The sequence below is a fragment of the Argiope bruennichi genome, chromosome 6 (genome assembly GCF_947563725.1).
Source record: "Argiope bruennichi chromosome 6, qqArgBrue1.1, whole genome shotgun sequence".
Classification (NCBI taxonomy): domain Eukaryota; kingdom Metazoa; phylum Arthropoda; class Arachnida; order Araneae; family Araneidae; genus Argiope; species Argiope bruennichi.
In genome coordinates, this window is record NC_079156.1 from 111,431,840 (window position 1) to 111,482,598 (window position 50,759).

The window sequence follows — 50,759 nt, forward strand, 5'->3', positions numbered from 1 at the left end:
AAATGTTATTTCAAATCGCAATAACATAAAAGCATTTATTTATTCAAATTTCGCATGAAAATATTTCTATTATTATCGACTGTTGGAGACGTTTTCTTTCAAATGAAAAATAATTATACAATAATAAAATAAATAAAAAATAATAAATAAATACATTTATATTTTCAATAAGTTATTTAATAAATGATAATTTTTAACAAATGACTTAAACAAATTCTTAATAAATAAATACATTTTAATAATAATAAAGAATTTATTTACATCAAAATCAATTTAAAATAAAAAATAAATATCAGATGAATTTCTGAAAGAGTGTAAAAGAAACGAGTAAAGTTTCAGAAAGAGAAAAAGAAACGAAACAGTTTGACGATTCCAAGTTTTGGCGGAAAAAAATAAAAAACAAAATCGCGTAATAGGAAATAAAAAAGATTGGCATTATTCGCCACAAATGCGCTTATTTGCCAAATCTTATAACCCCTATTATAGCTAATCCTGCAATTGGGATAGTTCTTGTTAGCGCCTATAGATGGCTGTAGACTACTGGCGCCGTCTACAGGCACTAATTGGAACCTAGCTTGATCCTCCAATACGTCCTCCGGTTAACTCTACCCAACAAACAATATTATCAGACAACTTCACTTCTTTTAATGTTATTTGTTGCCAGACCTAATACCTAATATTTTTCTTTATTTATATATCCTTTTAATGAGTTTTGAGAGCAATATGCAATTTAAAAAAAGCTAAATCTGTACATAGATATTAATTTCTATATCTTACAATTTATATCACATATTATGAGTCACAACGAGTAATTTTCATCTAAACTAACGAGGTCGGCTAAAGGTTAAGGAAGAGCCCTAATAAAGTTTCTATCTTTTGGCATCAATTAAATTTCCCATGAAAAAACCGGACAATTTGTAAATAAACAAATCGATATATTTTTATGTTATTTAACACAATAATGTTTTTTAAGCTAGCAAAGTGTTTCAGGTCAAAAACTTTGTTTTATACTTTTAATAAAGAATATTTACAGTTTTACCCTGGATCAAACTATGTATGTTCTTTAAAAATTTATTTTTTATTGAAATTTTTGTGCGACTGTAGATATTGTTTTTCTTTTGTTAGGAAATATATTTTTAAAGAATAATCCAGATTTTTTTTGTACCAAGCTTAGAAAACGTTGCTACTTTAAACTGTTGATAAACAGACTCGTTTCGCTATTATATTTTTATAGTTAATTATATAAAATTAAAGCGAGATAATTAGTAAATAAAGCAACTTATACGAATAAATTTATCCTTTAAGTTTATTATGTAAATATTGTTGTTATAAATCGTCCTTAATAGAAACACTTATAATGTTCAATAACTTCTGAATATTCACCACTATATAGTGAAACATATCAAAAATATAGTTTCAAATGCACCTCTTTGCATTATAAGATTCTAACAAAGAATACTTTAATAAATTTTATTAAATTTGTCAGTGAATATTTTGCTTAAGGATTTTCATCTTTTGCTGTAGTCCTAAGTAAAAAAAAAAAAAAAAAAAAAAACACTTACTAATATGACAATAAAACTGTATTAACATATATATATATTTGTAATATTTCTTAATGAAATCACTGTTGATAAAGGGAAAAATTCTTGAGTTTTAAATCACCAGTTTAAATTTTTATTTTCGCCTGGCAACAGATTTTATATGGAGGTTCTATTTTTATAGTACAATTATAATTAATATATTAGCTTTAAATTTCAAGATATAAATTCTGTTGCTTACCTTTTATCTATTGTTTCAGGAAGAAATGTGAAGAAAATGTACATTTATGTTATATTAAGTGTAAAAGAAAGGTCAGAGAATAATAATATATTGATTATGAAAAAAAAAATTAGTTTGATAAAATGTAATACTGATGGCATTTTTCTAGTTCAACATTATAAAAGAGATTAATAATAATCTGAAGTTATTTAAGATAGTCATAATAAAGAGAAAAAAACTGGAAGTAGATTTAATTTAACATCCCACAACTTGGCAAGAAAAAAAAAATTAATACTTATATTTAGCAATACTGACTTCATATTTGATTATTGCTAAGTAAAAATATATCATTATTAAAATAAATCTCATAATTATTTATTTATGCTAAAGAATGCAAATTTCTATTATTAATTTTTCCATTTCAGTACCTTTCACATGTTGCCAAATATACAGAAATTAAACATCCTTTGAAAAAAGGTAATCATACATTCAGATTCTTTCTTCTATTAATTTTATATGTGAGAATAAATTATAAAAATGCATAATTTCTTTTCTTCAGAATTATCTGGCATATATCCAATTGCTTATGAACCAAAAGAAGTGGAAAAAGGATGGTATGAATATTGGGAAAAAAATGGGTTGTTTTATGAAGGAGCAAGAAATGACCATGGGCCACATGTAAATCTTTTTATTTCTTGTATTACAGGATCATAAATTGTTACTCTGATAAACTATGGTGAATTATTTTTTAATATTGTTTCTATTAATTTTCTATAATTTAGAAATGCTTTTACACTTTAAAGAAAAATTTTTAAACTTTGTTTATATTTTAAAGAATTATTTTTCCTATCAAATTCTTTCATCTGAATGCTCTTAGATAGCATGTTATATCATTTTACTTCTTTTTTTAATTAGATGTTATGTTTAAATAATAGCAATCATTATATATTCTAAACTTATTTGGTCTTTTTAGAATTGCATCTTGATTTGAAAAATAGAAATATAAAATTTAGATGCATGCAATATAGATATTTCATTTCTTTTTTTTATGTCAAATTTTTTATTTTTTAGGATCAAAAACTTGAATTTTGTCTTGTTTTACCACCACCCAATGTGACAGGAAATTTACATATTGGTCACACTCTTACTGTGACTATTCAGGATTGTATTTCAAGATGGTAAATTACTACTTTTTAAAATTTTTTATTTCTATTTAACTTTAAATTCTTATTTTAATATTGAAATTGAAATAATATAGAGTGTTGAGTGACTATTTTTATTAAAAATTTTCTTACTTTTTCTACATTTTTCTTTCATAAATTTTATCATTTAATTTTTAATTTGGGAGAATTTTCTCATTTAATTTAAACCAGAAAAATGATATTACCTAAATTGTCTTCTATGTTGTACTTTTTTGTCTTTTGTTTATTGATTAGAAGAAGGAGCCTATAGTTTATGTATATGCGTCTCGATATATAAAATATATTTAATACTTCTTAATAATAGAAGAAATTTTTAACTAATATAAGTCATAGCAATTTCTACTTTCTTGTATACAAAAGAAGTAAAAGTACAGTAATTATCAAAAAGAGAAAGTGTGGTAATTGTTGAAAAAATCTGATTTTGATATTTTGACCGTCTTTGCATTTCAAACCTCCTTGAGTGCAAAAAAAACTTATTTTTGTTTTTATGTCTGCCCATGTATATATATGTTATTTATTTCACATGTTCATTTAAAGAGTAATTTTTACTTCTAAATTATTCTTTAGGGACATTTTCTTTTTATTTTAAATTAAATATTTAATGCTGATCAAAAATTAAAATAATGATTTAAGTAATATTTGCCATAAACAGTATTTTGCAATTACAAGTAATTGTACATTTTTCCATTAATTTTCTGTTAAATAATCTTTAGAGAATTTTATTTAAAAAATAGCTTTTGAACTTAAACTTTATGTAAATTATGAATATTTTATGCAAAATACCTAAAATTATTATTATATTTTTTTATTCAAGGCGAAGAATGAGAGGAGAGAAAGTTATTTGGATTCCAGGTTTTGATCATGGAGGTATTGCCACTCAAACCATAGTTGAAAAGAAATTATTAAAGGAAAAAAAGATAACAAAACAAGAGCTTGGAAGAGAAAAGTTTTTAAAGGAAATTAATGAATGGAAAACTTTGTAAGTTACATGAAATTTTATGTATTTATAATTAGTATCTAAGTTTTAAATATTTTATTTCTAATTATTTATTATTTCCAGTGATAGATTTTTATATACAGATTATCAGTACCCACACAGTGTTGCCCGTGGCATAACAACCAATATGAAAAATTAGCTTTAAACTTAAGTCTAGCCTCCACCCGATATGATATGGGCTTGTCACGCAACATCACACAAACATAAACATATATTTAGAAATCTTCAAAATAATTACAAATAAATTTTTGTATCACAAATTCAAAAATGTATAGACTGTTAAAAAGGTAAAAATATGATAAGGCATAATGAGTTTTTAATCGATGTTTAAAATCAGACATAAGCAAAAAAATGTATTGCATATGCATACCATACCTCTTGCAATTTGCATATGCTCAGTTTGAGGTTTTAGCTCATGCGCGGATAAGTACAAAGCACAGACTTTGCTATTTTACGCAAATTGTAATAGGAAAATAATTAAAATCGCAAATGTAAAACTCCTTTTTTTATTTTGATATTATTTTAATATACTAAAATCTTTCCCAATAAATGCCCTACAAAATGGTACAAATACAACCAATATCAGTTAAGTATTTCTTGAATATTTCTTTTTCAAACATACAGACGCTTTCAGGAGACTTCATTTTATACTATGTATAGATTTTTTTAAACAGAAATTATCATTCAAAATGATCACTTTTTCAAATAATTCATCATCAAACTTCTGACATTCAAATCCAGTTCTTCCTCATGTCACAGCTCTTTTCAAAGATTATTTCATTGTTCTTCTATGTCAGAAAATAAATCTTTTGCAATCTTGGCAATTTTCAATATTAACTCTCTGACATCACAAAAATACTGATTGGTTGTTGAAAGACTGGCATCCTCCCCTTCCAAATACATCTTAGCTGCAAGATATAATATTTATTTTTTGGGGTATAATGTTTTTATTAGAATGATATTTAATATCAAATATTCAAATTAAATTTTATTATGAAATTATTAAATCTATTATAATTTATAAAATGAATTAAAGGAAAACATTGAAACAAAAGACATTATTGAAACTGTGTATTTTAATGAATGTTATTTCAATTTTAATTCATATTATTTATTATAGTTTTAGTTATGTGAAAATCTTTTATGAAATCTTTTTTGAAGTTTTGTTTATCACAAAATGAAGATATATTTAAAGACGTGATGAAATGAATAAGAATAACGCATGCTAACTCTATTTTATACTAGTTGATATACCCAGCTTTGCCTAAGGTCAGCACTATTGAATGTGTACATTTTTAAATACACATAAAAAATTTTATTAAAATGAGGTTATAAAATTAAAAATTATTCAAATTAACTCAACAATGACCAAATCAGTGAAATAAGAGCAAATGATAAGAGATTATAATTAATATTTTAAATTAGTTAAAAATACTAAAAAAACATTTAAGAGGAAAAGCTATAGCTGCAAAAATCATCACATCTAATTTCGAGCATTAAGAAACTTTATAAAATTTAACATTCTAATTAGAATGTAACTAACACTAACTGTGCTGAAAGGTATAGTTAAACATGTTGTGCACATGCAAATAATTTTCAGTGCCATCAGAGGTTTTGCCTCATTAGCCTGCATAAATGAATCTGAAGCCTTTCTCCTTTGTGATAGGAAAAAAGTAGAAATACTCAAGGCAAAAGCATTAACGTGAAGTGGTAAAAAAAGTTACTTTTAATCAATAAAAAAAAAATTGGTCAATTATCATAAAACTTTCAAGGATACATTTGTTTGCCTTAGTGCATCAATATGCAAAATTTGAATAATCCAGTTTAATTTATCCAATTTTTTTAGTTTATAGAGGACCCACTCAAACAAAAATTGCCTTTATATATATATAAGAGAGATGTAAAAAAATTTCTGTGTATAAAAATGAAATTATCACAAACTCTTAGTTTAGATTTTGATTTAATTTCTTCTTATTTATTTTACACTAAACTTTTTCAAAAATATGTTCACTATTTCTCCCAGAATGGGAAATTTTTCGTAAGAATAAATATTTCATGAAATAAACCCAAAATTCTAATTTACTTCTTTATTGTTAACATTTTGCATCATGGTTAATATTCATATTTAATTATTTTTATGAAGATAAATGTTAGATTTCATAGTTCTTAATCAATACTTTATTTCTGAATTTTTTTATTTATATATTGTATATTTCAGTATGTTTTTACCTGCATTATTATTTATACAATTATACACTTTTCAATTTTCTTTTGAAATTGTATTTATATTAATATTTATGCATGCTTTTTATTTCACTCACATTGATTGACATTTAATGATTGTTTTAAAGTACTATTACACTCATATTTCTTGTAAAAATATAATAATTTTATTTCATGCCCATACTTTTGGGATGATGCTAGTAAATTTTGTGTATTGTTAGTTCGTATTCAATGGGAAATATAATTAAATGTTCTAATATGAATGGGATTCTAATCTTATCGCCTTTTTACCTAGTTAACTTGTCCAATATCTTTTATGTATCACCATTTTTTTTCTTCTTTTTTTTAGAACTCAAAAGAATATTGAAATGCAACTGAAATTGCTTGGGGCTTCATTAGATTTTCAAAAGTCATCATTCACATTAGATGCTGTGAGCTATTTATGCCTTTTTAAATTTACATTTTTGTAAATAAGTTACTATAAATTACTTAAGTACTTACTGCTGCATGTATAATGAAGAAATATTTTGTATTTTATTTTTCAGAATACTTCCAAAGCTGTTGCAAAAGTGTTCATAGATTTATTTGAAAATAACCTTATTTATCGCAAGGAGAAATTAGTTAATTGGTCTAGTCAAATTCGCTCTGTGATATCTGATATTGAAGTAAGTTTTATAAAATTTGTCTTATCTTTTGAATGTTTGTAATACTTAATAAATTTTATTTCGTATAAGTGGGGTAGAGTATTATCATATTTCTTTTTAATAAACATTTGTATGGTAGTTAACTAAAATACTTTATTATCGAAATTGTTTATTTGTGAACTCTAAAGTTTGAAAAATTTATTTGGAGCATATTAATAATTGAAAAAGTTTGAATTACAGATTTTGTTTATAAACAGATTTTAAAATTCAAAAATTAATAAAAATTTGAATATATATGTGTTTTTGAAGTTATTGTAATTTCAAATAAGTGTAAACTACATTAAAATTTTGCATATTAGTTCATCTACTTTTTGTAAAATTTTTGATAAGAGAAATAATTAGGATTGTAGTTTTAAAAAATTATAAAATGTTTATTTTATTTTAGTTAATTTTACTGTTAAAATGCTTCTTCATCAGATTTATATTACAAATAATGGGCAAAATAGATCAGCGTAAATTAAAATTTTATTTTATTTGGACCAAGATTTTGTAAGCAATAATTTGAACCACAAATAAATATTAAGTTTGCAAAATTTTTCACATACCCTTTTCACCAGAATGTTCAAACTTTATTATCTAAAATATTTAAGATAAGAGTGCTATATAAACTTTTGAGTTTTCTCACAATTGTACAATTTTTTTAATTAAAATTTTCTAAACATTTTAAATTTAATTTTCTTTAATTTATTAACTACAGCTTCATCTCTATATTTTATTTAGAATGTGGTTTTGTGTATAATGTTGTGATAGATATGGAATTGTTGGAGCAGATGTTTTTGTGTCGCAAAATGGTTATGAATGAAAAATAAGTTGTTATTTAGCAGTAGTTTATTGCATAAATGTGAGAAAATTTGCTGCTTTTCATAACCAATTTGCATGTTAAGGATATTGATTGTATCTTTTCTCAATTAAATATTCTTTGAGCATTCTTTTTAAACTAAAAAACTATTTTAACAAATAGTTTAATGAAGGAACAATTCTTGTTTTTTCTTTCATTTTTAAGTGATTTTTTTCTGTCATTTACATTTATTTAAAAAACGTTTCTTATGACTTTACTTTTTTTTTTTAAATGAAGGTAGACCATTTGGAGATACCACAAAAAAAGAAAGTTAGATTACCAGGTTTGAAAGATCCTGTTGAATTAGGATTAATGGATTATTTTTATTATCCTGTTGAGAATTCTGGTAAGTTTTTTTTTTTTTTTTAAATAAATGACACATAATATTTTTGATTAAAAAGAGTTTTAAAAAACTACAATAAACATAATAATAAAAATTCTTTTAGATTTATTATTTTATATATTTAATTTAAAAAAAAACAATTCATTTTATTTGAAAATAAATTTCTGATGTTTTTGGTCTTTCAATGTTTTTAAAATGTTCTATCATATTGCATTGTTTAAAATTACAACCAAATCTGTGATTAAATTTTTCAAAAAAGATGGTTTAAAAACAAAATTGAAATGCATATAATTTATATTATTTATTTTATTGATAGTAATATTTAATTAGTAAATGTTTAATCTTTTTCTCTTTCATTTTTTAAAAAATCAGTAAATATGCTCTTTTACAGATGAGAAAATTTTAATTGCTACAACAAGGTTGGAAACAATGTTAGGTGACTCTGCTGTTGCTGTGAATCCAACAGATACAAGATATACACATTTGGTTGGAAAATGTGTGAAACATCCTTACACCGGTGAAAGTTTGCCTATTATATTTGATGAAAATGTAAATAAAGACTTTGGAACAGGTAAAATTTACTTTTAAAATATGTCTTTTAACAAGACATGTTTAAATTACTTTACTGTAAAATTCTATTAAATTGATTTTGAAAATAATATCTTTCAAAAAATTGTTTTGTGAGTAAAAGAGAGGCAAAAGAAAGAAAAAAAATTATTTTTTTAAAAATTCATTTTTATGCCAGAATGCTAAGAAATGTTTTGGTTATATCAATATCTTGTGCATTTAATTGTATTCTTATAAAGGTGCTATGAAGGTCACTCCAGCTCACGATAGTAAGGATTATGAATTGGGAATCAAACATAATTTGAAAATATTTGATATATTAGCAGATGATGGAAGAATAGATATGGACATTGAAAATTTCCAGGTAGGTTTTGTTTGTTTTAAAACCATTATAAAATTTAAAATGTTCAGTTAAAATAAGACTTGTTAATTAAAAGATAATGCTTGTTGTTATTTTTTTTTTGGTTAAAATAAGTAATATATATTTTTAAAATTTTCTGTTACCTTAATTATAACTTAAGCTTATTAATCTTCTATTTTTATACTATTCAGAATAACCTTTATAATTATAAATGTAAATAAAGGAGATTCAAATTTGTAAGCAAAAACATCATACCATAATAATACTTTGGTATTTTGTAAGCTCAATTAATTTATTTTTATTTTATTTTTAAACTTTATTTTTAATAATACAGCAATGCTAATTTGCACACGAGGAAATGTATTTAATATTTGCACAAAATGATTCAATATAAATCCAGTAATAAAAAAAAGTAAAAAGTATTATTGTGAGAATATACTTAAAAATATTCTTAATTGATTATGAAAATGAGGGGAAAAATGGCATGAAAATAAGTCTAGTATCATTGAAAAGTTATTATTTTTATAAAAATTCAGAATGATGTAAAAATAATTTTTTTGCAATATTCTTTGAAGAAAAATATTGAAGTTGTGCCCATGCCAGTCAGAAGCTAGAGTGTTTCTGTCCTAGAATTTAAGATGATAGAAAAATAATTCTTAAAAGTATGAATGTATTGAATTTATCATACACACACAAATTAGTTTTAATTACCCTTGTTCTTAATTTTTTTTTCTGATCACTTGAATTCAGACTTTGCTTTAACTTATGTATGCTCTTATTTTCCCTTGCTGACTAATGCTCCAAATATGCTCCAAAAAACAAAATACCATATCAACAAACTTTCTTGTAAAACTATATAAATTCAAAATGATCCCTTTTCCTGCTTTCTTTCTTCCTGTTCAGAGTAAACCTAATACTTGGTCATTTTTTCTAACAAAATTTTTTCAAATGTATCTTAATAATTAAAATCTTTTCTTAATCTTGAAGAAAAAAAAGAATAAAGATGTGGGTTTCTCTAAACCATATTTGCTCTCCTTTTTGTTGAAAAGTATTTTATTTTTATATATTCTTCCTATTGTTAAACAGCTTGCATTTACAAGAAACTAAACCTGTTAATATGCCTTTGAAAATAAAAATACATTGTAATAAATGTAGTTCGAGTTCCAAAAACAGATGAGGATAGAAGAAATAAATGTAGCTTGCCTCAGTATTATAACTAAAAATAAGAATTTCAGTATAATAATTATTAAATTGAGAAATAATTATTAATTTTTGATTAATATAGTAGAAAATCTTTAACATGGCAAATAAATTTTTAATAGAAGTCATTCAAAAACCAGTTATGAATAGATTATGGATGAAATACTGAATTGCAACATTTGATTAGACATTTTATTCATTGCAGTATAATATGAAATGTATATAATACGCCTGATATTAGAATTTTTCAATCCCTTATTATGTCAAATTTTCATGTTTTCAATTTTTTAATGTGGAATAATGTTTGCTAGATATTTTTATAAAATTAGATTTGAAAATTGCTATAAAAATGGTAATTATTTGAAGTCTTACTCTGTATTTAGTATATATATATCATACAGAAATATAATCTCATGATATTAGTTAAAAAAAATCACATTTTCATTACTACAATAGTTTTAACATTCTAGTTATATTATGTGAACTATATTTTTTTAATGCATAATTATAGGGAAAGCATCGATTGGTTGTCAGAAGTTTGCTTAGAAAGAGTTTGTCAGATAAAGGATTGTACAAAGAAACTAAAAGTCATTCTATGACCATTCCTTTCTGCAGTAGAAGTGGGGATATTGTTGAACCTCGTCTTAAAGATCAGTGGTATCTTGATTGTACAGAGATGGGGCAAAAGGCTGTTGAGGTAGGTGAGGTGGTTGAAGTTAATATGTGGTACTACCTAATAAAAAATGAAATATGCTGATATAGACAGGTGATTCTTAAAATATGGGGCATAAATTTAAAAAAGAAAATAATAGAAGGGACAGAATAAGCTGACTTTGTAGTAATTAAAAACAGCATGATAATGCAGTGAAGGCTGCTAAAGAATCTGTTTTTGTATATTTGGGTGAGTTTAATTTCCTCTTAGCTTTGAATATATAATAATCAACATGATGCAAAATTACCAAAAAATGCTCACCAAGAATGTTTCTTTATTAAATGTCTGATATATAAATATTTAATAACCATACATTCTACTTCAATGGTAGAATTATCATATTTCTACAAATTTTCTTGCTCCATATATAAGACGCATTTTAGTGATCTCTTTATTACCCTTACAAAGTCTTGTTTTGACATACACATTTCCATTTAAAGTTTGTTTATTTCTATCTCTTTGGCCTGCCATTAAATTTCAACCAGATATTTTAGAATATACTGTATTTCTTTCATTTATTAGTAAGAATTTTCTTTAAAAATGTATTAAGAATTGGTATCATTTTTATATCTAAAATTAGTTTGCTTTATTTAAATGGTAAGTATGAGTATTTTTATTATCTTTTAAAATATAATGAAAAAAATATATTTATCCATGTAATGTGATATGAATAAATATATTTAATCAGTTTTCTTATGTATTTTAATTTATTAATGATTAAAATGTTATCCTTTTTATGATTAGTTTCTGAAAATTAACTGTGATGTACTTAAATATTAGTTATTTTATTTTGTAATTTCTTTCTCTCTTTCATTTCATGGTTTGATTTTCCCCCCTTATTATTCAAATAGGCTGTGAAGAGTAAAAACCTTCAATTTATTCCTGATCATCATGAGAAGGTTTGGTTTGAATGGTTCAAACATCTTAAGTAAGTTATTTCTTTATGCTTGAAAAAAATATTTATTATCTTTATTATTATTTTTTTAGATTAAACTTCAAAATCTCTGATTTTAATAGCTAACTTCTGAATTGAGAACATACTTTCAAATATATTTGAATTAAATTTTTAATTTATTTTGAATTTGAATCAGCTCAGTTTTATGGGGAAAAGATGTATATATAAAATAATTCTTTCCCTTTTAACATTTATCAGCAAAGAGGTTTAAAAGAAATATCTTAATTTAATCATTTTTATTTATTATTATTTGAAGGTACTGGACTTCTTTTTAAATAGGTTTTGAAAATATAACATTTGTCTGTGCATGAAGGATTCATATACATAGCTTAATATTAAATATAATTGTAGAATTTAAATTATAATGGCTCAGTAATTAATATATTTTAATCACATATCTCATTTTATAAAATAGCCATAGTTAATGCTCTACTGATTAAAATTATTTCCACTAATTATAATTTTTTAATTAGATGTGTTTCTTGCAGAGATTGGTGTATTTCAAGACAACTTTGGTGGGGCCATCAAATACCGGCTTATAGGATTCAACAAAGTTCTGATGAATTGGTCAGTATTTGTATAAATTACTGCTTAGAAAATTCTATTTTATTTTATTTTATGCAATAACTTTTATTTCTTTCTAACTGTGATTAATTGCTTCAATTTATGCATTCCTTAAAGTATTTATTTTATTTTTGTAGATATCAATAACTTTTGAAAATAATATTTGGAAGTTCATTTTATGCACCCTTAAAAAGCACAATCAATGCAACTCTCTAACTGTGCCTCTCTATCACTATAAAAGAAAATAGTCTTAACAATGTTAATATTTTACATGATTTCATTTTAGTATGTTGTACTGAGATATGTCTTATAAACTTGTTTGTAAATTGTTTAACAATTCATATTCATCGATAAAAGTATTATAAAATTACAAAAATCTGATTTTAATAAAATAGTATCAAATTTAAATCAAAATTTCCCAATATATATATATATATATATATTGAAAACATATGAGGGTTCTTATTTATAGCTTTTGAATATATTAAAAAAATTGAATATTTATTTGGATTTCTTTATCTAAATATCTTAAAATAGAAAGTTTTATTAATAACTGCTATTTTTGTGCTATGGGTTTATACAAGATCTTTCTTTTAAAAAACATGTCTAATTTATTTTTTCTATATGCATTCTAATACTGTGGAATTTTGCTAGTTGGAACGTTTTTAATTCAAATTTGTTGATAATTCAATTTTTTCTCCAGTTCTTTGAATTTTCTGATACTAAATTTTTAAAAAATGGTCTATAATTGAAAAAAAAAAAAAAAAAAAATTGGGTGAATTAGGATCAAAATAAAAATTACCTTAGAAAGGTTAATTTTTTTTTTTAATGCAACTTTTTAAATTACAGAAAAATGATTTGTGGATTGCAGCTACTTGTGAGAAGGAAGCTATAGAAAAGGCATCCAAAAAATACAACTTGGATCCTAAGTCTATAAAAGCTGTTCAAGGTAATTGATAATTGTGTATGTCCATTTCCAATTTTATTTTTTAAATAATATTTTTTATTTTTTTACCTGAAAAAAAAAACTGAAAGATTGTTAGAAATTATTGTTTTCAAAGCTATAAAAGGAACTTAATTAAGAATTTTGAATTTCTTATGAATATGAGTAAGTTCATTTCTGTATCATGCTCAAATGCATTCTTCACATACATACAAAATTTAAATTCAACTTAAAAGTTGAATAATTTACTATTACTTTTATTTAAATGTCATCTCAAAATAATATGTTGCACTTTCTCCTTGTTTTCCTCCCTTCTCGATGAAAGTTTCTGGTCAAAATTTCCTCCTACCTATTACGGATTATCAAATATTGTTATATCAATTATATATCTTTGTACTGTAAACAAAAATTGCAAAGTTTGGTCACAAAATGACTTAAAATTTTTCAAAAATTTATCAGATGTACTTGTTTTCCAGTTTTATGAATTGCCATGGTGTGTTATATAATGTTTACTGCATGATTAAAAGAGTATGATACTGCTTTTTATTGTTGTTATTAAGCTAAAAGTTATTTAGTAAATTTGTCTTCAGTTTGATTAATTTAATTTTATATCTTCAATCTGCTACTGTTGGAACATCATTTTAAATCTTCAAGATAACTTTATAAGACATTTTATATTTCTTGAATATTTATAGAACCTTATTAAATGCAATGATTCTTATTACTTTTATGATTTTCGCATATATTCTTTTTATCAACAGATATTTTCCCAATTTGAATCTTTAAAAATATTGTTCAAATATTTAAATACCTTTCTTAAATCAAATATATGTATGCAGTACTTTTTTATTGAATTTTTTTGCTAGCATTTTTTTATTGGTGCATTAATATTTTCAGATGTTGATGTCTTGGACACATGGTTTTCATCAGCTTTATATCCACTCACAGCCCTTGGTTGGCCATCCCAGGTATATACTTATGAACGCTTTTCTACAGCAAAGAATCAAATATTCATTCTATACCATTTTGAATTGTAGTTCTTGATATGCAGATTAAAAGGGCTGGGAAAGTTTTCTGGTGTACCAGTATGCTCGTTTGACTATTTCTAAATGATTCCGATGAAATGTAACCAATTTATTTAAAAAGAATTTAGCTTAAATACTAATAAAAAATATTCTGTATAATGGAATTCTATGAAACCTGTTGAATTATGCATGAATTAAAGTTAAACTTTTCATTTTGTATATTCTCCCACACCTACGGAAATTAGGTAAAAACTATGTAATTATGGATGAATGGTGAAAAATTATGGGAAACTTCAAAAAAAAGATACATACCTGAAACTACAAATGATGCTAAAATTTTGCTTACAGAATGCTGGCAGGGAAAGAATTTTTAACATGATAAATATAAAAATAGAATTTTGTTCCAGCATGAATACAAAAACAGTGGAGTTGCTCATCATTACAAAAATGCATCTGGAAGTTTATTGTATTATTAAACTGAACAATGATGACTTTAAAAAAAAAATCCAAAAGTCCTTGCTACTTAATGAAAAAAATTTTAAATGTCTAACAAGTAATTTGATTGATCAACAAAACTGTATTGTATGTTTTCTTTTAAAATATTTTACTATATATATATATATATTTAATAAATAATAAATCTCAGTTTAATAGTTTTGAATAATGTTTAAATAATTGCTTAAAATTCTTTAAAAAATATCCATTCTTGAATTATTTGTTGATATTATGTTAAATTTATCTGTAAGATGTGTTACTATTGATTGGGTAGCCAATGTTGGAGGGTATGATTATAATGTTTTCATAGTTTTAAGACATGCAGGAACATCTACTTCAGTTAGTTATTCAATCGGGGCCATGTTAAACTGATAATATTGTCTCATCTATTGGATTGGAAAGTATCAGTTCTGAAGACTGATCTCATCAAAGATACACTCTATATGAGTGTCTGATGTACATTAAATATGATATTTAGAATAACATCTTTCAACTGGTATGATATCGAAGTTTAGAATGGAAAGTGTTGTCTTGGAGGGTTTCCTTGTCATTTTATCATGATTCAAAATTTTGAGGTTTATACCTATCTTTTGAATTAAATAGGATGTTAAGAGAATTAAATGAGAATAATCCAGGTGTTTGATCATTTATAGCGCTCTTTGTATGTCAGGTCATCATTAATTTCTAAAAAGTCTAGAAATCATAAATTTTCTCAGGCTTTTTTTCCTTTTCTTTCATTTTGCGCTTATTCTATACTATAGTTTTATTGAAATTGTTAAGAATAAGTAATAAAAGGAAACTGATAACAAGCTATTTTTAAATATTTGTCTTGAAAGAATTAAAATTTTATTTTATAAAAACAAATCATATGAGTAATATATTAATTTCATTTCATTTATACATCTTTATTTACCAGAGCTCTTTTTTATATTCTAATATAGCTTAACTTCATTGACTAAAGCAGCTGTTAAAAACAATAGATAAAAATTATTTGTGATATTCTTTTTAATTGCTGTTTGCTTTAAAATGGAATATCTTTAAATGACATAATTTATTTATTGCTATGCTCTATCTCAATAAAATAAAATGAGAAGTTTGACCAATTATTTCAGTTGTTTTTATTTTATTTTTCTAGCTATTAGATTATTTTAAAATACTTTTTTTTTTGCAGGATGAATATTTTAAAAAATACTATCCTCTGAACTTGATGGAGACAGGTTTTGATATTTTATTCTTCTGGGTGGCTAGAATGGTAATGCTTGGAGAGCATATAACTGGAAAGCTGCCTTTTACAGAGGTAAGTTCTTTCTCCCATCAGATATAAATATCATAAGTTTAAATTGATAATGAAGTATATTTAATATTGTGGGCTATAATTTCTATGGTTATTATTTCCCCTTCAAAATGCTTGTCATGTTGATACATAATATTAATTTAAAACACTGAGTGCTCATAAAAAAACTGGATCTTGTTGTTAAAAAAATTTAAGAGATGTAAAAATCAAGGCTAAAACATCATGTTATAATGATGCTTTAGGCTTAATTTTTCTATATTTATTTTAATTTTAAAATTTGCTCTTAATTATATAGCAATAAAAATATGTATTTGTGATATAGTAATACAAAAAATGTATTTAATATGTGTATTAGTTGAAATCCAGTAATTAAAATTAAAAAGGATTGTTGTAAAATCTGCTTTAAAATATTATTATTATTATTTGAGAATAAAAGTTGTGTAAATATAAATTTGGTATAATTAAAAAACGGTTTTATTTTTTTTAAATTTTAAAGCAGAGTAAAAATGGTTTTGTGCATAATATGCACCAGGATTATCAAAGGAAGATATTAAAATTTTTAATGAAAGTTTAAAAACCTCTTTCTTTGTGAACATTTACTACTCAAGAGTCAGTTTCACGACTAAGGATACAAAGATTTGCTCTATAGATCTTTTTTGAAATAATTTTTTTTAATCATGTATGTGGCAATTTACGATTTATCGGCGAACACATGAGGAAATGTTAAAAGATTAATTGCATATTTTATAAATTTGTATATGGGAGATTTTTATTTTTCCTCTATGTTTATTTTTTCTTTATTTCTATTCTATATTATAATTACAGAAAGATTTATTTTAATATTTTAATGAAAATAGCATGAAACTGCACATACAGACAAAGAAGATGAGATTTTTTTTTATTAATGGTTACTCATAATCTTATTCATAATATAATTTATTAAATTTAATTCATAAATTTTTTTTATTCATCTTCATAATAAGATTCACAAATTTATTATTAATTTTGCTAGGTACTTCTTCATGGTATGGTTTGTGATTCACATGGTCGCAAAATGACAAAATCATTGGGAAATACTATTGATCCTTTAGATGTCATTAATGGAGTGTCCTTAGAGGTAAAAGCTTAATCAGTATAGAAATAATTGAATTTGAACTTACTTAAAAATGTATTTTTATACAATTCTTAACAGAGTGTGTAATTTATAAGGCATATGTAATCATTGTATTTATTTGCATATCTACTGATAAGATTTCTTTGATTCCTTTATGAGATTATTTGGGGATGAGTAACCCAAGCACTAAACAAACAACCAAGATTTAGGTATTCATTTAATTAATTTGAAAAAGCTTACTCCTGTTTGTGGTATTTGATTGTTAAAATAGGGAAAACAACACCTTGGAAAAAAGCAATAAAATTTTTTTAATTGGGTGATTTTTAATTATATTTGATTTGTAAAATTGTCATTTTAAAACTTGATAACTTGCTGGATTAACCTATGATATTTTATTTCTTTACAATAAAAAAATGCTATGTTCTTATATGATTAAATCTTAAGTACTCACAGTTGTATTTGAATGATTATAAAATTTGAATAAAATTCATTTAGATATCTACTACTAAAATTAAAGACTTTTAAGTTATAAAATATAAGTTATTAAAATTTACTTCTTACTTGGCTGTTATTAGATGCTAAAAATATTTTATATTAAAAATCTCCAAAGAAAATTCATTTTATAATTCTATAAAATCATTAGCAGAAATGAATTATTCTGTTAAGATGCATTGGAACAGATGTTGGTATTATTGATATGAAATTGAGAAAATGATATCATGATAAAATAGAATTAAAAAATTCAGGTTAAAAAGAAGATTATAATTTCAAAGATTAGAAAATAATTCAATTGTTCAAAGTCAAATGCTATGTATCTATATAAAGCAAAGCTTGTATTTCAGATACAAACTTACGATTTTTGTATCAACTTCATTGAAATTTGAGCATTTCAAAATAAGTGAAATTTTTTTAAATATAAATTTTGAGTTATTTAGATACTAAGCAATAATTTGATGCTAAGTTTTCATCAGTCATTTTTGAAAAATTTCTCATCTGAAAATAAATTTTATATAATTTTAAAATTCAAAAAATTATCATTTCAGTGATATAAGTTTAAATTCTGTGAATTATTTAGTCAATTAATTTTACAAATTTTTGAAACTATCGTGCATTACTTGCAGCAATTTAAAGTTATATTGTTTGTACTCTATGTTGGTCAAAAAAATTTCTCCATCCTCTCAGTACTGTGCTGAAGAGACGTTAATTCTCTCTTCTCTTTCTGCCCTACCATGTGCATGAAAATAGATTGTGGTCTCTATAAAGGGCAATAAACCATGTTCAACTGGAATTTACATTTCAGAAGAGAAAACAAGAAATATGTATTCATAGTTTCTGCAATAAATTTGCAGAAGCTATCATTTACATATTCCTGCCTAATGGTATGAATACCAATTTTTTGCATGTATATACTCAAAAGTTAATAAAAACAGAATAAAGTCAAGTATGCCCTCAAAGATTTAGTCACATAATATGGCTTCAAAGTTTTAACTGATTTACGTGTAACTGAAAATTTTGATCTTTCTTTTTTTATTTTTCCTTGATAGAATTTGGATTTTTATGTGTTTCATAATAAAAAAAATGTCGGACATTGTTTTTTAAGACTTATTGGTGCATTTGATATCATCTGAAGTTTTATTTGGTTTTCTTACTTTAACATTTTGCTTGATCTAATAGCAAAACTAAATATATATATATATATATATATATATATATATATATATATATATATATAAAATCTGAATTATGTATTGTGTCAATATGAAGTCTTTCTTCTTCTTTTCTTGAATATAGCAATTTATTAGGTTCGGTGATTTCAAAGTCATTTAATTAGATGACTGTAATTCAAATGACTAATGTCAGCTATAAACTTAACTATTTTAAACAATGTACAAAGTATTTAATTGAATAATAGAAGACTAAACCTATTGACTATCAAATGCATCTTGTTGGAAGTATTGTTAATATTTGATTATATACTTGAATACCTATATTATAATATTCATATTGTTACATTAAAATTATTTTGATAAAAAAAATTGATGAAAAGAAAAATTTTACTAAAGAACAGACAACAGTATTGCTTTATCAGATATCAAACAAATTCAATATTTGTTTTCAAAATTCATTACATTTATTTGTTAATTTAATTAAAGTAGAACATTTGTTGCTTCTTATTTGAGAAAAAAAAAAGTATTTTTACTCCTTTCATATTGTTTCAGGATCTTTTGCAGCGAGTTAAAGATTGTCAGGATTCATTGACTCCAGAAGAAGTGAAATTGTTGTTAAGTGCTAACAAGCAAAACTTTCCAAATGGCATTCCTGAATGTGGAACAGATGGCTTACGTTTTTCTCTCTTAACTCATGATATTCAAAGTAAGATTTTTTTTCTTCATAATTTGAATAAAATAAGACTGAAATGAAAGTGAAGATATTGTAGATGAGGAATATTTATCTATTTTCAGTTGTTGATGGCAATTGATTATAAATCATTATTGTAACTCATTAATACTAAGTATTCTTTTATTGGATGGTTACATTTAATTTTCATGGCCAAGCCAAATTTATTTCATTATTTTATTTCTTTTTTTGTTTAGCAACTTCTATGCATTCCCAATTTCCTCAACAATTTTCAAATGCTACGTACCATCCATTAACTAGAAGGTTTTTATTTTTAATCTTTCCTTTGTTTTATGAAAGAATTTGAAAATAAATCTTCATTGTTTATTATTTTGCATTATTTAAAAAATCATTTAATAGATATTGTTACAAATAATATTATTGCTTTCCTGTAATATTAATATCTCTAAAAAGAATGAGGTGCAGATATTTTTTATGGGTGTCAAGTCAATGTACTCTAACTTTGACAACAAATTTAGAAACAGTTCTCAAATTTGAGATTAAAATTAAGATTCTGGAGCATACAAGAATTATGGCAATATAGCATTTAGATGCCGGATCTGATGTTCTTCTAGAAAATTCCATATTCTATTGGGAAACTATAAAAAGCAAATTCCTCACACAAGAAGTATACTCCACTTCGAGAGACCCTATATTGCATTAAGAACTTTGTCAGTTGAACTATGTTCATTGAAGTTGACCATAGCAAAATACTGAAAGCTATGTCCTCCATCAACTTATTCATTTACCTGAGGTAAAATCCACTGACCTGGCCTATGTTCTCTGTGAACATCATCAAGGAACAAGAAGTATACCCAGTTTGGAATGTTATTGAATTGTGAAAATTGTACTGAACACTGTTGTGCTGTTGTTTAATTAGCTGCTTGTATGTGGGTTATTGATTTCTACAAGTGCTGCTTTTGTGTATGCATTTCATCTGTGTTTTCTATCTGTTTTTCATGTTTCCTCATAACATAAAGTGCTATCCATTATCACATTTTGGACTTAAGGTATCATCTCCATTCTCTAATAATATGTATAAAAGGCTTGTAATTTATGTAGAAAGTTTCTTTAATAACTCTTTACTAATTTTTTAATAATTTTTCTTGATTTTTTTTATAAACAGAATTAAATATTTTATTTTAGTTATCTTATTCTTCCTTAATGTTTTCAACAATTTAAAAGAAATTTCTGATAGCTATCCTTTAAATTAATCTGAGCATTAATGGATTAATTCATGTACCTGCTGTTCCCACAGCTGTTCATCACATTGCTGATAGATGAATAAAATAAAATACGGTTCTAAATAAATAATATATTTATGCTTTTCATGAAAACCTTTTCTCAATTTATATTTATTTGCAACAAAATAGAAAAGTTATTAATAGTAAATTTCAGTTTCACTAAAATTTAATGTTTCATTTTAAAAATTAGCTTTCAGCCTACAGAATTAGCTACAGCCTACAGTCAACATAATAATTATTCACATTTAATTAAAAAAAAACCATTAAAATACTCACATTTGAGATTCTTAAAAATGTATAATTAAACCCTTTATTTAAAATAAATTGCTATTGAGATCTCAAAAATGTTGAAATTTGAGAATGACATAAATATAAAATTTGACACACTACTCGCAACAATATTTGTGATTTTTTTATCAGTTTAAAAGGATTTGTTATATAAAAATTCATAAATATGTTTCACAATAACTAATTTTGTTATTTTTTAAAGATCAACGAATCAGTATTGATGTGAAATCCATTCGCATTTGTCGTCATTTTTGCAATAAAATATGGCAAGGTTTTAGATTATTTACCAAAGCTATCGAAAATTGCCCAAGAGAAAGTCTTACTACACTTTCAACAGAAGAAGTAAGTGGAATTTGTAATATGTTATTAATTTATTTATTTTAACTGTATTCTCTGTTTAATCTTTTTGTATTCATTTAGGTTTAGAATAGTTTATGAAACGCTGTTTTAATTTTAAAATTTTATTTATGTTTAGGAAATTGATTATTGATGTATAAAAATTAATGTTTAAATGTGAAATTCTTTTTAATAAAGTAGACACCAATTAATATGACTGTGACTATGTTATTATTTGTTTTATATTTCCAACATCCTTTAGTCTCGAACCATTGTGTTTAAATACACAGAAAAATATTCATTTAATGTAATCATTACATTATTTAGTGCTATCAGTGTTGAAGTAGATAATTTAAAAATCCTTCATTTTCAGCCAGGATTAAGAGTTAATGTTCTTGGAAGGAATATTCTTATGAGGGTATGTCAGGGAGTTACTTATCTCATGTGATAGGGTTCACATTCTTTTGTTTACATTAGAGTGGTCTAAATTCGTTTAAACGGACAGCTAAGCTGTTAGATGTGGCTTGAAATCTGTTAAAATCCACAAACAACTATCTCCTGCAAACAAATTGCAATAGCAAGGTGGATTTTTATTTTTAAAAAAATTGATTTTGTGTTTTAAGGCTATAATTGAGATTGTTGACATGAATAATAGCTTACTTGAAATTAGCCAACAACATGCTGAAAACGTCATTGAAAATTTTGCAGGCTTTTCTTCATAAAATTTTGGAAACATGCAAGATTTTAGTGAGGGAAATCAAATAATAAACGTTGATTATTTTGACAAATCTCATGGCATGACAATGATAATTTCTAATGTACTTGTCTAATTACTTAAGCACTTTATATTTTGAAGCCTTGTGTGCAGCATTGGCAATAATTTAAAAAAACAAATACAAACAATATAGAAGTGAATCCTTGAGAAATAGTAGTTGATAAGCAGCAATTATGGAAAATTTGTAATTGTTATTTTTTTAATTATAATTCAGAGGTATGTTTTTATTCTTTGTATGTAAATTATATCTACCAGGATGGAATAAATTGAATTTTACAATTTCTAAGGTTTCTTCTTCTCGGACACTTATCTGTTAAAGTTTGTTTACATATATATATATGATTCTGTTTGTATATATATTTTATTAATATATATTTAGGTACTGAATTTAAAGGAGAGTGATGTTGATCACTGGATACTGAGTCGCCTAGCTGGTCTTGTTGTTGTGAGCAACACACATTTCGAAACATATGAATTCCATTTGGTTGCTAACGCAATAAGACAATTTTGGGTGCAAAACTTCTGTGATGTGTACATTGTAAGTTTTTAATTTTTAGTGCTTTATAAAAGTTTATTTTTATACAATTATTATTTTTTATATTTTATTTTTCTTAAACATTTAAAATATTTGATAAGGTATTTTCACAAAATGCTTTATCAAATTTCCCTAAAATGTGCGCGTTAATATTTCAGAAATTTTATAAAATGTGTATATTTTTAATTTTTAATGTCAATGTAAAACTTTCGAGTAATATTTGATCCCATCTTGTAATAAAGAGTGAAATTCATGACTTCAAGCATGATTTGTTTCTATGAAGATTATATAAAGTGAATACTGTGAACATCAAAAAATTAAAAAAAATAAATATGGTCCCCCCCCCCAGGAAAAGCAACTAAAGTTATTTTACCTTGAAACAGTATGTCATTTATTAGTATATACTGAAGAAATTAAAAAAAACTATTACATTAGTGCTATATTGTTTATCACACATTTAATGTTAATATGATAAATTGATTTTAAGTAATTCTACTTTCAGGAATATGCAAAACCTGCTTTATTGGAAAATGAGGAGAGACGTTTGTTTATCTGTAGAGTTTTATTGACATGTATAGAGACATTTTTAAAGATTATTTCTCCCATGATGCCTTTTATTTCTGAAGAACTCTACCAAAGGTTACTTCTCTTAGCAAACATTGAATCCTGTCCAAGTGTTTCACTTGCTAAATATCCAACTCCAGACCAAGTAAGTTTATCTATTTTTTTCTTATCATTACATAATTACATGAAAGTTTCAATAATACTTAATTAGATTTATTGTAAGTGTTGCCACAGGATTCTAGTGCTGGCAAAATAAATTTGATTCAGCTTATATATAATAAGGAAATTATATATGAACAGAAAATTTGTAGTATTTGGGAGTTTTTTTCTGAAGTTAATCAGATATTTTTTGTCATATTATTTTAACCTATTGACCAGTGACTAATGAAATCTTTAAACTCCCAGAAAAGACAACCCTTGAATGTAAAAAGAATGATTTTCTTCATTCAAAATTCAGTGGAACAACTTCCTATGTTATGATTGGCTGAAACATTAAATACTTTATTAAATTAAATCTGTACTCCAGTGGTTTCTGAAAGTCATATTAAAAGCTGTATGTTCATTGTTCACAATGTATTATTATTAAATTAATGAAATAATTGTTATCCATGGGTTTGAATGTATTTTTTGTTTCGGAATAGAATGAGAAATAATTTTACAATTATCGAGTTCTTTTCCTGAATAACATATGAAGGAAATAAGTATTTAATGAGACCTTTTTGACAGGTTGCATCACTTGTGATGGACAGACATTCTATTTTCCAAAGGATGTATAATTCAATTGTACATTGCATAGAGTTAAATTTAATTAGCTTCATTCAAGCTTTAGAAAAATTACTTCTTTTGGGTCCATTCATCTTTCTTTACAGATCTCCTTTATAGGCAAATCTATCACCATAAATTGCTTAAAAGTTAAAATTTTAAGTAAATGTTGAGGTCAACCCCCCCCCCCCATGTCCTCAAAAAACATTCATGTCTTTATCGATTTGGACCAAATAGAAAATAATGTGTTCCAGACCTATGTTGTACATTAATTTTTAATTAAGGCTAAAAATCACAGCTGACCTTCAATGAAATCAATTCTCAAACTCAAGAATTTGCTTCCAGATTATTGCATTTCTTACAACACATGGAAGCTAGTAATTTGTATACCTTGAAAAATATCTATATCTTTCATTATTGCATTTATTCATGCATTCTTTGTCACTCAGTGCAATAAAAATACTAAATGCACTTATTTATGCATGTTTTTGAGGCTGTAATTAGAATTAAATTTTAAAAATGTCTGAGATCATAGAAAAAAAAATAACAATATCAGATTGGTATTTTTGGATCGATAATTTTTGGTTAATTTTTAATTTATGACTATTGGTAATAATTATGAGAAAACAGCAAACAACTCTATTATTTATTTATTTCATAAATTTTTGAAAATATTGCTCTTTTGTTTTAGTATTCAGGTTGGAGAAATACAATGTTAGAAGCTGATGTACATACTGTAACAGAATTAATTGGTGTTGCCCGGTCACTCAAATCAAAACATGGTGCTACTCAGATGCGACCTGCAGGTAATTCATTTGTATGATATATATAATTCTGTTGTATAATATATATACTTTAATTTCTGATGCCAGAATAAATTAAAAACTAATTTTGTTTAGATTAATAATTTGATTCAGTTTATTGTTGAAATCATTTGCCGGTAATGTTCACAATTTCATATATATTTTTCATAATATTTCTTTATTGTATAAAAAAAAAGGTCCTTTAACTTTTTCCAGTGTAAGGTTCCTAAAAAAGGTGACTAGTTTAGTAATTTTATTAAAAAAAAAATCTTTTACATATTAAAACCTGAAAATTTTTTGAAAGGTTAGTATCTTGTTTCCTTTCAGAACTATAGATGACAGTGTGATAGAATATTGACTTCATTTAGGGGATTAATTTCAGATTTAATACCCCAAAATTTATGACTTTAGAATGGGACTTCTTTTAAGATTCTCAAAGATTGTAATTCTTATCAAATCGGTTGTTCACACATCTGCAATATCCTTGAGATATTGATTTATAATATGGTAAAAAATCAAAATGGACTTTTTCCTAGATGTCTCCATATGATGACATAACCGCTTTGCCGCATTTCTTCTTTCTCTGTATGAAAAATGAAGTTTCATGTAGAGAAATTGTTTAATGTGTGAAATTTCCAATGCTTGTAATAAAATTTTGTTATTTTATTATATTTGAGCCAAATTTGGCATTTCAGTGTTAAACACTCTAATCTGTAGAGCACCAACTCAAACTCTCATTCTTTTTTATTATAAATAAGGATAAAGATAAACCATTTTGTGATTTAATAGAATGAAAAAAAGGTTTGTTGCTAATTCTATATTGAAAACATTTTTCTACACTTAATGTTATAATAGGACTGTTATGAGTTGGCAGTTGACTTTCTATTTTAGAATGCATTTGCTGAAAGGGAGGAAAGTATGAGAGAGTGAATGTGTCACAGAAAAATAACTAGAAATTGTAATAATAAATGTGATAAATGTAATAATAAATATGATTGAGTTGAATTCATTGCATTTTTTTCTACTTTTCAATATTGATATATCTTGCATTATTCGTAAAATTAATTAATGAGCAATGCATAGCTAAATTTAGTTAACTTTGATTCATATTTGTCTCTTGACTTATCAAACCACCAATAAGTCTTAATATTGTTACAGGAAAAAAATTCTTCTAAATTAGGACGGATTCGCCTGTAGTGAGTGTAGGGTATAACAGTCCAACAGGCTTAATAACAAATAAGGATATTTATTAACATGAATACATAGACGAGACATACACAAGAAATACACAGCAGCACACTTAGAACAAACAGTACTTCACAAGCGGTAATCAGTAGTAAACAAACACAACAGCATACAAAGTGGCCAAGCAGAACTCAGCAGGAGGAGGGAATCTAAGTAGCTATTCTTTGCAATCTCTCCAAACGCCTGCTATTTTCTCGTTTCAGCTATACCCAACTGCCGACTCACTACTATACGACTGGCTACTCCACACATGACTTGATGCTGCTTCAACACTTGTCTCCAAGACTCGGCGCACTGCTTAATTCTCAGTCTACTAATCGCTTGAGTTCCAGTCAACGCTTGCGCTTCACTGGACTGATCCCCTGAATTATTTCCCTGTTGACTATCTATAAGATTGACTTCAGCTCACACTGCCGTCTTTTATAGCTCTCGGAGCAGGACACTGAAGGTTCTCGAACTATCAAGCATAATTTGTCTCCTATTGTTCTATCTCCAAATTTCCTGAAGATTCTAGTATTATTCATTTTGTCATCAAATGGTCACCAAGCTCGAGAATCATTGGTACTATATGCCATGAGCATCCAACAGATATATCTGTAAAACTGTCTTTCTTACGATGGAGTTAACCACCCTGAGTGGCAACATTACAGATTCGCAACATTGCTATACAGTTCTGATGACCTGTCACCAACTCATCAGAGCTAGACTGTATCAGATTTCACAGAGAGAAGTTATATATTTTGTTGTTTTCTTTTATTCAAAATGTTATTTTTACGATTTTTGGAATAGATTATCAAAATTTTACTGAACAAAATTCTCGATTTTAATTGTTAAAGTTTTTTTATGCCTGTTTTGATTGATTGATGATTAAATGAGATCTGCCATTTACTTTAAGCTGTATTATTTGATGACTTAAAATAAAGTATTTTACAATTTATCATTAAATGAAAATAATTTCAGTTTGTAAAAATTTATAATAAATTGTTGCTATTTTACAGATTTTGATATTTTATTTGCCTAAAAGATACAGAAAAAAAATTATATTTTTATCTTTTTTTAATAGTTGTAGTTGCTGTTGATGAGGAAAATACATTGGCAGCTTTAAATCCCTTCAGTGATCTCATGGCTTTGCTAGCTAAACTCGAGTCAGTTACTTTTCATCTCACTCAGGGTCAAGAATTCTTTGAGCAATATCCTGGAGATTCTTGGGTGTTTGAACCTTGTGAGCATGGCATTACTGTGATAATGGATATGAGAGTATGTATCTATAATAATAATCAAAGCGAAATGCAATTTTGTGCCTTTTATTATCTTTTAAATAATTATTTTTACATTATGAATTATAAATAGTAATTTTAGTAATTGCCGCTAGATTGTGTCAGTTTTTATTACTAAGATTCTTGAGTTATTATTATTTTGTGCTGTATGAATAACCAAGTTAAAATATAAAATTAAATAATAAAAAATATTAACAGTAAAGGCATGCTTAAGAAAGACAAAAGGTTATTAGTGTAATAAGTGTTAGTCTAGGTTTTGATGATTGATGATTTATTCTAATTTATGCCAAATGTGATAAGAGAGTGCCTTAACCCTTTAAAGCATGGTGGTTCAATTTTAAAATCACTTAATAAAAAAAAGATATTTTTAAAATATAATGATTTATTCTGTAAACTCTATTACAAAAGCCTTCTTCAGATATAATTAAAATATCTATTACGTAATATAATAATATTGTATATTTTATATTACATAATATAAATTATTCTATTAAATCTTACACTATTATGAATTGTATAATTTATATATTATAATATTTAGTTTACTATGTAACATATTATAATATATTATATAATTTAATATATTATATAAGAGGGGATGCAAAATATATTCTCCTTAAGTATTCAACCAAAATAGTTTTATCAAAATTTTAAATATTATTTTGTTAAGGACTGTAAAGAATAAAACTAATGTTTCTATCGAATATAGCATACCTTTTTATTTGTATGTATCAAGGAATAATTTTTGCATGATTTTTTATGTTTAGAAGAAATAAAAAAACTGCACTGTTGGAGTCTTTTGCCACACACATTTATGTTTTAATAATGCAGTTAAATATTATGTCAACTAAGTATTCAATGTCTTATAAAAAGAAGAAAGCTTTGAATGCATAAAGAAAAAAAATGAAGTATATTTAAATATTTAAAAAATTTACTCAGTTTAATAGCAAAACAACAACAACAAAAAAAAATGCTGAAATTATTTTATGTTAAAATGAAGGAAATTTAACATATCATTATGTAATTCATGTGATATTACATTTTTTTCTTCTTTCAATCATAATATTATTTTAATTTTTCGGGATTCTAAAGTTAAAATTATATTGAATTTTCTAATTAAAAACACCATCTAGAAAATTTCAAAAGACATAATTGTAAAAATTTCATGCGTTTTGGCCTTTACATTAATAAATTATGATGTATATGGGAATTTCATAAACAGTCTTGGGATATTTATTTATATAAAAAAACATTAATGGGTGATATTAGATCAAGATATTATTTGAAAATGCTTTTTTAAGCTTATCTATTAACAGGATTTGCACAAAAATGTTCAAAACATATTTAATTCATAATTAAAATTTTTATTTGCAAAACATTCAATTCTTTAATTAAGACATATGCTATAAATATCTAAATATTTTTCATACAAGAATGCAAATACTTTTTAATATTTGCTATTATTTAAATTGTGTTAATCTAGGAGAAACTTAAAACTGAAGAGGATAGTTTTAGCAAGTTGGACAAAATACGTGAAGAGCTCACTAGATTGAATAAAATGCTGTCTGATAATGATTATCGTAAAAATGCACCTTTGAGTGTGCAGGAAAAAGCCATGGCAAAGGTGAGTTTTGAAATTCGTTCTTTATGATATTTTTTTTTTTTTTTAATCTATAAAGGGAGAAAAAATTATTGTTTACTGATTTTTCAAAGAAATATCTTTTTATAAATGTTTTTTGCATCCCAATCGTATACATCCCATTCGCAAATTCTAATCCTTATCTAATTTATCAAATTAAAGTATTTATAATTTTTCTTGATCATTTTTCTTACTATAAATGGATTTTAAATTATTTAAAAATTGTAATTAAATTATTATGCAGAATTTAAAAAATATTTGTTTTATTATGCGATTGGTAATTTATTCCAAAATCATTGTTAAGGAATAACACTTTTTTTTATGAAATTACAGAAAAAAAAATTTATGCTGCATTTTTATAACATTATTTATTGCATTTTTAGTACTTTATTTTGGAATTGATACAATTTGTTTCAATTTCATAGGGCACACTACCCACATTTGGTTACAGTTTGCAATCACAAATCTTAAATCTATGAAATATAATTAATTCTCTTTTGAATTATTGCATTTAATATGTTTTAAACTTTCTTATTCTTTTTATTTACTTCCTTAGCTTGTTACAAAATTTAGAAAATAGATGAATCAGATATTTATGTTTTTGATAGTGCTATGATATTGTTAGACTAATTTCCATTATCTAAATGATTCATCTGATTCAAGTTATATCTAAACAATTCTCCTGAAATCAAATATAACCAATATTTGCAACAAACCAGCTGGTTACTTGAGTCAACTGATATATTTTTAATAAATATAATAATTGTGTTCAGTAACAAAGAATTTAATTTAAAATTTTAATTAAAAATTTTATAGATAATAATTTTATTATTTAAATTGCTAGTTTTTTTAATCTTTTATTGCATAAAAAATTACTTCATTATTTATTATAATAAATGTTTTTTAATATTATTAAAATTTTGAACTGAGATTCTTGCAATTTCAGAAAGCCTCTCTCGAAGGAGAATTACAGAAACTTCTTAATTATTATGGCAAAAAAGAATCAGAGAAAGCAACAAAAGACTCCTCAGTGTCATGAAGGTTCCACTGTGTCTTCCACTGTTAATATAGTATCATACAGAGTAGCTATCATGCCAACACATAGAATTTGCTACTCACATGAAACATATGATGAAATTTTTTTTTATGTTAATTACTGTTGTGCTATGGTACTTTTATATATATTTTTTTCCATTTTTCATTATTTATTTATTACAGATTTAAAATATTGAAATGTTTTATTTATTTCTCATTGTGATAGTTTTGTGCAATTTAACTACCCCCATCTTTGAAAATAAAGTTGCATATTCAATATAATAATTCATTCAAAAAAATATATAAAACCAATTATTTTGTACTGAGAATGTAAGCATTATATGGTGGAACCTTGCTTAACGAGCATAATTCGTTCCAAAATCTAGCTTGTATTGTGAAAAAAAATCATTAGGCAAAACAATTGTTTCCATATCAATCCATGTAAAATAGTACAATGCATTCCATTCCGAAAAAATTACTCAAACAAATTTGTAATAATGTAATTTATTATTTATAATGCATCCTTTTTTCTTTTTCTTTTCCAAGAAGGGTTTCTTACCATCCTTGTGTTTGGAGCTGCACTTCAAAATTTAGCAAAAATGAGATATTGTGAGGGGCCGTTCAGTAAAAAGTTCAAATTAGTGTAATTGTTATTTATTTAGCGGCTACGTTACACACAGACAATTTACACACCAAAATTTGACTAAATTTAACATATGAGTAAGAGCATGGATGAAAGCATGGCATTGGCATTGCTAGATCTGAACTCCATCATAGCACCACATGGCTTCAGAGGACACTGTTTCTGACATCACCATAGTCAGTTACAGTTAGCATTACGAGAGCAGCTACAATATGGCATTTTTGTTAAATGATTATGTAGGATGCACAACTATTGGCTGAGAAGGATTATTCTTTTCGGCATACAGTTCTATAATTCTAAATGGTTTCAGTATCTACCGTATTTCATTGGAAGGTTGTTGCTCTATTGCGTTTATTATTTCTTTCTCTTTTAACAAATATTCTCTGCGCCTTTTTGTTGTGATACTGAATGTAGCTCCATAAGTTCTTCAATATTTCTAGTTATGTTCTTTCACCAGCTATCCAACTGTAATCTCATAATCTTAGTCAGAAATAAAATCTCATTGATTAAGTTCTCATAAGCATTTACTCAAATCCTTCAGAGTTGCGTTCGACAAAGCTATCTGGCTAAAGTATCTTCCATGTAAATATAAGAGTTCTCTTTAAATATGCACTCAAAAGAGACTGATAGAAGCCATTCCAACATGTTATATCACAGTGTGTCTTCGCCACTGCTTCTGCGAAATATCGTTAGTTTAGTGAATCACATTTTGTGCCTTTTGTTTTGCTCGTTAAACAAAGTTTTACTGTATTTTTCATATATAAAAATATATCAATTAATTGTGGTATTTGTTTGCAGGCTTTCTAATTTATAATGTAGTCTACTATATGAAGACTTCTTAAACTGTTATTCTGAGCCCTAAATAGGGATTTTTGAGAAATTCTTTTGTTTAATGAAAACTCTTTCAACTGTTTTTAACCAAAAGTTATTAAAAAGGATATTCTTGATTTTAAAAATTAAAATTCACTAATTTTTTTATTAAATTTCATAATGTTAGCCATTAATTAATATCTTATTATTTATATATATATATTTTATTTAATTTTGAAATTGCTAATGAAGTTTTTTGAAGAAAATTAGATACTAAAGTATTTTTACCCATTAAAAAGGTGGTCACAAATATGAAAAATTTAAGGAGCTCTGTACTATATTAATGTTCTTCGTGCATGTGAAGCATTTTCATTCATTCCATTTGTGATAATCATGGTTGAAATAGTTTTGACAAATTTTCCTTATTTTGTTGCATTCTATGTTTAACTGTTATGCATAATGATTTTTCAATATTTTTTTTTTAATTCTGAAAACAAATTATGTTTACATAAATCAACATCTACACATAAAGCAAACAATAAAGTAGAAAATAGGGCAAACCTATCTTTGATTAAAATTTTTAGACAAAGCAGAAAAATCTGAAGAAATGTGTGGACAAAGGTTTGATAATTTTTCATCTAATATTTGGTGGATACTCTGCTTTAAAACTCATATTTTTTAATAATTATTTAAAGGAGTAAAAATTGATACTTATCTTTCCTCAAATTCATGTATTATTATTTCGATTCAATTGAATTAAATAAAGTGTATTTTTAATATACAAGGTAGTTATTGAAGTTAAATTAGTTATGTTTATTTTCCCTTTGAAAGCAAAGCAAAGATTATTTTGAGATCTTTTAATTTTAAATCATGATCAAATGATAGATGTTTCCTTCAAAATTTCATAAATTGTACAAAGGGAGAATCCTTGTTTGGAGTATATAAAAATTAATTAAAAAAAACTCATACTTCTGCAGTACATAGTTTTTGAGAGAAAAATTTTAATGAAACATCACTTCTCATCTGGAACTATGAAAATGAGCTTTATTGAAAACATCTGGAGTTGTAAATTACATGATTGTATGGTCATCATGACTCATTATTATCAATTATTACTTTTGATTTTATTCCCTTTGATGACATTTCTTGTAATTAACTACCATATCTAATTTGGCATTAACATAATGGAAACATAGTTGTTTACCAAAACTTTTGCTGTTAAATTGCATTTAACCCTTGTCACAGAGATTCATGCTTTGATATACATTGTTGTCATTTTGTTTACTTATCTGTGGAAACTCTGTGTCATATACATGTATTGTGTATTTGTTTCAAATAAAAGTTCATTTTGCATGCATTCGATGTGATGTTACGCTTTTTATATTTTTCTCAAGAAGCATGCATGCGTGTAGTTCTTGGTCAAATTTTTATTGCACTTGGATGGGTAATCTTGATCTATACAATTTATTTGATCTTGGCTGTATATGTTTCTACAAAAAGAAGGCATTATTATGACAATATTTTATGACATTTTTTTGTTGTAAATTGTTTTAAAAAAACCAATTACGTCAGCTTTTTTTTAATTTAAATGTTTTGTTTTGTTGATGAATGTGAAATGTAGCCTAATATCAATAGCATTACATTTATATGTGCTAATATTTTATCCAATAATTTTAAGCAGCATTCACACGATGCCAACTATTGTGTGCAATGGAAGGTCACGCCTACTTCGGGAACATCACGTGATCCCAACGGGACAATGGTAAATTGTTGTCTCATCGGAACAACTATTTGCCATTATCTCATCGCAGTCACATGATCTTTCTGCAGTAGGTGTGACCTTCTATTGCTCGCAATGGTTACCCTCATGTAAACTCTGCTTTAAAATTCTCTTTTCTCTTTATGCTCAGTTGAACTGGGTGTAAAATTGTACCAAGGCATTTTAGCTTTGAAAAATATGTACAAAAGATCATTCTGTGTACTGTGATCTAAATAATTTATATATCGACATTCACTAAATGTTCCACCAACATTTTATCCATATGTTTTGAGTAAATGTCTTTGTGATGATATATGTATCACATAGCATATTGTATCATAGTCTGTATTTACAAACTTGAGGTATCATTTTTATGCAAACCACTTGTAAATGAATGTAAATGTTAGTTATAGTATTTTGTGTGCAATTAGATAAATCAATTTTATTAGAATGTATATTTATCAGTACTTAATGAAATATTCTAATCAGTCAAATAAATTAATGAGTAATTATATTTAAAGCCTTTTGTTCTATTTCTCTACTGCCTCTCTTCGTGAAATAACATTCACTATCTGCTGCAATACAAATAAATAGTAAATTACAGAATGCATAAAAGGTATTTTTTTTATAAAAGAAATGACATTTGATAGTGAAATTGGTATATTTTTGTTTATTTATAAATTGAGAAAAGTGATTGATCTGTTTGCAGGTAATATTTATTAAAAAAATAATCGATTTATAACATATCTTTAAGAGAATTAAATAAATTTATTCTGGATATAGATAGATAGATAGATATTCTTCAATTCGTGTTTTACATGTGTATGTGTGCATGTGTATACACTGCTCCTCGCAAATCTAATGGCTTTATGCGGTTAACAAGCGCTTGACCATAAAATAATTTTTTCGCCCCTAGTCGTTATTACTGCTTTAAAAAATGTGGATAGCATCTGGGGCAAAACGTTATTTTTTCGTCCCTCCATTATATTTTTATTTCAAAAAATGCATTAAATATTTTGGTCGGTAGCGCCCCTTAAGATTGTGTTAGAGGTTATATTTCTTTTGACACCTGGTCATTATGCCACTGTACAGAACCTAGTAAAAACTTTTATATATGTATAAAAGCAGTGATAGATATATTTTACAATGTTCTATGAGGAGTAATAACATCATAGATACCTATTTGACTTTCTTTTTTTATGCTTGATTACATTATAATTTTTTTTTAAATTTAGGAAAGCACGCAATTTTAAAGATGGGAATTTTAAAGAATCTCTCTCATAATTACTTGGGGGAATTTATCTATATAAATATCAAAATCTCGTAACAGAAATTCTTCATCGATACATCAAAGTACGTTTCTTGCTTGCGATTTGTGATAACTTGATGAATTTATTGTAACCCTCTGCCTTCCTACTTTCTTTTTTTTTCATCTCTCTTTTGGCGACACCTACGGACTTGAAAGTACAGCTCTTTAGATCCTAGTATATTGTCGTTTCTCTTTGTCCTTCAACGTAAGGTTTCATTGTTTGATTTATTTGTGGATTAAAATGTTTCCATTTGATTATCGTCGGTTTATTTAAAGAATAATTACTTTGAATAATAATGAACTGATATAAAAATTAGGATTTGGTTTGATATTATAATTTCAAGTCAGTTTGCGACTCATTCATGAGAAGTGGCACGCACTGCTTGTACTTGTCACAAAAAAAATGTATTTTCTATTTCATTGAATTGATTACCCTTTCATTATCGAGAGTTAGGTCATTCCGTATAAATACTGAAGCAAATCGTTTGTTACTTGGATTCGATAATCCACTTTTATCTCATGTCCTGCCATCATACTGAGGTTCAAATTAAATTTTTTAAAAAAAACAGCGAGAATATGGAATGAATTTTCTTGCATACTCTCTAACAAATATGTTAGCTCCCAACCCGTGCAAAAAAGTGGGGATTAAGCAAAGAACGCCTTGCGTACAATAGTTACGAAATATTAAATTTTGACGTGTATCGATTATTTTTACTGAATCTGTCACGTGATCCATGCCGAGTTTTTTTGGCAATCAATACCTGGCATGCGGTTAATAGTATCCAGAAATAAAATTTGTATTTTAGACTACCGGCTGAAGCCAAAACTTGACATAGAATTATAATTGTAATCAAAAAACTATGATTGTAAAAATCACATACAAAATTTGATATATTAAAGTTATTGCATTTTTGCGTTAATGCGCTTACATGCTTCTGGAAGAATAGACCGATAGATGGCCAATCTCCTCTTTGGATCACGAGTTCGCAAATTGTACAGACTAAGTCTATGGCAAAGGATACCGACGTGCCCTGATTGGTCTAAGCCTTGGCATCTTTTTGGCAATGTTTTGCACTCATAATAATGTATTTTTCGCTTATTTGGCTCAAACCTTGTGCCTTTCACCTTTCATTAGTTTTATGAAAGATACGAGTGAATATCAACACGATCTAATTTTTATTAATATAAATGTTTTCTCTAAATATTACTAGTAATATTGCTAATACTAATTAATAATAATAATAATAAATATTACTAATAATACAAGTAACTAATGTTGTTTATGCACAGAAGTATAAAAACTAAATGAACGTATAATGCTCAACATATAATGCAGCAATCAAATAATTATTATTTTTCTATGATTTTCATCCCTTTATTAGATAATTTATGCAGTCATTGAAACTTGTTGCTGAACGTTTGTTACTTTCCCATCAACTACATATGGGAAGATGATTACTTAATACCCAAAACGTATAAATATGTAAGCTTTAACGGAATATGTTATTCCGTAGCTAATTTTTTTAGTTATATAAAATAATATTAAGAAGAAATACACATAAAAAATATTTTTAATAAATTGCAATTTTTATATTTCCTGAATTTAGGTTTCAGGATTTGATCTTTTCTGCGGTGTATGTGTTCCAGATTAATATTACATGTAAACCGTAAAAAATGGGGGGGGGGATAAATTCACAAATTTTATTCATTTTTATAAAAATATATTTCGGTATGGCATTTTTTTGGCAAAACATTGTCAAAAAGATGCCAAGGCTTAAACCAATCAGAGCACGTCGGTATCCTTTGCCGTAGACTTAGACTGTACAATTTGCGAACTCGCCTTTGGATCTGACTCTTAATTTAATAGGTGTCAACACTTTAGATGTGAAATATGTGTGCCGAATTCCATCTATTTAGCTCTTTTAGTTTTATAACTGTCGCGTTAACTTATATTCGAACAGCTGGGCAGAAAGATAAACTTCCTTTAAACAGATTTCGCTCAAAATTTGATTAAAATCCACAAACTGGTGTTAACACCATATACCAAGTTTCAACCGTAAAAATTCAAAGCGTTTTTTTTTTCCTTCTCTTTAACGTCATATATGGGCAAATGGACAAAAATAATGTCCGAAAATTTGTTTTTCGAATTCATGTAGGTCTGAAACATGGGAGATCATTCTCGCTATGTCCTTAATTATTACTAAACCGGAATGTTAAACAATGCCCTCTTAGCGCAAGATATTGTGCGATATCTCCACGCTGTTGTTTAATATTGTTATGAAACTTCCGGGGTTCGTTTGGATAGTGGGAGTTATATGGTGTGAAGAACGCTCAATCACCAGACGGCAGTAGAAAATAAAACAACGACGTTTATTTACACGAACACACACAGGACAGCACAAAGACGACAACTATATACAGCACAGAAGACGATTATCTTCAGTCGAGACGTGCAGCATACAACAGACTCTACTGCAGACAGTAGCGCACAGCTTAGTTCAGCACTAGCTTGACTCCGTCGCTGCTCCGCTTATCCCTGGAAGACCAGTTCTTCACCATAGACTCCACTGGTTCACCACCGTCGATCCCGATCGCTCTTCTCTGTCGCTTCTGACTACTCAATTCACCACCCTGGTTCACGACCACTCTCTCTGGAAGACTCGTTCTTCCCCGTCGATCCCGACGACTTTCGACTACTGCTCAATTCACCGTCACTCCCCGGCAGCTGCAGCTCCTTTTATAGGTCTTATTAGGCGGGGTTAGAAGCCTCTCAACCACTCAGGAACGTTCGAGGCTTATCTCCGTTCCTACTGGACGGATCGGGAAAATTCTCGATGTTTTGGGTATAATCTATTTTGGAGCCAAAGTCGCCAAATTCGTCGCCAATTTTGTCGCCAAGCCCTGGGATCTCCTATGGAACCAACTATGCTGGGAAGCCGCATCCCAGATTCGTAACAATATCATGGAGATAACCTAATGATGTTGCTGGATATTTTAAACTAATAGGACGATCTTGAAAAAACATGTGAAATTTAGGAAGAACCTTTTTAAATTTGCTACAGATGCCTCTTCGAATCAAAGTTTTGGAAAGAGTTTCCAATGTTTGACAAATTTTAAAGTTACAATAATATCCTTCAAGCAAAAAATTTCAATTCAGGCTGTCTCAAATGAAGATAGTTTTTAAACTTCGGTACCATTTTGTTTTTGTCTATGTGTATGCACATTTTCTTTCGCTGTGTACGAAGAATAGTTGACAACTGCAGATTGTTTAACTTTTGATTTGATTGAGGAAGTCCTTAGATAATTTATGGATGAAATCTTCAATTTTCAAGTCATCCTGTTTAATAAACTTGTTATTCAACACTAAATAACAAATTTATTGACTATAAGCTAGCTGTACAGCAAAGGTCCTATATTTTGCATCTTTATTATCCCACTGGATTATTGCCGAAAAAGTTTTGTTCCTAGATTTTTGTTTGTTTGTTTGTTTGAATGCTCTTTAATAGAAGAGTTTGTATTTTTAGACTAAAATTAAAATGCCGTACGTTTTTGTTTTTTTCGCACTAAAATTTTGTTCTTGATAAATTGAAATTCAGAATAAATCTGGAAGTTTTGTAAGTCGTGAAATAAATATATAGTTTTTTTACTTCCGAAGCGTGTATTATATAAAAGCGACTGCACAATTATTTTTTTAAAAAAAAAAAAGGGTGATAGCAAGGAATTACAGCACGTAATACTGAGACTCAACTAATCACTGAACATGTACGAAATAATGTATATAAACATGTACACAACCTTAAATATTATTTGAATCGGGGGGGGGGGTAATATTCCCGACACTTTATCGAGTACTCTCTATTATAAATACTTGCACATTATTAACCGCTCGCCATTGACGAACAATGGTTACGAAAGAGAGCGTGTAAACGTGCGATATTTGGCGGTTAAACGCTGGAATGTGGTTAATAAATAAGTATTAGAAAATAAAATATATATTTTAGACGCCTTTTTCCAACCGACTAAAGCCAGAAATTGATACAGAACAACAAGCAGAAAATTATATACCAAATTTCATATATTTAAGCCATTATTATTTTTTTTTCTCTATTGCCGCTCCATCAAAGAACGGTCAACACAGTATTGCCGCTCAATGAGCGGTCTCAAAACCACAAATGCCTCCCAGCTGAACGCCTTATTAGCTGCGCCCAGCTAACGCATTTTTTTTTCTTCTTCTTTTGGCCGGGATAACCTGGTTGATAGAGCATTGGATTCGCATCCTTTAGGTTGCGAGTTCGAACCCCGCCAGCCGAAGATTCTCCGCGTGCTTGATGGTTGACGCGCGTATAAATCTGTCGTGATCACGAAGTCCTCCATGTCGAGAGTAATACCACTGGGAATACTTTATCAGGTATGATCGTTCTCTGATTCAGATCTAAATTACAACCTGCGGATGAGTGAATGAAGTCCGCCCCGTAAAAAGATTTGTGACGTGTGTGTAGTTAAGCCGTACTCTTGGCCCTAGTTGGCTCTACGATAAAAACAAGAGGCGCTCCCCCTCAGGCTTAAATCGGCTGTCTTCGAACAGCGGGCTTGTCCGTGGCAAGTGTCATAAGAAACATTATTATTATTTTAGTTATTGCATTTATATGCTTGTGAAAATGCAGTTGGATAATAAATCCATTCCTTGATAGATTTGATTTCAAATTTGAAATTTCACATATATTGGGTTGGTGCATAATTATCAGGCGTTTTTAAATTATCAGACGATTGCAGCCTGAAAGCGGTCGAGTTGTGCCAGATGGACATCGTTGTTGATGTTGAATTGCAGCTTGCCCTTTTTTATCTGAAATCCACCACTGTTGATGCTCGTCGTCGCCGTTCCACCAATAACAAATCTCGTTAAAGATGATTTCCCAACTGGTGAATCCACTTCTATCCCATTAAACACATATCATTGTCTTTTTACAGTGCACGTCCTTCGTTATTCCTTTTGGTGAAATTTCTGGCTAAACGCAAACCTTCTTCCTTTTTAGGTTTTTGAAGAGAAGCCATGATTCATCTCCAGTGACAAGATCCGTCAGAAACAGACCCCGCTCATTTCGTTGAAGCAAATCGGTAAAAATTCGTCACGTTTGGCTTTATTGTTGTCGCTCAGTTCGAGGGGGAGGGAGACACATCCAACCAATTTTCATACCTTTCCAAGCTTTTTAAGACGACGAACGATGGTTGAATGACCTGCTTTGAAGTTGTTAAGCTTTCGTCCTTTTCCACGACTGCTTAAAGTGCCTGGTCGTCGAAATCCGAGGGTCAACCTCTTCCTGGCTTATCTTCCAAGCTAGTGTCGCCAGATTTTTAAACGGGCAAACCATTCCCAGCATCAACTTTCGCTGACTGTCTCTCACCGAAAAGCTCGTTGAGATCGCGAAATGTCTGCGCTGCTTTCCATTCTTTTTTAAAGTGATACAGCATGACATGTTAATATGAGTATGATTATGAACACGCATTTTTATAACCTAAAAGTAGAAGAATATTTTCACTCATAAATTTATAAAATATTGTAAATTTTTATTAAAATATAGCACGTCAATGAAACGCCTGATAATTATGCACCAACCCAATATATCCATATCTCCGCTTGGAATCTTAAACTTGTGTGTCAGGTGTATCTCTAGTACTCTTTTTTATATTTTCTGTGTTGACTTATATTCGGACAGCAGAAGAGACAAACTTCATCTGAATGAATTTTATTCAAAATTAAAAAAAAAATCTACAAATTGGATGCAAGAACCATACACCAAATTTCAATTGCCTTGTTCAAAGCATTTTGAGTTATCATATTCACAGACCGAGGGACAGTCAGATGCAATTCTAAAAATGTGTTTTTCAGACTTGGAGAAGTGGGAAACTTTAAGAATCGTCAAAATATCGGATTCAAATTTTTCAACGATTACTGTAATTTTTCTTTGTATACTTGTATACAAAAAGGTAATAAGAACTGTGTGGTCACATTTTCATTTGATCGCACTGAAAAGAATATTGCTGTTTATTTCTTTTATAACTATCTATACAGGAGCTTTCTTCTTTTGTTATAAATAGTCATAACCTGAATTCTTCCGATTAAGAAATCATCACATCAATTAGGCAGTTCAGCTCCACAGTCGTTATAATTAGTTCTGTTTCTTTCACACACTGCATTGAATTCTGCATTCTTTTTTTTATCAATCTATTTTGTTGTTTAAAACAAAACATCATGTAATCGGAATCATTTTGAAAAAAAAAATTTATAAGTAGGAATTAGATTTGATTGACTCATCTTCAGTAAAGTCGATGCATAGTAAATTCTCATTCTGGCATTTAGTAATCTGAATGACCATCGTCTAATCAGTTAAAATAGCTCCCATTATTAAATATTCCCTTAAATATACCTTTTCATAAGAAATAAACAACCATAATGAGTGATGGGCATTTTAACATTATCATTGTACATACCCAGGGGAAGTGAGAATTCTTATCTTTAGTCGGGATGAGGGTTCTCCTGATAGCCACTTATTCTCGCTATGCTTCTAGTGCCCTTAGAGCAACATTAAATAGAGCCGCGATAAATAAACAAGAACTACTGCGCACATTAAATACCATTAAAAGTAAATCACATATACAAAGTATTTCAATTTCCTTTTTCACCTTCAAGATGTGCAGTGAATTCTGAAATAAAGACATTTCATATAGAGAGAGTTTTCTATTTTGTTTGTTTCAATTTAAAGAGCTTTCATGTTTTTGTATCTAGACTTACTTCTAGTGTAATCTCTACTACTAATAAAGATGAATGTATGCGTGTGTGTGTGTGTGTGTGTGTGTGTGTGTGTAAGCACGTGTATGGGTTGGTGCTCAATAAGCCAGGCCATTTGAAACTACCAAACTTGGCACATTAATGTGGAAATATGTACTCCTCGGGGAGTTATTTTTTCAATAAATTTTAAATAGAATTTTATTTTTAAAAAAAATCAAGCTGAATTTTATCGCTTTTAAGCAACATATCTTGAAATGTTAATGCACATTTTGATTCTCATATTTTAAAAGCATTACTGCACATCTTAAAACAAATTTTTCATTGTTTCAAAATTTTTTATAAAAATTATCCATTTACGGCCCCACCATTACTTTTTCACCAAGTCATTCAGATTTTTTCTGAATGTTAGCAATTTTTTAAAAATATTTTTTGTGTCGGATTTCCAAAAATAGATTTCCCTGAAATTCAAACTGTTTTTATTGTTAAAAACTAAAGGATTCTGTTTGATATCTGTAGTTTAAAAGGCGAATAGAAAAATGATCTACAATAATGCGAAATTTAGAAGATAGATGAATCGCAAATTTATGTTTTTAATAGTACCATGATATCATAGGACTGTTCTCTATCATAAAAGTTCATAATGAACAGAACAGATGCATAACAATTAAAATAACACGGCTTTAATGCCTGACAATTTGGTGGAAGTATGGATATGAAAATGTATTTACAATTTAAATGCATATAAATGTAATTAATATTCCCGGTGAATCAACTAGTCGAAAAAGATGACTAGTCTGTCCGATTTAAATAATCGTCTAATCCAATATAAATCTCACTGCCGTATTTCTTATCACAATTTCATAAAAGTATTGATTATTATATTTTTGGTGAAGACATACAAAGCATTTTTTAAATAGATTTCGTTTTAATCGACTGGCCGAAGGCATTCTTTGATCTTCAGTCATTAGAGGTAAAACCAACAATTTCTTGGCTGTAGCTGTTGCCTGCTTTTTGGAATTGTTGACATTTGCCAGGGTCCTATTATACGAATGTTAGTGACATTTGTTTTTTGAACCACTTTTCAGTAATTCTTTGAGCTGCATTAAAAATACTGAAGAAAATTAATGAAAGCAGTTCAATGTTTAAAAATAATCTTCGTGTGAGAATTCTATTGTTGACCGTTTAAACTTCGTAAACAAATGATACATGCTTTATTAGAAATTTGTGAATGGTTTAACATTTAAAAAAAATTCAGATAACCTTCCTTTTTCTAGATTTATTTATTTTTAACCATATTTTATTTTATTTTTCAGATAAAATGAGAATGATGTGACTGACAGATTACGGTCATAGATTTTTCTGTAGAATTAGCAGTCTGCCTTTGCTAATTTGAGAAATCTCATTCATTTATAGTTTATAGTGAAATATAGACCTAGAGACTTATTTCATATTTTGTTTATTTGCTCATATAGAAGAGGAATCAAATATTTGTTTGTTATGTGTTAATACTTTTTCTGAAAAATTCTTTCTTGAAACTGCATTTAGGTCATTCACACCTTAAAAAGAAATAATATAAGATGTGCAGTGCAACAATTTCTTCTAAATCACATTTAAAAACACCTATACATTCAAAGGAGAAATTTCAAGTTTCTGATATGAACAATAAAAGATTATATCCAAAGTCTGACTTGAGGACTTATATATTGACTCATGCAAATATAAAGTATCATTTGTGTGATATATGCAACAAACGTTTTTCTCAACCGGGTAACTTAATGCGACATTTATTAACTCATACAAAAGAAAAGCCTCATGTGTGCGACACCTGCAACAAAGGGTTTTCACAAAAGTGTCACTTAATGCGGCATGTATGGACTCATACAAAAGAAAAACCCCATGTGTGTAACATATGCAGCAAGAGTTTTTCACAGAAGTATCACTTAAGGCAGCATTTATCAACTCATACAAAAGAAAAACCTTTTGTATGCAATATATGTAATAAGGCATTTCCTCGGAAATCAAGCATGACACATCATTTATGGACTCATTCAAAAGAAAGACCTCACATGTGTCATGAATGCAATAAGGGGTTTGCTGTAAAGTCCAAACTAAGGTTACATTTATTGACTCATCAGAAAGAGGAAATTTGAATGTGGCATGCACAAGGAGGTATTTTCATAAGAAGTTACCTGAGCATTTATTGACCTATGCAGAAAAAAAAAAGCATTCTTACATGCTGATTATAGATGACTATTTCTTTGATGTTGTATTAGTGTTTATTTATTGACTTGTAGAAAAATGGTAAAATCTATGTAACGAGTATTTACTGGTTATTAATATTCCAAAATGAAATTTGAATGTCAGTTTCCTTCAGAACTGTCAGTTCCCCCCCCCTTTTCTTTCTTTTCCGTTTTTTCAGGAATAGTTGGCCTTCTTAATTTTGATAAATCTTTTAATTGAACAAGCATTTTAATAATTAATATTTTATTTATTTATATTCTGAAATTGAAATATATCTCCAAAGGAATATAATTGAATATTTTCTGGAAAAAAGAAACTGCAATTAAAGATATTTCAAGAAAGAAAAAAAAAACTTTTATGTTATACAACATTTATTTTCTGTGTGTATATATATAACAGCAAGTGTATGCAGCAACATTAAGTGTTTTCTATTTAAAAAAAAAAGTAAAATGGTATGCACCTGTATGCTTTTAAGAATTATGTTGCAGTCATGAAACAATGTGTCTTAAAATAAAAAATCAATATTTCATTTTTGTTGTTTATGTAATAAAATTTAAGTTTCACTCATGTACTTTCTCAAAATAAGTTACTAAAAAATATGCTTCAGTTGAAAAATGTGCATAAAAATTAACAGTAAAAGAGCAATTATAAATCACTTTTATTTGTTACAAGGGATAAAAATATTTTGTGCATATGTTGGATGTCAACTCTTATTGTGGTCAGTAGCTAATTTCTAAACCATTAAAGGCAGATATTTCGTTTTATTTTTAGTTAAAATATGAGAAGAATTATATTTTATATTACTTGAGTCAGTAAATATATATTTCTGCAATACAATACCAATAGCAGATTTAGGCTATACACATTATGAAATTCATCTTTTAATGAAATGGAAAATTGCTATATATTTTAATTTAATCAACATGCTAATAATTTATTTTAATTTAATTCTTTATTTGTCAACTTCTTGAATGTTTTTTTTTTTTTTTAATTAAGATTCGAAACTGTCAGGTACCCATGTCTGTGTACAATAAAAGTAAACAGATTTTAATAATAATAGGAAAATGAGCATGATGAAGCAAATAGGAAACTGATAATTCATACTGAATAAAGTGTTGATATTTGCTTAATATTTTATAATCTATAGAATTTATATTTTTTTAACAAATACATTTATTTGTCAACAAATAAATATATTTGCATTTGGAAAACAATGTGCTTCAATTGATCTCTGGTTGTGGCCTCTTTTCAGTTTAGCATTCCTAGGCAATTGCCTAATCAAAAATTTGCCACCACTTAATTCTATTGATCATATTTAATAAAAAATCTTTAACTGTCATAACATTTTAAACAAGAAATATTCAACTCTTGTGTGTTTAAGCCTAATCCAATTGTAAAATGCCAAAAAAAGTTTTATATTTTAGACAAATTTTATAACTAATTTGTGGTCTTGAGAAAGATTAAATTAAATTTCAAATTTAAATTCTACATGCTTGTGTTCTTCTTTTTCAAATTGTTCTTTAAAAAGGATTTTTTATGACCTCTATTTAGGTTAACTGGCACAATTTTGATTATAAAATGATGGGATTTTTTATCATGTGTTTTAGATGTCATCATTTTTATACTTAATATGGCTTATAAAACCATATAAAAAATTAAAATTCCTAACTTTTCCAGGAATACATTTATTTCATTGTTTCAAACAACATAAAATATAATTATTCTGCCATTGAAAATTTTTTTTTCAACTATATATTTATCTGTAATGGTTTAGACATTAGTTATATGGCCACAATATGAGCTCTATATATGCTATAGTATTTTTTTCCCTACAGACAATTTTTTTTTAAATTTATGCTTTTTATAATGTGTTAAGAGTAATAAAGTATTTTTAAGAATTTAATTACTTTATAAATTCCCTTCCTTTATGTTTTTTTAGAAACAAAACTTATATATATATATATATAGTTGTATTCTAGTAAAACTGTTCTTGTGCTGTCATATAGCTATATCCTTATTACATTTAATTACATCCTTATTACATATTAATTGCATTTGACAACTATCTGGTTTGCTGCGGATATTGGTTATATTTAATTTTAGTTAAATCGTTTGATATAAATTCCTTTGATTTACATATGTTTTATTTATTCTGTACATAAACATTTCTATTAGAAACCAGTCCTATAATATCATGGGGCTGTTAAAATTAAAAATACCCAGTACATCTGTTAACAAAATTTCACAATATTGTAACTTTACTTTTTTATTCATCATGCAAAATATTTAGATATTAAATAGAATATTTATTCTCTAGCTTTCATTAATAGGTGAAAATATATGATGAAACAATGAAAAAAATTTGAATTTCAAGAGGCAGCAATGTAATTTATTTTGAAATTTATGCAATATATATATATATATATATATATATATATATATATATATATATATATATATTTAAAAATTTGCCAAAGTTCTGAGAAAAATGTGCATGACTATTTAATTGGTATCATTAAAAAGATAATATTGTTTTGAATTTTAAGGTGATGTAATTTTTTTGTTGTAATAATTTCAGGAAAATTTTGAGTTAGTTTTTAATTAATTAAAATTTTTCTTTAAAAAAAATCCATCCTATTTGCAAATATATATGTTCCAAATTTGGTGGCTTTTGGTCAAATGGTTGACTTGTAGAACGCCAATTCACACTTGTAGATACACTCATTTTTATTGATTGTAAAGATTTCAATTTGAGACAAAATCAAATAGATTTTGATTAATTGGAATATTGCATTTCATTGAATGTTGCATTCATATTTAAATTAAAATTTTTGTCATATATATATATATATATATAGTGAAACATCTTGGGTAATAGTAGTTATGCATTATTTTTCTTTATTCTTTACCTACATATTGAATACTTGTATTTATATTGTTTTTGAAAATACTTTGCAAAAATCTTTTATAATGATTAAAAATAAGAAATCTTAATATTATTATAAATAAATGATTAAAATCAATAATTTGTCATTTATTTATCCTCCTTATTTAAATATTTATATAGATGTTTTGTTGCCATAAGCAAATAAGTAGAAGGTATCAGAAAACAATTGTAAATATTATTTATTTTTTCTTGTATTCTAAAAACAAAAATTCAAATATAAATTATTAAACAAATAAAAATGCTATACAAAACATAAAAGTATGTGGGAATTAATGTGTAATTTTAAAATTATGTATATTTATGTATAATTAAAAAAATAACTAGCAAGAAAAGTTACAATTATAAGTGTATTCTTATATTTCTAAAAACAGTGTGAAGTTTTCTAAAACACTAAATTACTACAGTTTTTAGAACCATTCTAAGATTAAGATTGCCTTTTTTAACATATGGTGCAATCACAGAGTTATATTTGCTTATTTTGACCTGCTTATATAAGTATTGATTTGAAAAGATCAATTTAGTACATAAAAAAAAAGTTTAAAAGAATCTTATCTATAATTAATACTCAAACATAATAATGCAAATATCAAGCCTGTCCGTAATTCAGATAATTTTCAAGGTTTATATACATAGATACTAGCTGTCATCTGGCAATCAGTTAGTAAAATTTATCATGAGAAAAATTTCAATAAAATTTTATATGTAAGCTTGATCTTAATTGATCTAAATTTCAAATTTTGATAGGCATGTTGTTTTCACTGTATTGTGTACCTGCAAATTCTTTCAATTTGTCTCATCTAAAATTTGAATTAAAAAAATCATAATGTATTTTTATATATTTAATTTTATTACAAAAAAGGACAGAACTATTTAGAAAAACTATTTAGAACTATTAGAAATGCTCAAATTTTAAAACAATTTCACCTTTTACAGTGTGTGATTGCTTAAATATTATCTACCATATAACTAAAATATTAAAATCGTATTTTTTAAAAAAATTATTCAATATGCAAAAAGGGAAAAATATTTCACTTTTATATTCTGCCATAATTTTATTCTGCCCTTAATTATGAAATTAATAATACTGATAATTTTTTTACTTTTAATATTACTATTATTTACTCTTTCTTCTTGTACAATCTTTAAACTACAAATAATTATTCAGTTTCTTCATCTGATTTGTTCTTTGTATACTTATGGCAGGAATATTATATATTTCCATGATTCTGAGTATTCAAATGACTTTGAGTTTAGTGAATTATTTTTTTTAAATTTGTTTTGAAAAATTAACTGTAATTAGATCAAATATCGCCAATTTGGCGCTAAATGTGCCAGTGTAAGAAACTTGAATGAATTTCTGCCTACGCGAAATAAACTCTTCCCACAAGTAACCTGTTTCTTTAATGACCACCGTAAACCTAATCGATTTGGTAGGAAGTGTTCTCCTGTTGGACACACAGTAATTTGAAATAAAAAAATATAAAAAGTGCTCTATTTGGATCATAAAGAGGCAATCGTGAGATATGAGCATCAAGAAATAAATCAAACAATGCTGAAATATGTTTGTAAGAAATAAATGAGACGATAATGAAATATGTTTGTCAAGAAATAATGAAAACAAAAGTGTAATATGTTTATCAAGCATAATATAAAATAGACATGGAAATTTTTTCTTCAGATCATTATGATAGCAAATTAAAAATATCCAACGAAGAAAAGTCAAAGCTGACATAAAAATATTTCTTTTTAACCTTCTTTAAATCGCTCTTATATGTCTGTTGAAGACAGTATATATACTTTGGAAAAGATAAATCGTGTATACTTAATAACTTGTAAATATTACGACTTATTTATGCAAAGTTTTTATTATTTCTTCGAAATATCATGTATGATCCCCAAGAAATAACGAAACTACTCTGTTTTTCTAAGCAACTAATATTTTCTACTATAGGTATAGCGTTGGTATGTAATAGAAGAATCTGACTTCTTTCTAGTTTACTATATATATTTGAGAAATAGTCTCAATGCAATCACCCTTAACTATTTGACGAGTATTATATCATATGAAGGTAGGGCGCCGTGAAATCCGATTTCCTGATCAACATTTATTACTTGGATTGATAACGGAGAGCTTTAGACTATACTCCCTCCCTTAAATAAGTCCAACTTTATTTCTGAATTAACATAATTCTTTCGTCGATTTTAATATAAACATTTTGCATTTTCGTGGTGTGTGTTTTTTTAGCTTACTGCTCCAACGAATTCACGAATTCTTTTAAAATAATTTATCTGAAATTTTGATAGCTTACTTCATATATGTTAACAATAAAAGATATAAATCAAATAGCTTGGATAGTAATGCAATGTGTTCGAGTTCAGTACAAAAAATAAAATAAATACAGAAAGAAAACAAAAGCCGGCGTCCTGGCATAGGGGTAGCGCGTCTTCCTCGTGATCTGGGCGTCCTGGGTTCGAGTCCCGGTTCGGCATGGTTGTTCTTCATCTGTTCTATCTGTGAGATGTGTGAATGTGCCCCCCCCCCCTGTAAAAAGGGGCTGTGCAAGCGAATGGGATGCGTGAGTAGCTAAGACGTACTCTTGGCTCTCGTTGGCGCTACTGAAAAACAAGAGACGCACCCTCGGCTTAAAATCGCTGACTTCGTCAGCGAGCTTGTCCATGGCAAGTGCTATTAGAAACAACAACAAAAAATATAAAATAGTTTGTAACTTATTCATGCGCACATAACAATTAACATATCGTTGTAAAGGGGCATAATTTTTTTTGTTCGGGATTTATATAAATCAATGCCAATTACATGATATTTATTGTGCTGATTTCAAAAAGCAGCAGGAGAAAAATTTGGACCTTGGTCAAAAATGTGAACAACATGAGTCCTCAGATTTTTTATTTCAGGTCCCGCACGTTAGCGTTTTGTGCCACATAGCATTGTAGTAATATAATGCTTCGTAATAAAGTAATCATAAATTGACTACTCCTAGCCGCTCAAAGGCACATGGAAAAAACTGAATGATCGGACCGCTGCGACAACAACACTGACAGGAGCTACGGTTCAGTCTTAAGGGCCATCACCGGTCACGGTACAATCCTTCCAGTGGGAAGTACGTCCCGTTATTGTTAGGGGTAGCCAACCCCTACCTTTTCTGAACCCATCTGGGTGTCAGGAACTAACCATCAGAGCAGAAGTTTCTTATCTTCATTTTTGAGGTGCCCCTGGTGGGATTGTAATAAAGTAAATAATATATAGTAATGGAAAGAGTGTCCAATATTTGGGCGCCTTTTTTCCTACCAACTAAATGAAAACAAAATTTGACACACAATTGCAATTTTGATAACAAGATAACAGACCATGACAACAACTACGTTTTTGAGTTATGGCTGTTACATGAATGAGACTGTACAGACCGAGAAACGGTCAATCCATTGTCGCATTTGGCTCCAAATTTAATATATATCTATTCTCCGACCCTAAAAATTTTATCTATGTATCTCTTAATGTTTTGTAGTTAGTATTTTCACATATACATGGACAGCCAGATAAAACAGATTTTTCTGCAAATGGATTTCTTTCAAAATTTTGATATAAATCTGCATTTTTGGTAGCCTTCTGAAACACACCAAATTTCATAAGTCCAGCTCGAAACATTTTTAAATTATCGTGTCCTCAGACAAAAATGTGTTTTTCGGATTCATTGAGGTCTGAATGGAGATTCGTCAAAACTTCGAATCGTCGAATTTGTTCATGATTATAATACTTTCTCTTCATGCACATCCTATATGAGAATGTAATCATATCCATTTTTCAGTATCAAAAAGCGAATTTTTTTACAATCACGAAATTAAAACATTCGAGTCGGATATTTTTAAAAACATTCTAATTAATAATTTATGAAACATCTTTTATTTTAATAAAATTTACTTCCAAACAATATTTTTAAAAAATGAAATAAATAATAATGAAGTCTTGTATTTGTATGCCTAAAAAATTAGATTATAAAATACAAACTTATTTTATTTTTCCCTTTAAAGCTAGAACGTTTGTATTTTTTA

The 50,759-nt window shown here is 27.1% G+C and overlaps 1 protein-coding gene across 2 annotated transcripts; it reads left to right on the forward strand.

Moving 5' to 3' along the window:
- Positions 1 to 916: 916 nt before the first annotated feature.
- On the forward strand, positions 917 to 31,816 carry LOC129972329 (valine--tRNA ligase-like). 2 transcript variants are annotated; one of them, XM_056086429.1, is made up of 25 exons: positions 917 to 1,054; positions 2,184 to 2,235; positions 2,318 to 2,436; positions 2,830 to 2,936; positions 3,775 to 3,939; positions 6,530 to 6,611; positions 6,726 to 6,845; positions 7,960 to 8,068; positions 8,457 to 8,636; positions 8,872 to 8,996; positions 10,705 to 10,890; positions 11,757 to 11,833; positions 12,349 to 12,427; positions 13,274 to 13,373; positions 14,265 to 14,335; positions 16,059 to 16,184; positions 17,194 to 17,298; positions 19,515 to 19,668; positions 21,427 to 21,566; positions 22,715 to 22,873; positions 23,373 to 23,579; positions 24,888 to 25,002; positions 27,308 to 27,501; positions 29,005 to 29,145; positions 30,107 to 31,816. In XM_056086429.1, exons 1-25 carry the CDS (start codon positions 944 to 946, stop codon positions 30,197 to 30,199), a joined length of 3,117 nt encoding a protein of 1,038 aa, XP_055942404.1. In that variant the 5' UTR covers positions 917 to 943; the 3' UTR covers positions 30,200 to 31,816. The 2 variants fall into 2 exon arrangements, with proteins under 2 accessions (XP_055942404.1, XP_055942405.1); XM_056086430.1 differs by lacking the exons at positions 917 to 1,054; positions 2,184 to 2,235 and having other exon boundaries at positions 2,376 to 2,494; positions 30,107 to 31,815.
- Positions 31,817 to 50,759: the final 18,943 nt, after the last annotated feature.

Coding starts and splice junctions, on each gene's coding strand:
- LOC129972329 (XM_056086429.1), top strand. CDS start 944: ATGTTATTTAACACAATAATGTTTTTTAAGCTAGCAAAGTGTTTCAGG. Junction 6,846..7,959: donor CTGTGATATCTGATATTGAA/GTAAGTTTTATA, acceptor TTTTAAATGAAG/GTAGACCATTTGGAGATACC. Junction 27,502..29,004: donor CTGTGATAATGGATATGAGA/GTATGTATCTAT, acceptor GTGTTAATCTAG/GAGAAACTTAAAACTGAAGA.